A 57,451-nucleotide genomic window follows, 5' to 3' on the forward strand; every position below is an offset into this window, starting at 1 on the left:
GTCACCTGGCTAATCGGTCACTTCTGATCTCTCCCAGTCACCCTAATTCTTAGGCACCAACTATGCCAGGACTTGCCTCAACGCCTGCAATAGCCTCCTGTCTACTAGTGCCCACTTTGCCCTATCCATTCCAATTCATTCTCTGCACTGCAGGCAAAGAGCTCTTTAAAACACAAATCTGATCTTGTCTCTCCCCTGCATATAACCTGAAGTGGCAATTTATTCGTCATTGCACCCTGTATTGGCTCCCTGTCCTTCCCTGCCTCACTTCCCTACTGCCCTGGAATCTATATACCTATATCTATATAGCTGACTAGAAACTATTTTAAAAATTTTGTTGTTGTTGTTATTTTATACCAACAAAACATAAGTTACGTAGGAATGTATCTAACAAAATATATGCAAGACATTCATTAAACAACAAATTTTTATTAAGCATCTACCCTATGTCTTGCCCCATTCTTGACTCTGAGGATACAGCAGTGAACAAAACCAACAAGGATTGTAGAATTAATATTCTCATAGAGAAAATTACAAAACATTATTGAAGGACATTAAAGAAGGCCTGAATAAGTGGAGGGATATACCATGTACGTGGATGGGAAGACTCAGTATCATAAAGACATGTATTTTCCCAAATCCAATCAGGATTTTTGAGAGCCCTTATCAAACCAAAACAACAAAGTGTATTTGTTGGGGAACGGAGATATTTCTCTGCCTATCAAGTCACATTATGGTGCAGGGAGAGGCAAATATTAATGAAATACAATGGAGATCCTAGAAACAGACACAGGTGTGTGTGTGTGTGTGTGTGTGTGTGTGTGAACTTGATGTACCATAGAGGTGGCATCATAAATCAGAAGGGAAAGGATGGAGAACTCAGTAAATGGCACTGAGAAACTGGCATTCCATAGGAGTAAAAAATAGATACCTAATTCAAGTGGATTAAAGAATAAATATGGCAAACAAATATTTCAGACTACAGCTGACCCTTGAACAATGCAGAAGTTAGGGGTGCCAACCCCAAGCAGTTGAAAAACCACCTATAGCTTTAGAGCTGGCGTTCCCTATAGACAGTTCCACATCCTTGGATTCAACCAACCTCCGGTTGTATAGTACTGTAGTACATATTTATTGAAAAAAATCTGCATATATGTGGATCTGCTTAGTTCAAAATCATGTTGTTCAAGGGTCAACTGTGTATACATACATACATATATATATAATTTTATGACTTCACGGTGAAGAAGGGTTTCTTAATAAAGCACAACTCATAAGGGAAAAATTGATCTGTGACTCTCAAAATTTAAACTGCCATGTAACAGAAGACATTGTAAATTGGATTAAAAGACAAGCTATAGACTAGGAGTAAAAATCTGCAACCTATATAACAAAGGGCAAGTATTCAAAGAACTCCTGAAAACCATTAAGAAAGACTCTCCCCCACAACCTGCAAAAGAAAAGTGAACAAAATATATAAATAGGGAACTTTCAGCGGAAAAAATCTGAATTGCCAATAGGCAATTGAGATACATAAATCAAAATAATTATGAGATGATTTTAAATACATCAACTAGACAAAAATTAAAACACATATGCATGCCAAGTGTCTGTGAGCATGTTGGGAAACAGGAATCTTTATATGATTACATTCACACTTTGGAAGGCAATTTGGCAATATCTCATAAAGTTGAAAAGGCACATACCTTACAACTCATCGATTCAACTACTGGATATATAGCCCATAGGCTCTCTGAATACAGCTGCACAGACCATGGACTACCTTTTGTTTTGCAGCTAATGTGCAAGGTGACAACCTTCCCTAAAGAAATTCGAACACTTGTGCATAGTTCGTATGTATAAGGATGTTCTTTGCATATAATATAAAGCATTCTTTATATTAGTGGAAAATATTAGAAATGATTTAAATGTCCATTAGTAGGGTGATGGATGAATAAAAGGGGATATACCCTAATAACAAAATACTATACAGTGACTAAAATGAATGATCCAGCTCTATATCAACATGGAAATATCCCCCAAACCTATTGTTTGATCGATAAAAGAAAGTTGTAGAATGATAAATATTTTTAAAGGTTACATTTGTGTTAATTATAAACACACATACAAAAGTATATTCTATATACTTATGGGCATATGGGTATTACAAGTTTAAAAACACAGACTGGAAAGATGCACACCCAATTCATGATAAGCGTTGCCTGTGGGGAGAGACTTAAGGAGGAGGAGAGAGGAGAGGAAACTTCAACTATGTCAAGTTTATTTGAAATGGTTTTTCTTAAACAACCCAGTTGAAGCAAATAGGTCAAAATATTCTTATCTGGATTTGTTTTCCTTTTTTTTCTAAATGAAAAACAAGCCATAGTAATAAAAGAAAATTAGTACTATGATAGAGGAAGTTTAGGATGCTTTGGGTATGCATAACAGTGATGTCTAACCAACTCTAATTGGGGTCAGCAGAGACTTCCAGGAGGAAATGGGAGTTCATCCGGTAAAGGGGATGGGAAGGGCATTCCAGGCAGAGGGAACAGCATGTACAAAATTGGAAGACAGAGTGAAGCATGTTTGAGGAAGTGAATGCAGATCAGTGACCAGGAAAGAGTGAAGAGAGGAAAGGTGAGACGGCCAAACCTGTATGTTTTTGTTTGTTTCCTTTTTTACAGATGCAGAAACAGAGTCCTAGTGAGGGGACTAGAACCTAGGCCTCCTAACTCCTTGTCAATTGCTCCGTGATAATAATAATGACAACAACAATAATGATGATGATGATGATGATGAGCTGTGTGCAGTCTCTCTAGTAGGTACTTTAAATATGTCCTTGCATTTAATCTCACTACAGACCTAGAGGGTTTTTTCCCTCCCATTTTACAGATGGTAAAACTGAGGCCCATAGAAGTTAAGAAATTTGCTCAGAGTCACAGTGGCAGAAGCCCAATCCCACAAGGCTTTGTGTGCCGCACTTAGCAGGTTGGACTTTTCCCCAAGGGCACTGGTGAGTGTATTAGGTTCCTATTGCTGCTGTAATTACCGTAAACTGAATGACTTAAAACAGTACAAATGTATTAGCATATAGTTCCTGATGTCAGGAGTCTGAATCAGGTCTCACTAAGCTAAAATGAAAGTGTTGGCAGGGCTGAGTTCCTTCTGGAAGCTCTAGGAGAGAGTCTGTTTCTTTGTTTTGCCTTCCTTGGCTCATGGCCTCCTTCCATCTTCGAAGCCAGAAATCAAAGCACTGTGACCTCTGCTGCTGTCATCACATCCCCTCTGACTCTTATACTCCTGCCTTCCTCTTTCACTTATAAGGATTCTTGTGATTACACTGGACCTTCCCAAACAATCCAGGATAATCTCCCCAACTCACGGTCAGCTGATTAGCAACTTCAATTCCATCTGCGGCCTTAATTTCCTCTTGCCATGTAAAATAACACGTTCCCAATTTCCAGGAATTAGAGAATGGACATCTTTGGGGAGACCATTAATTTGCCTACCATGGTGAACCACTGAATGGTTTTAAGCAAGGAAACACAAGGTGAGAACTGCATTTTAGCATCTTCATATTACCGGTTTTAAAAAACTGTCACTTCCCGTGACTCATTTAAGGCAAATTGGGCTTTGTAACAACTAACACTTTCAAAGGCTGAACAGTATATAGATATTAAATGTGTTAAATCTAATAACTACATTTTTTTCCAGGGTTTTTAACCTGATAAGAGTTCTTTCCTACCTGTGCTTTGATTATTCCCCCAACAATCAAGTAGAGGTACAAAGGGCTATGTGGTAATTGTCCCCAGATGGATGAGGAAACAGACCCGGGGCATTCGGTCACCTGCCCAGGTTCACGGAGCTGCTAAGGCCAGGGTCATGATGAGGAGCTGGTCTTCAGGCCGCCTTTTCGGCATTTCTTTATGCCATCCATAGGGTGGGGCCTTCTGGAAAACTCAAGTCAGACAGTACATCTTTGGTGCAATAATTCATGTATAACCTGGGCCCCAATAATTATCTGTTGAATGGATTAATAATCCTGCTTTTACTTCTGAGGCACAGATAGAGATTTTCAAGGCAGCAAAACTGGGAGTCATCCTAGAATTCCTTCCTTTTCCCCCCATATAATCTATCTACAAGTCGGTTATGCTGCCAAAATATTAATATATGCTGCATCTCTCCCCTTCTTTCCAGCCTCTCCACTCCCTCTTTGTCCCAGGGAACCTCATCTCTTGCCATCTCTCACCATCTCTCCTCAAAGCCTCCCTCCTTTGCCTCTCTAATCTATACTCCAGTTAGGGGCCAATGTGATCCATGTAAATCAGATGACATGGCCATTCTGTTTAAATTTTCCTACTGGCTTTCCATCGTACTGAGAAGGAAACTCTAAACCCCCAATCATGGCCATACGTGGTCCTTCATGCTTGGCCTCTTCTCCTCTTTAGCCTCAATCTTACCACCTCCCCTTGGGCTCCTCCCCTCCAGTCCTACTGGCTCTTCCCAAAGACCAACCTTTCCCACCGCAGGGCCTTTGCTTGTGCTGTTCCTTCTGCTGGAAATCTCTCCACTCTTTAAACAGCTGTGTCCTTCTTACACGTCAGGTCTTATCCAAATGTCACCTATTTACAGAAGTTCTTCCTGTCCCCCAGTTTGTTTCCTCCATAGAAAATTGTGACTGTTTGTAAGTGCTTTGTCTGTTTGCTTATTTTGTTTGCCTTCCCCCCTAGCCCTGATGTCCAGCATGGAGCTACCAGCCACATATGGCGATTAAGCATTTGACATGTGGTTAATCTGAATTGAGATGTGCTCTAAGTGTAAAATACACACTGGATTTTAAAGACTTAATACAATTAAAAGAATGTAAAATATGTCATTAATAATGTTTAAATATTGACTACACATTGAAATGATAATATTTTGGCTATACTGGGTCAAATAAAACCATTAGTAACCACCTGCTTCTTTCTACTTTTTTAATGTGGCTACTAGAGAATTTATGATTACCCATGTGGCTCACATTGTATTCCTATTGGGCAATGCTGGTCTAGACCGTTAGCCAACAAAGGTAGGAACCACTGCCACCTTATCTGTTAGGGACACCCCTAATGCCTACCATATAGTGGGTACTCAGTAAGTATTTGTTGAATAATTTGGTTTTTATGAGAACCTTGGACACAGAGCTGAGACAGGCAGCCCCATGTACACTGTGAATTTGAGGAAGAAAGAAATACCAAAGAAACAGTTTTATTTTCCTGCAGTCACTGCATTTCAAACAGGTTCCTCTGACCCTGTCCTTCTCTGTACCCACATTCCTCCCACAGTCACCACTACAGATGGAGGGGGGCAGGTGACGGCTAGAGGAGTAAAGCTGGTTCAGCTGCTTCTATTTCAGTCCCACAGGAGGTGTGTGCTCTCAGTTATTTCACATTCTCCAGCTTTGGTCCTAGTAGCAGCACACTGAGACATACAGTTTGGGTAGCTGGGAGCCCAAGGGGATTTGCCCAGGGTCACTGAGCAGGTCAGAGGTGAATGAATAGGGCCTGGAACCTTGGTCTCCAGACTCACCTTCTGAGACTCTTGTCTCTAACTGCATCCTGTCGTAGTCTCCTTAACTCCAAGGGACCCAGGTGACTGTAACCCTCACTCATCTCCCTCTCCTCACATGTACCTCTGATTTATTGGGGCCCCTAAGCAGAGTTATGCCTGGTCCCAGCAGAGCTGACCCAGATGGCACTATCCTCAGAGGCCAAAGTATATGGGAGGAAGAGATGGGAGGATGGCTGGATGAATGAACAGACAGACGGAACAGTGAATGGATGGAGTGGAGGCTGGGAGGACAGACTGGCTGCAAGAGTGGGGGAGGAGGATGGTTGGCTGGTAAGATGCCTGCATGGGGGGCGGGGCAGGGAGATGTACAAACGGAAGGAATTACCCACTTTTCGCGTCTCAAACAGAATCTGAAGATCAAAGTCCAGCCCCCATCACGTTTCTGCTAGAAAACCGAGGCCGAAGGAGCTAGGCGTTTCGCCCCAGGGTCCGCAGGGAGCGCCGGGCAGAGCTGGAACTGGGATCCGAGTCTCTGAGCCCGCGGCTGGGGGCTCTCTCCGCCCCCGCCCCTCCCGCGCCTGACAGTGCCAGGGTGGGGGGAGCGCCCCGCCCCCACCTCCGGAGGTGGAGGCCCCACGCGGCCCCAACAAGCTGCCGTTGTCCCGCGGGCCCCAGGCCCGGCACACTGGGGCTTTGTCCAGCCCCCCGCCGCGACCCACGGGTTGGGGGGGCGGCCCACATGACCAAGGGGGTAGGAGGAGCCTGCAGCGGCGGTGGCGGCGGCGGCGGCAGCGGCGGCTCCAGCATTTCCCTCCCTGGCCGGGGGTCGGCGGGCGGCGGAGGCGGCAGCGGCGGCGGCGGCAGCTGGGCAGGGCTGGGCCGAGCTGCGGACGCCGGGCCCCCCGATCCCCGCCAGGCTGCGGACGCCAGGCCCCCCGATCCCCGCCAGGCTGCAGGCGCCGGGCCCTGGCCGTCAGGGCAGCTGTGACCCTTGCGCTCAGCGGGTGGCGAGCTGGGGGTGCGCCCGGATCCCCGCCCCCGGGATCATGGGGAATGGCATGACCAAGGTAGGGGGCCGGGATGGCGCAGCCCGCACCTGGCCGCCCCCAGCGCCTGCCGGGCGCCCGCCTCTGACCTTCTGGCTCTGGCGGTCTGTGTGTCTATTTCTCTGTCTCCCTGGGACTGTGAGATCGTACGTCTCTGTCTCTCTGGGGCGGTATCTCTCTCTGACTCTGCCTCTCTGTGTCTCTGTCTCTGCCTGTTTCTGTGACTGTATTTCTTGCTGTGTCTTTCTGTGGCTCTCTGTCACCCCCAGGCTCTATCTCTTCCTGAGTCCCTTTCTCTGTCTCCATGTGTCTCTGTCTCCCTGGACTCTCTCTAACGCTGTTTCTCTATCCTTCCCCATCCCCCACCCCAAGGCCTCTGCACGACCCCCTTCTGTCTCTGCCTTCCCACCTCCTCCTTCTCAGGATTCCCCACCACCCACCTTAGCAAGTCCACCTCTCCCTTTGCCCCCCTCCCCTGTGCTCCTCCCACCCTCTTTCCCTAGGTCTTTGTGCCCCTCCCTCCTCTTTCCTCTCCCCCTACCCAAGCTGGCCTCCCTTGATGCCCCCCTGCTGCCCTCCCCAGACCTCACTCATAGAGCATCCAGGCCCACAAGACGGGGGTGATTGCTCCCTGAGTCCTGAGGGCCAGACGCCCTTCATGGGACTGAGAGGGGCTGCACGCACCCCTACCCGGCTGACCCCGGCCTGTCTCTCCTGTAGGTACTTCCTGGACTCTACCTCGGAAACTTCATTGGTGAGCACTGCCCACTCTGTCCCAAGGCCATGGCACACTCCCCGTCCCAGGCCTGTGTCCACCATTCATGCTCTGGCCCACGCACCCTGCACACGCTCAGGAATGGGGCCGGGGGCAGGGAAGCGATGCCAGGCTGGAAGGCGGAAAGAACTCATGAAGACTAAGGGGGATGTGGGTGGAGGAGTGTCCCCAGTACAGAGGGCTCAGAACACTGGACACTGGGCAAGGCTGCACCTGCTCTGAGCCTCAGCCTCTCCCACAGCACAAGGCCCACCCCCGCCTCTAAGGATTTTGCCAGCCCTGAGGTTCTGGGCTGAGGTCTGTTTGGAGGTGTTGCTTCTAGCTGGGAAGCTGGGATGCTGGGAACGCTTCCTGGCATAACCTCCTCCTCAGAGGAGAGGTCTCTAGAGACTGGACTCTATGTCGGAAGCTTCAGTGGTGAGCACTGCCCGCTCTGTCCCAAGGCCACAGCACTCCGCCTGTCCCAGGCCTGGGCTAAGAGACAGGCTGGTCCGGAGTTTGGGAGACCCAAGGCAGGAAAAGTCACTTCCATCTGTGGAGTCAGAGAAAGCTTTAGGGAGGGAGGGGCATCTGCACTGGGGCAGAGCTTTCCCCAGCCACTCCTGTCCCACTCTGGGCTTAGGGGCCCCACTTTCCTAAACCCTGGTCCCTTCCTCCCCGGGAGCTCCCTCAGCAGCTCACACCACACCGACTTCTGACTATTTGGTAAGTAAGGTCTGAATCCCCTTTAAGTGTGTAGGCCCATGAGGGCAGGAGCCATGAACTTGACCCCACAATGCCATGCCCAGCCAAGGCTGCACATAGTAAACACTCAGTAAATGTGGTGAATGAGGAAGTGGGCATGTGGAGATCAAGTGTTATTTACTTCGATTATAAAAGGTCTGCATGCACTGGAAATCCAGCCCCTAGAGATGGCTACTGATAGCTGTGGGAGGTATATCCCTGGGTTGTTTTCATGTATCTTTGTACATATAGATATAATATTTAAAACAAAAATGGAGGCCTATTCTGCATGCTGTTCTGTAACCTGTGTTTCCCATTTAATAATATATTGTGGGCTTCCTTGCACATCAGCACACAGAGATCTTGTTAGTGGCTGCACAGTATTCAAGTATGAATATACCATTATTTATCCAGTCCCCTTGTGGGTTTTTCCCTTTTTTTTTTTTTTTGGCTGCATTGGGTCTTCGTTGCTGCGCGCAGGCTTTTCTCTAGTTGCAGCGAGCGGGAGCCACTCTTCATTGCGGTGCACAGGCTTCTCATGGCCGTGGCTTCTCTTGTTGTGGAGCACGGGCTCTAGGCGCGTGGGCTTCAGTAGTTGTAGCACGCGAGCTCAGTAATTGTGGCTCGCAGGCTCTAGAGCGCAGCCTCAGTAGTTGTGGCACATGGGCTTAGTTGCTCCATGGCATGTGGGATCTTCCCGGACGAGGGCTCGAACCCATGTCCCCTGCATTAGCAGGTGGATTCTTAACCACTGCACCACCAGGGAAGCCCAGTTCCCATTTTTAACTGTTTCTGATGTGTTGACAGTCATCTTCTACACACAGCTTTCTGTGTGAGTTAACCCTTCTGTAGTCAAGATTCCTAGAAGTAGAATTGCCTGGTGAAGGATATGCCACAGAAGGGTGTTTGCAATGGAAAGAACAGCAGGGGCAAGGCTGGGGAGGTGCTGGGCTCTTACCTGTGGGTGCCCCAGTGGAGAGACTGAAGCTTACGGTTGTGGCAGGACCTGTCATGCTGGGAGCAAGAGGTGGTGAAGGAGCAGGGAGCCGGCAGAGGGTGGGCCAAGGTGGAGAGGGCGGGCTGAGGAGGAGAGTGGGGCAGTGAACTCCCGCCTCACTTGGCCATCGGAATATATAGGTCACACCTGCCAGATTGGCTCAAACATCCTTGTTTCTTTCAGATGCCAAAGACACGGATCAGCTAGGCCGGAATAAGATCACACACATCATCTCCATCCACGAGTCACCCCAGCCTCTGCTGCAGGTACGCCTTACCCCCATCCCAGAAGCTGCACATAGGTGGGAAGGGGGGTTTCAGACCCCCACAGCACCCATTTATCAAGTACCTACAATGTGCCAGATCCTATGCTGGCACATAGGCCTTCCTGACCCGTGCTAACTCATTTGGTTAAAAACTGGCCTGTTTTACATTAGCATCCCTATTTGCTCCCTCTTTGACAACTGAGGACCAGAGAGGTAAAGTAACCTGCCTAAGGTCACACATCCAGGAAGCTAAGGAGCTGGAATTTGAACACAGGCCATCTGACTCCAGAGGCCTCACACTAAACCTTAAAAAGTCTCCCACAGGGGCTTCCCGTTGTCCAACTGAATAGATGACTCCACATAGATGCTTCTGTGCTCTGTGTCTCGCTTGTGACCTGGGGCTATGATTTCACCTGTCTGGGCCTCTGATCCCTCAGCCCTATCTGCCCCCAGGGGACTGTGAGATGGTAAAGATGCTTTGCACACTGTACAGCACGGCCCCCACTGGGAGGGTTGGAGCTGGTATTATCGAATCCTGGAAAAGACGGGGTGAGGGTGTTATGACCTAGAGTAGGGAAGTAGGAAATCCAGACCACATGTGCTGGAGTCAGGAGCTCTGAGTTCACATCTTCACCACATTCTGTCTGTAACCTTGGGCATAGGACTTCACTTCTCTAGACCTCAGTTGCCTGATCCGTAAAAGGGGAATTTTATAACAGTACCTACCTCACTGGGTTGTTGAGAGCCACAAAATAGGCGCTCAACAAATTATAGCTGACATAATAACAAAGTTAATAATATTCTCAACCGATAAACAGAGCCCCTTCCTCTTCACCTGTTAGAGTCTGGCTCACCCATCGAACGGAGAGAACTGTGGGTGGGAAGGGACTCTGGAGATCTGAGATCCAGACTGGGTTCTGTCACAGCTTTGCTGTGTGACCTTGGGCAGGGTCCTCGCCCTCTCTGGACCTTAGTTTCCCCTTGTGTCAGATTTGATGGTCTCTAAGAGCTACCTCCAATAATCTGTGGTTCTCAGTGTCACAGAGACACTAAAAGAAATTTCCGGGTCAATGGAGTCTGATTTTGCTTTATAGGGCAGGCTTGTTTCGGAGTATTTGGAGTATGTAGTCACTAGAGTGCCTGGGGAAGGTTGTCTAGGCATGACTATATTTACTAATGAAATGACTACTGGCAAAATGAGTCCCTGCTCCGGCAGCCCTGCCCTCTTCTCCCTCCCCATCCATCAGTGAATTTACCAGTCAGGGTTTGATAATGCCCTGCAAATCCAAGGCCAAATGTGTTGCAAAGCGAAATTGCGAACCTTGCAAAAGATGCAGGCTCGTGTGACCTTGGGGAGAGTGAGTTATAGAGAAGGGCTGGAATCTCACACAAAGCCACTAACAGGTGAGGACCTGGCCAGGGGGTCCCTTAGTCACTGGCTGGAGGTGGGCCAGGCCCTTGAAAAGAGCCATTTGAATATCAAAGGACTAAGAGAGGTCCCTGAGAAAAGTGATTCTTGGAATGTGGGCAGGACTCATCTTTATGATCTTGTGTGAAGGTTAGGCGTGGAGTGAAGGATGTGGTAGCAAGTTTGTTGGAGAAATTCCTGACAATTCATTCCTTGATTATTTTAATAATTAGCACAGAGTTTTATAACCACAATTCATGAACTAAAACTAATCTTCATAGTTCTTGTTTCTTTTCAAGAGAATAAAATCTGCTTTGCCCTTCTTACTGTGTAATTTTGTAATCCTTTTATGGAGGGGAGTCAAGTTAAGTGGCCCTTTCCCAGCTATTAAATAAAAGGTCCCTGAACCCTTTTTGGCAAGTCTTTGTGCCCAAGTCAGCTATGGGGTTAGGATACCATCTTCTCAGGAGGTTCTGGAACCACAGATGGTCAGACCTGGGAGGTCCTCAGAGAAGGTGTCTACCCTCTTTGGACAGAGACGATAACAGTGGCCCAGAGAGGGGCAGGAACCGGCCTAGGGTCTCGAGGTACTTGGGAGGCCCAGGCTGGGGTTGGGGTGCAGGCTGCCCATGTGTGTTTTGTACTTGCAGGACATAACCTACCTTCGCATCTCAGTGGCCGACGCCCCTGAGGTACCCATGTAAGTTCCTCTGGACGGGCTGACAGATGGACAGACAGCTGCTTCATGTGGTGGGAGGAGGGAGGGTGGGAGGTGGTCTGAGGGAGGACAGAGAGGACTCAGGCCACGAAGCTGTCCTGGAGACCCCAGCACAGGTGTTCTCCCAGACCACCTGGACTCTGTCTCAGCCACACCCTTGCCCATGCCCCTGGCCAAGCCTTAACCTCCCAGAGCTCAGTCTCTTTGGCTATGAAATGGAGAAGACACCCTGTCCCTCAGGCTCAGATGCCCCAGTGGATTTGAAAGGGTCAGGCTTAGCCTGTTCCTGGCCTTGGAGTTAAGGCATCCGGGTTCAGGCCAGGCTCTGCCATTTACTTGCTGTTTGACCTTGGACAAATCACTTCCCCTCTCTGAGAGAGAAAATGGGTGTGTGAGGGGTTGGGGCCATCAGCACCAAGGAGGCTGTCAAAGATCAGATAGCACAGGTTGAGGATCTAGGACAGGGCCTGGCGTGTAATGAGGGCTCAGAAAGCAGGATTTTTGTTTATGTTATTAGCAGTAGTACACCCCAGCCTGGGAGGGACCCAGACAGACACTCCTGCCCCTTGGGACTCTTGCTCCCAACCCTGTTGTTGACCATTATTGTCCCCAGGTGCTCTGTTTGCAGACCCCAGAGGGGTGGGACTCCTCGCACCCATTTCCTTGAAAGGTCAAGATAAACCCGCCATGAAAATAGGATCCACAGGACCCATTGGAGAGGTGCTCCTGCCTCTGTGGTGGGATTTGCCATCACTGGCCTCTCTCACCTCCTGAAACGCCACCATTATTGCTTCACACACACCTCCACCTGTACTACAGTATCGGCCCCTAGTCACTGCACGTGCTGGCTGACCTGAGGATCCAGGGCTCTTTGTCTCTTGCCATCCCAGAAATGGGGAGGGGGACAACTCCTAGGAGACCTGTCCCCCCCCAGTGCTCTGTACCTTATTGCTTTCTTCTCTAGCAAAAAGCACTTCAAAGAATGTATCAACTTCATCCACTGTTGCCGCCTCAATGGGGGAAACTGCCTTGTGCACTGGTGAGTTAAGAGGGGAGTGGGGGGAGGGGAAGTGAGTGGCCGTCCTCCATCCTGAACATGCCCTCATCCTGTGGGGAATGCAGAGCCTGCGATGGATCTTCTCCAGCCTGTCACAATGCCTGACAGTCCACCGTTCGTCTGACAGGCTGATGGAGGACTCAGATCAAGGCTCTGTCTCTTACTAGCTGTATGGCCGTGGCCAGATAGCTATTTCTCCCTGAGACTCAATTTTCTCATCCGTAAAATGGGAAAAAAGAATGTTGACCTGGCGAGCTACTGGGAGGAATAGGTGAGGTCAGGCAGGTAGCCCAGCATCCTCCAGTAGTTCCGGCTCCTTCTCCTCCCCTCTAGCCTTTGAGGCAGTAGTACAGGGCAGTGAGGAGCCCCAGGCTGGGAGATGGGACCCCTGAGTTTTCCCAGGGGCCCCTGACCCTGTTGATTTCATTCATTCCATAACTTCTCACTACGCCTGGCTCAGGGTAGCTCTGCCTGAGCCTCCAGCCTGTCTCTCCCCCTCTCTCCCTTCTTTCCTTGCTCCAGCTGCACTGGCCATCTCCCCATTCTTCAAGTCCAACAGGATCCCACCCACATGGTCTTTGTACACTGCCCAGAACATTCTTGACAATCCTTACCCGTCTTTCAGGATCCAGCTTGATGTCACTTCCTTGCGAACCCCTTCCCTAATCCTCTGCATCCCTTCCACTAGATTAATACCTCTTCTTATACAATCTCCTAGCCACTGGACTCATCTTCAAAGCAGTTATCGCCACCTGAAATTGTTTCCCTTGTTAGTGTCTGTCTCCCCCAACCATATTGTAAGCCCCAGGATGGCAGGGACCATGTCTGTTTTATTCGCCACTATATCCCCAGTACCTGAAAAATCACAGATGATCAGGAAACGTGTACTGAATGATTGAGTGAAGTGATGTTTCACTCAGGCCGGGTGAATGCCAGGCAGAGGGAACAGCATAGACAAAGGCCTGGATGTGGGAAGACAGGTCCTGGCAGGTTCCTTGTGGTTGGAGCTCAGGAGGCAAGGGTGGGAGAGCTGAAGTGGGGATGGGGTGCCTGGGGGACACGGAGGAGATCGGGCCTTACCTGAAGCCTTGGGGTGGGATGTCCCAGCTTTGCAGGCATCTCCCGAAGCACCACCATCGTGACGGCATATGTGATGACTGTGACAGGACTGAGCTGGCGGGACGTGCTTGAAGCCATCAAGGCCACGCGGCCCATCGCCAACCCCAACCCAGGCTTTAGGCAGCAGCTTGAAGAGTTTGGCTGGGGCAGTTCCCGGAAGGTAGGGGCAGGGGCAGGGGTGGGAAACTCTTCTAACTTGAGCTGAGCACTGATTGGAAAGAATTTAGCCTGTGCTTCAGACCTGGCAGAAGATTTTTCTGGGGTCTTGAACTCGTGGCTCTTGAGCTAACCTAGCCCCTAGATTGGATGGCCAGGTGTTTTCTTTTCCTTTTTAACTTAGGATTTGAATACCTGTGGGCCTGATTATGGACCCTTCAATTTGGCTAGGTTCCAGCATTGCCTGCTCTGCCTACCTGGAACCTGAAGGCATTTGAACATTTGGCTCCTCTGGGGAGGAACGTCCAGTCCTTATTCCACCCCTGGGTCCTTGATGAGGCCAAAGCAGTTCCTTCTGTTATGGCCAGTGGGCAGATGGCACATGGAGATGTCAGGGTCTGAGCCACGCCCTCCCCCACCCGCAAACAAGAGATGAGAGAGAGAAGCAGTCAGTGCAGGAAGGCAGGCTGATGCCCAGAGACTTGTCTGCAAGGCTGCATTAGGAAAGAGGCAGGCAAGGAAGAGGGCCTGCATGAGTAGAGTTGTTGCGCAGTGTGGGGAGGGGTTAATGTGGTCCCCACTGTGCAGGTGGGGGGGGTCACTTTAGTAGGTCTGGAAGATGGAGTGTCAAAGGGGAAGGGGATTCAGGGAGAGGGGAGGGATTCAGAGGGAGGGCGGCTCAGTTGGGATGGAGACCCAGAAGGGAAGCTAAGAGCATGGTCAGGACGGGGAGGGGCTTAGCGAGGTGCGGGAAGCTCGAAGAAGAGCGGAAGCTCTGAGGATTGGGGAGGGGACCGAGCCGGCGGCCCGGCACCGACCCCGACTCCACCCCACCCCAGCTTCGCCGGCAGCTGGAGGAGCGCTTCGGGGAGAGCCCTTTCCGCGACGAGGAGGAGGTGCGCGCGCTGCTGCCGCTGTGCAAGCGCTGCCGGCAGGGTTCTGCGAGCGCGGCCTCTTCCCCCGCGCCCAGCTCCTCGGCCTCAGAGGGGACCTTGCAGCGCCTGGTGCCGCGGTCGCCCCGGGAAGCCCACCGGCCGCTGCCGCTGCCGCTGCTGGCGCGCGTCAAGCAGACTTTCTCTTGCCTCCCGCGGTGTCTGTCCCGCAAAGGCAGCAAGTGAGGCTCCTGCCCCGTCGTGGCAACCCTCGGCCTCTCCACCGGTCCCCTTCGGGGATTGTCTGCGCCTCCCACGGCCTTCAGGACGGGCCCAGAGCCTGTGGGAGCCCCGCGGCGGCCTGATCCCCGCCCCTGCCCCTCTTCCCGCCTTGCTTGTCTGTGTTCGCAGTCAGCGTGTCCTCCATCTGTGTGTGTGGCTCTGTGTCTGAGCCGGCCTGCTGCAGCTACCTGGTGCCTTAGTCCTTGGGCCGGGGGAGGGTGCCCCCGGCCCCCCCTCCCATTAAAGGCGGTGGGAGTGGGAGTGGGTGGGTGGGGTGGTTGGATGGGCCTGGAGGATATTAAAGAGACACAGAAGCTGCCTGTCTGATCGCCTCCCAGTCATTCTGTCATTGAGCAAAGGCAGGGCTGCAGGACTCTGCCAGGGGCTGGAGCCTGCCAGAAAAAAGACTGGGAGGGGGTTTGCATCCCCTAGGGCCTGAGGAGCCTGCCACCCTCCGTGAACTGCAGTCTGCAGGGCTGAGTTCCACTTCCCTGACCCTCACCCCTATCTCTCCCTGGAGCCCTGGTCTCCTGAAAAGGCCGCCAGCTCCTCCTTTTCTCTGAACCCCTTTCCCCCTGGCTGAGCTCCTGTCCTCCCTGAGCACCGCCCCCCCACCTCCTCCCCAGCTCCCTTCCTTTCCCTATCCACAAATCTTAGCTAGTAAAGGTATAGTAGTAGTACCTGCCTCATGCCTGACTTTTTACTTGAATGAGTTCACTTACTCCTCGGGGAGGAAACTGAGGCTCAGAATTGTCAGGCAGCTTGCCCAAGGACACACAGCTAGAGGGGAGGCTGGGTTTGAACCTAGACAGTCTGTGTCCCATGATGGTTGTTAAGAAGCAGCTCCTTCTTGTCTTGAAGGTTATTGGCAAGGAGGATCCACCCCCAGCTAGTGGGAATGGCCCTCCCCACCTAGAGTTTAAAGGCCAGGGGAGCCACTGTGGAGGGAGGGCCTCAGGGCAGCCCAATAAAGCAGCAGACTGACTCTGAGGATGAACAGGGGTCACCCGAGCTGATTTTTCCTAAACTAAAATTAACTTAGAGTTAAGAGAGATCTGAAATCTCTATAATCTAATAAACACCTGTATGGGGGTTCTTATTATGCACCAAGCACTGTGTCCAGGGCTGTGGGGGAGGCCCAGATTCCAGTATTGGGGGTGGGAGGATGGATGAAATAACCTTCACCTGCTACCCAACCTCCTCCTCTGCATTCATGCAACATGAGTTCATTGAGTACCTACTGTATGCCAGGCATTGTACTGGGCACTGAAGACACAGCAGTGAGCAAACCTCTGCCCTGGTGTTGCTGACATTCTAGTGGGAAAGACACTAGATAAACAGATAAACAAAAGAAAAAATATGTCCAGGGGACTTTCCTGGTGGCGCAGTAGTTAAGATTCTGCGCTCCCAATGCAAGGGTCCCAGGTTCCATCCCTGGTGGGGGAACTAGATCCCACATGCATGCCACAACTAAGAGTTCAAATGCCTCAGCTAAGGAGCCCACCTGCTGCAACTAAGACCCAGTGAAACCAAATAAATAAATAAATTTTTTTTTTTTTAAAATGGGGGGCTTCCCTGGTGGCACAGTGGTTAAGAATCCGCCTGCCAGTGGACACAGGTTTGATCCCTGGTCTGGGAAGATCCCACATGCTGCGGAGCAACTAAGCCACACGCCAAAACTACTGAAGCCCCCGCGCCTAGAGCCCGTGCTCTGCAACAAGAGAATCCACCTTAGTGAGAAGCCTGCACACCACAACGAAGAGTAGCCCCCACTCGCAGCAACTAGAGAAAGCCCATGTGCGGCAACGAAGACCCGACTCAGCCAAAAAAAAAAAACAAAAAAAACTCCATTCCTATCATCTCTAGGACAAACAAAACCCCTTGATCTGATGTTCCAGGTCCTTCATGATGCTCCCCGCCCCCTTCCATTGCTGCTTTTGCCACACTCTGGCTCAATAACTGCAATAATACCACTCATTTATTGAGCACTCACTATGGGCCAGGCAATGTGCCAAACACTTTACCTGCATCTCATTGAATCCCCAAGCAGCCCTGTGAAGTAGCTGGTCAGCGAGCAAGTGGTGGGGCTGGGATTTGAATCCAGGCAGTCTGGCTGCGGATCCCATCCTTGTCATTACTATGACTCTGCCTACCCCCCCAGAAAAAAATGAAGAGGTTGCCTGACACAATCAAGACTCCTGCTTAGATGTAATTATTACTCTTGTATTTATTTTTTTATTTTATTTTTTTATTTTTAATTTTATTTTTGGTTGCGTTCGATCTTCGCTGCTGCGCACAGGGTTTCTCTAGTTGTGGCGAGCGGAGGCTATTCTTCGTTGTGGTGTGCGGGTTTCTCATTGCAGTGGCTTCTCTTGTTGTAGAGCACAGGCTCTAGGCGCACGGGCTTCAGTAGTTGTGGCACGTGGGCTCAGTAGTTGCGGCGTATGGGCTTAGTTGCTCCGTGACATGTGGGATCTTCCTGGACCAGGGATAGAACCCGTGTCCCCTGCATTGGCAGGCAGGTTCTCAACCATTGCACCACCAGGGAAGTCCCATACTCTTGTATTCAATCATATGAAATTTTTTGTGCCCCATCAGAGCCCTACAACTCTGAGTTTGAATCCTGGCTGTGACTGTAGAAGCGTCAGAGCTGGGTGGCTGCTGCCATATGAGGACAGAAGGTGGGAGCATGAAGCAAGGCCCCGGACAGGTACACATGAGGGACAGTGCTCCCAGCCTCTGGTCAACACCGGCTGGCCATCCAGCTCGGTGCTCCCTGCAGTGAGGGGTGGTTTCTCCCTCTCAGAGCCTCAGTTTCCCCAGGTACACAGCCAGGGTGGAGCAGTCTGAGCTACTTGACCTCTTTCATATCACAACCCCCCTTTGACAATTTAATGAAAGATACAAACCCTAGAAAAATGCATAGAGATGAAAAAGTTGCATACGCTTTGGGCGGGTCATGGACCCCACCTGGAATCCATAAACTCCAGGTGCAGCTGTTGGGAGGCAGTGTGGGGCACTGTTCAGGCTCCTGGGCTCTGGGGGCAGAGAGTCCTGGGTTCAGATTCTGGCTCCCCCAGGCACTAGCTCTGTGACCTCAGTCCTCTTAACAAAGTAGGTAATTACACTCCTCTCACATGCTGTTGTGAGAACCAACTGAGACACTGCAGGAAAGGCTTCAGCCAGGCCCAGCACCGTGGTGAGCAGTCAGAAAGGGACTCCCAATATTTAAGGAAATATTTCTCCAAGGGTGACCCATGGACCACCTGGATCAGAATCCCATGGGGGGACTTGTTTAAAATGCACGTTCCTGGACTTCTTACCCAGAAAATCTGATTCTTCAGGTCTGGGATGGCGGCTAGGAGTATGCATTTTAAACCAGTCTCTGCCTCCCAGTTCTACTGGGAGTTAGTCTGAGAAGCACTATGCTTTTCCCACCTCTACAGTCCAGGTCCTGGAAAGAGACTAAGTTTCCGGTAGGCTGGGAAGAGCAGAAAACAGGTGCAGGGATGGTGCAAGGGACGCCTCTGAGCGCCCTTAGGGGGCCCCCCTCCAGGGGTGAGCAGAAACCGGGCTACCCCACCCCGTACCCTTCAGTGGGTCTTGGTGGTGCCTCTAGCTGCCCCCTACGTGAGGACCGACGCCCTCCAGGCCAGGCGACACGGGGAGGGGCGACAGGGCCTCTGGGGAGCAGAAAGGAAAGTGAAACCTCCCGCCCAGACTTTCGCTTTCGCCGCCTCCACGCGCCGTCCAGGTGGCCCCCGCGATCCCCTGTCGCGCTGGGGTCCGGCCGCCGCGCTCCCCAGACCTGGTCCCCGGAGCACTGCGTCCCCGATGGCCGGCGACCCATGGCGGAGGGACGAAGGGAGGGTCCCCGACAGCAGGCGACTCATGGCGGGGGCCGGGGGTCCCCTGCGCCTCCGCGACTGGCTGGTGGCGCAGATCGAGAGCGGGCGCTACGCCGGGCTGCGCTGGGAGGACGCGGGCAAGACCCTCTTCCGCATCCCCTGGAAGCACGCAGCCAAGCAGGGCTACCAGGCGCAGCAGGACGCGGCGCTCTTCAGGGTAAGGGGGCGGGGGCCAGGGATCGCCGGCCCGGCCCGGGAGGGCTCTGCGCGCACACGGTCGCAGAGTCCGGAACCGACCCGACACGCTGTAACCTCGGGCCACAGGTTCAGCCCTTAACCTCAGTTGTCTCTAGGTTGAGGGTAGTGTTCTCTATACATGGGAGACCCTCCCACACCCTCTTAAAAGAGAATCAGACAAGGGCTGCATAACCTGCAACATCCCCACCCCTCAGGGGACCTCTCCTCCCTCTCCATGAGGAAATTAGATGCCACCGCCACCGATGGAAATTCCCTCCACTTCCCACCCCTAAACTGTTAACCCCAGCAGCTTCAGGACATTTTCTGTGCTTTCCAACACCAGCCCTTCTCAGGGACCTCCTCCAGGGATGCCCTCCCTTTCCTTGGACACCATTAACTTCCACCAAACTGGCTCTTTCCCACCAAGATTGAAACTCTGGAATCTCTCCCATGAGCAATAAGCAACCAACTGCATCCCAGGCCACCGCCACCATCCCAAACACCACAACCGTCTCCAGCTCCTGCTTCTCTGGCCACCCCTCTCCTTTCACAGGGTGAAGCACCTAGAAAGGGTCTTCTGGACATCAGTTCCCTCACTCATAGCCCCCTCCCCAGCTCTTCCTCCCCCCCACAGTGTGGTTTCTCTCCCTCCTGCTAATGTCTCTAATTGCCAAATCCAAGGATGCCATCACTATCATCTCCTTGGACCCTGGGTGGGTTTGTGTCTAGTGGACCCTCCCTCTTCCTTGAAACAGTCTCACTTGGTTTCCAGAATCTGTGTCCCCTCCCCACTCCAACCCTGACCTCTTTTCCTCCTACCTTCTGGCCCCTGCTTCTGAGCCTCCATCCCTTCTTCTCCTCTTTTGGGGCTCTCAGCACTCTCTCCTGGACCTCCCTCCTCACGTCCCACTCTCCCCTTCCACAGCCCCAGTGTGGAGCCCAACGGTTCCCAGCCTCCCATCCAAGCCCCAAGCCTGCTGGTCTGACAGCCCAGACCTCTCAAACTCAGCACCTCCTTAATACCACACTCGTCAGCTCCCTCCTACAAACGTCTGTATTTCCCAAAATGGAAGATGGCACCGATCGCCACCGAGACCCCAGAGCTAGGCACCTGAACCCTGGCCGCTTCCCTCTCCTGCAATCTCATTCTAATCCATTTCCAAGGCCTTTGGCTCTTACTGCAGAACTGCTCTTTCATCCATCTACGTGGACCCATCCCCACCATCTCTCACCAGGATAACTGAATGCCCTGCTTTCCCATCCCTCAGCTCTCCCCTCAGTCCTCCAGAGGGATATTTCTAAATGTAAATCTTGCCTTGGCACTCCCCTACTCAGAATCCTTCCATGGCTCCCCATTACTCTTGTGATAAAGTCCCAACTCCTTACCAGGACCTCAAAGCCCTGCATGAACTGCTCCTCCCTGGCCTCTGTCCATCTCTCTCCACTCCTTCCCCAACTTTAGACCCAGCCAGACAGTTCTTTCAGTCTCCAAATGCTTCCTGTCTCTCTCACCGTGAGACCTTTGTACATTCTGTTCCCCCTGCCTGGAACACCCTCTCTTCTTCACCTTCACTGGCCAACTCCCATCATGCTCAGCTTAAACATCTCTTACTAAAGACAAGCCTTCCCTGATGCCTTCATTTGCTTAATGCATTTATGAAGCTCTCAGTGCTTCTCCCCAGTCATCCCTGATTCCTTCTGCTTCCGCCATTGAACAGCTTTCCCTGTGAATTATAAGTGCCTTGTATGAGTCTGCCTCCTCCAGCTGCCCATGGGTGGTGACCTTGAGCACAGTGCCTGGCCCACAGAGGGCTGGTTCAGTAAGTGTTGAACAGGTGGTTACCTGGCCTGCTCCTTAAGGCTACGTGCTGTTCAGAAGTGGGAGATTCTGGAGACTGGCCCTCCCTGTCCCTCTTTGGAGCTGCTTTGACCCATCCCTCAACCCACCACTGACACACATGTGACTCCCTGGCTTCAGGCCCTCCTGGTGCCTCAAAGTCCACGGGATAAAGCTTGGCCTTCGAGGACATTCATGATCCAGCTTCAATCTATCTTCTTCCTTAATTCCTCTTCCCCTCCCCCCACCACATACAGTTGATCCTCATTATTCACAGACTCCATATTTACAAATCCTCTTACTCGCTAAAATTATATGTAATCTCAAAAGCGATATTCAAGGCACTTTTGCAGCCATTCACAGACATGCACAGGATGGCAAAAAAAAAATTGTCACCAACATGCATGTTCCCAGCTGAGGTTGAGCAAGGTGACAACTCTAGTTTCAGCTCTTCTACTGTAAACAGGTGTCCTTTCGCACGTTTAGTCCACGTTTTGAATATTTTTGTGTTTTTGTTGGTGATTTCACTGTTTAAAATGACCCCCAAGCTTGCACAGTGTTGAAGCGCTGTCAGTATTCCTGAGCACAGGAAGGCTGTGACGTCCGTAAGTTTCTTTCAGACGTGAGTTACAGTGTTGTTGGCCATGAGTTCACTGTTAATGAATGAACAGTTTATATTAAATAAGGTGTCCTTCAACAGAAACACTCATAGAACAAGGTTAGGTATTGACCAGTTGATGAAAATGGGGTGACCAGAGGCTCGCAGGAACCTAGCCTTGTATTTCCCTTAGGAGTGATGGTTCAGTGTTTGCTAACTCAGAGGTTGTGTAAATTTTATAGAACACAACTACCATGAATAACAAGAATCAACAGTACACATACCCTCAGATGCCCACGTCACCTCCAGTCACTCCAGGCTGCTCACCGTCCCCCGCGTGCATCATGCGCTTCCGTGCCTTTGCTCAAGCTGTTCCCCCTGCCGGGAACGTCACTCCACCTGGCAACTTCCTATTTATGCTTCGAGGCCCAATTTGATTCATTCAACAGATATTTAGTGAGCATCTCCTGTGTGCCAGGCACCACTTTAAATGCTTAGGGGCACAGCAGTGTCCCCAAAGATCCCTCTCTCATCATGGTGATAACACCCTGTGCCTTGAGCCCAGGTTACCTTTGAGTTAGAGCATCCTTAACGTAATGAGTAAGTACTGCAATAAATAAGCACTGTGTGCCAGGTGCTGTGCTAAGCACATTACATAGACCGTTCATCTTACACTCGCCACGACCAGGTGAGGTTAGGTATTACTGGCACAGTTTACAGACAACAAAATCAAGCCTTAAAGGTCTCACCACTGGCAAGAGACACCAACAAAGGAACTGTGGCTTTTCAGTCTGGTGTCCCACTAAGCCTGGGATCTCCGAGAGCAATGACTGAGTGTGATTTATCAGTTAAATCCCCCGCCCCCCATCCCTGAAAGTGAGCAATGCGAACAAGACATCTCCTACTGTCCTCCCCTTTGACTACTGTGCTCCAGCCTCACTGGCCTTCCTTGAATCTCTCCCACCCCAGGACCTCTGCGCTTGCTGTTCCTTCTACCTAGTACAGCCTTCCCCCAGCTCTTTGTCCGACTCCATCCTTCTTTTCAATCAGGCTTCAGCCCAAATGCCACTTCCTCCAAGAGGCCTTTTCTTTTTTAATAAATTTATTTATTTATTTATTTATTTTTGGCTGCGTTGGGTCCTCGTTTCTGTGCGAGGGCTTTCTCCAGTTGCGGAGAGCGGGGGCCACTCTTCATCGCGGTGTGCGGGCCTCTCACTGTCGCGGCCTCTCTCGTCGCGGAGCGCAGGCTCCAGACTCGCAGGCTCAGTAGTTGTGGCTCACGGGCCTAGCCGCTCCGCGGCATGTGGGATCCTCCCGGACCGCGGCACGAACCCGTGTCCCCTGCATTGGCAGGCGGATTCTTAACCACTGCGCCACCAGGGAAGCCCCAAGAGGCCTTTTCTGATCACCCTCTCTAAAGCAGCCGCTCATATTATTTACTTATTTATTTAGTCCCTCTACCACAACAGTCATTCTAATGTGTTTAATGAGTATCTTTGGTTTGTATGTTTTCTTGCAAAGTGGGCATTGCTGTTTCGTGTGTATTCTTACCTTGTATACATCATAATTGTGTCATAGATCTCATTCTGTTTCTTACTTTTATTTAACTCAAGGTCATGCTCTGAAGATCTATTCTTGTTCTCTGTCCATCTGATTTGTTTCTAGATGCTGCATAGACTCTATAGTGGGCATCTATTACACGCCCTCCCCCACCTACTTTCCCAGGGATGGACACAAGTTTGCTTTCCAGACCACAAATAACGCTGCAGTGGATCTGCTTGCCCTGGTCCCCTCGTGAGCCTATGCGAGAATTCCTTTGGAACTGGAATTTCTGCTCACAGGGCATGCTTATACTTAATTGGACTAGGCACGCCTGATTGCCCTCCAGAAACTCTGCTCCCATTCCATGCCCACCAACAGTGTCCACATCCCAACCAATTACTGGCTTATCCAACTGGCTAAATTTTGTAAGCTTACAGGTGATATCTCATACTTTTATTTGCATTTCTCTGGCACTAATGAGTTTCAGTACCTTCTCCTATGCTCATGGGCTTCTGGTTTCCTCTTCTGTAAACCACCCATTCTTGTCCTTTGATAAGAATTTTTCTTTAGGGGATGCTTTCTGTTTCTTATTGATTTGCAGAAGTTCCTGTATGTTCTAGATCTTAGCCCCTTGCTGATTTCAGACATTGCAATTTTTTTGCCTTATGGTTCATGCCTTTAAAATTTTGGTTAAGAAGCAGTCTCTGTCCCTAGAAGATTTTCTACATTATTTCCTATTAAGTTTATAGTCTTACCTCTTACTTTTGGTTTTTTAATCATCTGGAGTCCACTTTGTTTGTGGCAATAGGTAAGGATTTAGTTTTATGGCTCTCCAGATAGCAAGTCACTGCCAGCATTTTATATCCCATCGTATTATTTTTTTTATTTATCACAATCCGTAATTTGGAATACAGTTATTTCCTTTCAGCTATTTGCGGCTGCCTTCTACCATTAGACTTGAGTTCCTTGAGAACAGGGACCATGTATGTCTTGTTGTTCCCCATTTAGTCCTTAACTTGGGCCTGGCACATAGCAGGAGCTCAAGGAATATGTGTTGGATGGAAGGAGGGAGGAAGAGAAGGAAGGAGGGAGGGGCCGAGGGACAGAGGGAGAGGGAGAGAAGGGTGGGAGGCAAGGCAGCCCTCATCCCTTTTCATGGCACCATCCCCATCTCCCACGCTATTCCTCCCCCAATGCCCCTGCTCATCCCCAGGCCTGGGCCATATACAAAGGCAAGCACCTAGAGGGCGTTGACAAGGAGGACCCCTCCACCTGGAAGACACGGCTCCGCTGTGCCCTCAACAAGAGCACTGACTTCTGTGAGGTGCGCTCGCGCAGCCAGCTGGACATCTCCAACCCCTACAAGGTCTACCGGCTCCTGTCTGACGGTGCCCACAGCCCAGGTACCATCCTGTCCCTGGAGGTAGCAGCTGAGGATGGCTCTCTGGGCAATAAGGACCTCACATTGCCCATCTGTAAAATGGGAAATGGTGGGCTTATTGAGCTTAAACTCATGGGCTGGTAAACCTAGAAGGACCTTACAGTTTATCTCCCCATTCGAAAAGGAGGAAACTGAGCCCAGAGAGAGGTGGGCCTTGCCTGAGATCATGCAGTGAGCTGGGTTACTCTGGTCTGGGATCACCTCAGACAAGGTTGAGGGGGTTCCCCTTGGGGCCCAGTAAACCACAGACTATTTCTTGCTTCATCCAGTTACCAGGGCTTGTGCTCCCTGTAAAGAGGAGGGCATTCTTCATAGCCAGCAGCTGCCCCCTGGAGAAGTGACAGAGCCGGCCTGCAAGACAGAAGAGCAGGTCAGTGTGTCCTTCCAGCCCCTACAGCCTTGCTAGCCCAGTCACCTGGCACCCATACCGCCCCCTCTATAATCTCCAGCGCATTCATCTCATCCTCTCCATCAGCTCCTGCCCATCACTGTTCCCATCCATCAGCTCCACTTCCTGCCTCTACTCCATCTCTGCCATCATTTTCATCTCCTCCATTCTATTCTCCTCGACTCCATCATTTCTGTCCCATCGTCTCCACCATCTTCACCTCCATCACTCTGTCTGCGTCAGCTCTATTTTCTCCCATTTCAGCCCCTCTTCCCTGTCATCATGGGGTCAATCACTCTGTCCCCACTCATCCCATCAGATCCACTTCCTTCACTGTATTCCCTTCACCTGCATCACCTCTAGCTCTCATTGTTGCCATCACCCCTATCATCTCTATCTCCATCACTGTCTGTATCACTCTTACTCCACCCCATCACCTCTCCCCCTTCATCTGCGGTTCATTCCTCTGTTCCCATCTCCCCATTAGCCTGGTTCATTCCACTGTCCCAAGTGCCCCCATTCCATTGCTGTATCACCCCATCTCCTCATTCACTCCTAGCACTTTTCTCTCCCTGTCACAATGAGCTTCACCTCCAAAAACCCCATCAACTCTCTCTTTAACTCTACGGGGTAAACCTCAAAGTCCCTATCAAGCCCGGCTGGCTTTCAGTCTGCCCAGACCTCCCTCTGCCCCAGTTTAGACTGTCTGGAAGCTCCTGTGGCCCACAGGTCTCCTCTTTCACCCTCACAACCCTTTCTCCCGATGCTCAGGTTGGCTCCAGATTAGTCACAGAGGATAAGGACAAGGAGCAGCCCCCCAGGCTGGCCCAGCAGGACTCCCTGCCACCAGCTGCCCTGCCCCCAGGCCCTTTGGCTGACCACAGTAAGGACTGGGTCTCCTCACCCGCCCCTGCCTCCTCCCCGGCCTCTTCCAGGACCTTGATCTAGGGGTCGAGGGACCCAGGGTGAGGCGATGCCTTACTGCTTCCCCTCCTTCTCCAGGGTACCAGGCTCAGGATCCTGCTCACCCCTGGGGCCCCTCGCCTTCTGAGGACTTCAGCAACCCCGGTAAGAATCTGAAGGCCCTCTCCCCTGACCACTGTGCAGAACTGGGGAGGACCTAGGGTTGGTGCCGTATAGCCTCTGTCTCCCACCCAAAGCACCCAGCCCAGACTCCAGATAACAACAGCTAACATTTGTTGAGGGCTTAGCTTATACCAGGCATCCTTCTAAGTCTCCCCACAGCCCTGTGAGATAGATACTGCCATTCTCCCCATTTTACAGATGCAGAAACCAGACACAGAGGTTAAGAACCCTGCCCAAGGTCACACAGTTAGTAACCCCGGGAAAGTTACTATCCGATCACAGCTCCTAAGGGGCAGTGAGAGATTAGAACCCAAGGGCCTGGCTGTAGAGCCCACAGCCCTAACCATTGAGCATACTGCTAGCTCTTCATATGGGAGGCTGCTGTTTTGTTGTTGTTGTTGCTATTATTATTATGATTATTATTTCTACCGGCATTTAAATATTTGCCAGGAAGAAATTCCTAGAATCCCAGAATCCCAGAAATTCGGGCTGGGAGGGCGTCAGTGTCATGCCCCCATTGTACTGATGGCCCCAGACCCTATGCTTTTGAAGCTCAACTACCAGTTTGTTTATACTGGAAGCTGCTATTATTTACTACCACCACTACTACTAGAATTACTATTATTACTTATAGGGAGGGAGTGTCAAAAATTCCCGAGGTGGCGGCCGGGTGACCTCTGGGTTCCCTGCCCTGTTGTGAGGGGAGGGGGAGCCGGCGCCGCCAACGCCAGACGCGCGCCCCCTCCCTTTCCCGCAGATTTTTGGCTGCACGTGCGACTCTTCTATGGCGCGGAGCTGGTGCGCGAAGCCACAGCGCGCGCGGCCGAGGGCTGCAGCCTGAGTCCGTGCGCGGCCGCCGCTGCCGCCGAGCTCCTGCTGGGGCCGCCGCCGCGCGTCGCGCAGGTTCGTTTCCCGGAGCCGCCGCCCGGCGCCCGCGTGCTGCGGCGCCTGCTGCCCCACCTGGAGCGCGGAGTGCTGCTCTGGGTGGCGCCCGAGGGCGTCTTCGCCAAGCGCCTGTGCCAGGGCCGTGTGTACTGGCGCGGCCCGCTCGCCCCGCACCGCGCGCGGCCCAACAAACTGGAGCGAGAGCGCACCTGCCAGCTCCTCGACACGCGCCGCTTCCTCGCGGGTAAGAGCGCGACAGCGGGGCCGCTGGCGGCGCGGGGCGGAGTGGCCGGGCACAGGGGTCGGCAAAGGAAGGCGGACAGAGGAGAGTGGGCACACGAGATGTGGGCGCGGGGCGATGGACTTGACGATGCTGGGCTGGAGTGGGCATGGAAACAAAGGACATGACGCAGACGCACCGGGAGTGGGAACGAATATGGGCATCGGGAGGGCTGGGCACAGATTAGACATAGGCGTATGGGAGGTGCAGGCACGCGGCAGGCTGGGGCACTGGGTGTGCGACATAAGCATAGGACTTGGGCATGTGTTGTCATAGGGCGTTAAGCATAGGGTGGGCATCGGGGGCACTGGGCACAAGATAGGCATAGGTGAGTGGCAGTGGGCATGGGGTGGGCATAAAGGCATGATAGTGAGCATAGGGCACGAGGCACGGGGCATGAAACCTAGAAGTGGGAGCAGATGTGGGACAGGAGGCAGGTGTGGGGAGTGGAAGTGGGCATAGGGCATGGGCACACAATGGGGATGTGGGCTTACGGGACGTGGGCATAGGATGTGAGCACAAGGTGGGCACCAGGTGGGACGCCCCATCTTGGCCCAGACCTCACAGTCTCGGTGCCCATAGAACTGAGAGCCCACCTGCAGGATGGTCGCCAGGAGCCCGAGTACCAGATCCGGCTGTGCTTTGGCGAGGAGTACCCGGGGCCCCCGGACCAGCCTGAGGAGCGTCTCATTATGGCCCATGTGAGTCACCTCCCACTCCAGCGGAGAACCACACCCTCCAGCCTCCCCGAACGGCCTCTCACTGCGCCCTCCAGTCCCAGCTCCGCCCCGGACCTCCCATACAACCCTCTGATCTGGAAGACCTTGCGTGTAAAATGCATGTGGAGAGGGGCTGTCACTCCCGCCCACCCCCCAACAAAGGGTGTGGGTAAAGGGGAAGGTTGGCTCATTGCCCCACCCCACCCCCACCCCGCAGGTGGAGCCAGTCTTCGCGCGGGAGCTCCTCCTACACTCGAAGCTCCACGGCCAGGTGCCTCGATGGCGCGTTCCCAGCCCCGCATCCCCGACAGCGTCACTCACCTGCTGACGCAGCTGAGTCAGCCCTGAGCGGCTGTTTCCCCCTCCCGTACCCTCTAAAGCAGTCCCCACAGGGTGCAGATCCCACCCCAGCCCTGCCCCAGCTGAGCCAGGGATCTTTAGGTCTCGCCTCACTCATCGCCCAGGTAGGTTGAGACAGCGGAAGCCAGTCACGGCCTTCAATCTCTCGGCCAATGAGATGGAGCCCCGGGAACCCAGGAAGGAGGCGCGTAAGCGGACAGCCCGGCACCTGGGCCTGGGGCGACAGGCTTGGGAACCAAACTCGACCTTGAGGTTCCAGAAATAGCAATTAGGGCAGAAGCAAGACTTCATCTTTTTGTGAAGAGCCGGACATGCCTATAGCGGTTTACCTAAAGCAGACCTTACCTGCAATTGAACCATTATAAGGTTTGCTTAAAGCTGAGTTTACTGGGAGTTCCCTGGTGGTCCAGTGGTTAGGACTCTGTGCTTCCACTGCTGGGGGCCCAGGTTCGAGGGATTCCTCGTGGGGGAATTAAGATCCCGCAAGCCCCCAGGTGCGGCCAAAAAAAAGGGGGCTGAGATTACCAATAATAAGATCCTCCGCATAGTTTAGACTGAAGCCCAACCAGTAACAGAATTGCCCCACCTCTGAGGGGCTGTGAGTTTCCAGACCCTCCTTTCACCTGCCACAAGTCTCTCTTCTTTTGGGGTGGGTGGGGAGTAGTGAGGGGAGGGGGTCCCAAAGCAGAGGACTTAGCCTGAACCTGGGGCTTTAAATGCTAACCACTGAACCACCGCCAGTAGATACTGTCTTTGGAGAAACTGAGGCAGGCCTAGGACAGAAGCCAAAGTGGGAGCCAGGAGTCCAGCCCCTACCCAAGCCCCCCCAGTCTTTGCAAACTCTAAGTTGTAGGGAGTCCTTGAGAATTGGGAGGGAACCCTCTCCACCATGAAGGCAGTGACCCTGCCTTGTCAGTAAAGTCACTGTTTTCTACCCCAGATATCAGACCTTTTACCTTTTCTGATTTCTGACTTTATTTATAGGAATTCTCTTACAGATGGCAACATAATAAATCTTTTAGTGACACATTAATAAGCCACTTTTATGGGGGGAAGCCTGTATGATTCAATAAAGGACAGAATCAGTCGAATCACTGGTTTTAAAATTCATTCAATGAATGTTTATTGAGCACCTACTCTGTTCCAGGCAGATACTGGACACTGGGGATAGAGCAAATCATGGTCCCTATTCCCTTGGGGGTCACAGCCAGTTTTCCAGTGGGGGCCCAGTGACAGTCCTCTACCCCTGCCCCTCACGGAAGGAGTAGTGTTAAGGAGTTACAGAATTCTGGGTTGAAATCACAGCTTTGTCACTGACTAGCTGTGCCACCTCAGGCAAGTCACTTAACTTCTCCGAGCCTTAGATTCCTCATCTACTCAAAAGAAGCTATCAAGGCCTCTGGAGCAGAGTTGGTCTGAGAAGTAAATGTCGAGAGGGGAGGGGAGCTGGCCTGGCATGGAGAGTGGCACACAGTAGGGGCCCGATGACTTGGTTACTTGTGGGCGGGAGAGTGTGGAGGAGGCTGCCCCATCCTCCGGAAGGCTTGACTGTCTGTTCTGGGCTTCGCTGTACCCTCGGCCCAAGGCTGCAGCTATCGGGGAGCCTCAGTTCAGGGTGACAGTCCTCGTCATGCCCAAACCCCTACTCTGTGCCAGGCTCTCAAAGGGCACTGGATTCAGTGTAAGGGAGCCCGTTGCCTCCCCACCACAGCCCGAACAGCTGCAGAGTCTTCAGTTCCATTTTACAGATGGGAAACGGAGGCTCAGCCAGGGTCTTGGTTGAGAGCCTCTTGGGAGGGTGGATGGCTCTGTCCAGATGTCGGTCCTCCCCACAGTAGTCACTAGAGGGCGCCAGGGCTCAGCAAACCGGGTTGGGCCGGCCCTCGTCCCCACCCTAGGTGCCCCACCCCTCGTAGACCCCAGTGCTAGGAGGCCAGGGAACAGTGTGACCTCGAGTGCTCTGCACTGTGGGGAGGAGAAAGTAGACCCCAGGCCTGGGAGGAGGAAGAGAAAAGAAAGGGGGAACCGGAGGTGGGGACTTGAGAGGCCCCTGAGGCTTTTCTCACAGGAACTCCCTGTTCTCCAGCTCAGACACAGATGCTACCTCTCTCCTCTCTCATTAATGTGTGTGTGTGTGTGTATCTCCCTCCTCCTCTCTATCTTTGTGGATTCCTTTCTTTCTCTCATTCAGTGATTCTTTTTCTGTACTCTGTGTGCACGTGCGTGGGGCTGGCTCTCTGTCTCCCTTTTTTCTGTCTATTTCTGCTCGTTGTCTCTCTAAGTCTCTGCCTGTATCTTCTCTGTATGTTCCTGTCTCCCTCTTATTATGTCCTCACCTCTCTTTGTCTCTGTCTCTCTGTCTCTTTTCACTCTCTCTTTCCATCTCGGCCTCTATCTCTCTTTGTTTCGTCTCTCTCTCGCTCAGTTTCACATCCTGTCCCTCCTCAGCCACCACCAGCCAGCACATGTGGGCTAAGGGTCTCAGTCCCTTCCCTCCCGTCTCCTCACCCCTGGCAGCTGCTCACGGCTTCCCAATCCTGGCCTCTCCTGCCCGCCCCTCTTGGGCCTTGGGGGAGGGGGCGAGGGAAGAAGGGAGGGCAGCCTGGCGGGCCCACCCCTTTTTGCCTTTCCAGGCTGGGAGGCTGGGCCAGTGGGCCTTTTAACCAGCCTGGGCAGGCTGTGCCGGACACCAGCCCTGGACACCGTGCCTGGCCCCCGCGGTTCCGGCAGCTGCCAGCCTGGCCAGCCCGGTCAGCATGCAGCAGCAGCCCCCACCTGGGCCCCTGGCCCCTGCGGCCGAGCCGACCAAGCCTCCCTACAGCTACATCGCCCTGATTGCCATGGCCATCCAGAGCTCACCGGGGCAGCGGGCCACGCTCAGTGGCATCTACCGCTACATCATGGGCCGCTTCGCCTTCTACCGCCACAACCGGCCCGGCTGGCAGAATAGCATCCGCCACAACCTGTCCCTCAACGAGTGCTTTGTCAAGGTGCCCCGTGATGATCGCAAACCGGGCAAGGGCAGCTACTGGACACTGGACCCCGACTGCCATGACATGTTCGAGCACGGCAGCTTCCTGCGCCGACGCCGGCGCTTCACCCGACGGGCAGGCGCCGAGGGCGCCAAGGGCCCCGCCAAGGTGCGCCGCAGACCCCTCCGAGCCACCAGCCAGGACCTAGGAGCCCCCGACGCTGCGACTGGCATGCAATGCCCGTTCCCACTGGAGCCTCCAGAGCCCAAGGGCCTAAGCTTTGGGGGTCTGGTGGGGGCCTTGCCAGCCAGTGTGTGCCCGGCCGCCACCAATGCCAGGCCTCGGCCACCCTCGGAGCCCAAGGAGATGCCCACGCCCAAGCCTGCAGGTCCAGGGGAGCTCCCCGTGGCCACCTCATCTTCCCCGAGCCCCGCATTTGGCTTTTCTGCCAGCTTCTCTGAGGCTGAGGGGTTTAGCAAGGCCCCTGCCCCCATCTTGACCTCCGAGGCCACCATCGGGAGCAGCTACCAGTGCCGGCTGCAGGCGCTGAATTTCTGCATGGGGACTGATCCTGGCCTTGAGCACCTCTTGGCCTCAGCAGCCCCCTCCCCTGCACCACCCACCCCTCCAGCCTCTCTCCGGGCCCCGCTGCCCCTGCCAGCTGACCCCAAGGAACCCTGGGTTGCAGGCAGCTTCCCTGTCCAGGGAAGCTCCGGCTACCCATTGGGGCTGACCTCCTGCCTATACCGGACGCCAGGAATGTTCTTCTTTGAGTGAAGCCAGCCGGCCTCAGGCAGTCCCTGCAGAGCCCCTGCCAGCTACGCCCTCCAGGTTGAGCCTGACTCTAGGATCTGGGGAGCTCTCAAAGGACACAGGCCTGGCAAGCCCACAACAGCCGGGACAGGAAGCCAAGATTGGAGTGGTGAACACTCAGCCAGCACCCAGGGTCTCTGGACAGACTTGGGGGTGGGGGAAGCAGGGCCCCCTTGGGATTTACTCGATGGCTCTCAGGGCCAATAAAGCCAGTGTGATGATGAGGGTCAGTTTGCTGGATGGTTGGGGACTGAGGGCCAGGACACCTGGCTCCGTGGGGGTGGCGTATGATTGTGGGGTGGTATGGCAGGGACGGGGGACCCCAGATAGAAATGTCCCACATGAGGCTTTCTCCTGCTGGGGACTTTCTCAGGGAGTTTCCCAGGAAGGCCGAGGAAGGGGGAGCGGGCAGTGGGAGAGAGAGAGGAGGGATGCAACCAGGAGAGACACCAGGCAGGAGTGAGGCTGGGCTGGACCAAGGGGCTGATTCTCCAGCCCCAAACTCTGTGACTCAGCACCTCACATTATGAGCAGCCACAATAACTGTGACCATTTGTGGCAGTGATCCTGTCCTGGGCTCGTATATATCCTTTCACCAAATCCTGGGTGGTACGGAATGTTATCTCCATTTAACAGTGGTGGGAACTGAGGCTCAAAGAAGTTGGGGCTCACTAGCTCCGGCTCCAAATGACAAATGAGTGGCAGAGAGGAAATCAAAACCAGGTCTGTGTGGCTCTACCCCCTGCCCCTACCTGCAGTTTGCGTGAGGATGCAGGGTGACCCACAGGGTGACCCCCCCCCCAGAGGGAGGCGGGCTTTTTTTGAATCCTGGCATGCCAGGGCTAAAAAGCCACCCCTCACCCCTTGCACAGACAGGGAACCCAAGGTTCAAAAGGCAGGCACACTTCCCTTGTCTGGATTTCCCGCGTGACTGGGAGACCTCCCCGAGCCCCCAGCTCTCTGAGGTCTCCTGGTGACTCTTTAAGAAAGCATTTCCCTCATGGAGAGAGGCGGTGGCTACCCTGGGCACAGATTAGAAGAGACTGAGCCTTGACCTTTGGCCTTCTCTAGCTGCCCCCTTGGGTGGAAGCAGGAGAAGTGGGTATAGTCGTGGCCCCCATCAGAGGAACAGACTTAGGGACCTGAAACCTCACTGTCCGCATACCCTCCAACACCAGACTTGCTGAGGCAGATGTCTTTCTTCCGGAACTTCAGTCCCCCCACCTGGACTGAAGGAGAGAAGGGAGAGAAGGGGGGCCAAGGATACTTTCTGGTCTTTGCTGGAGGGTCTTATGTCCCATGAGGTGATGCTCAGGGGGCTGGAGACCCCCTTCGTTGGGCAGGCAGCCCAGTCCCCTCCAAAACACCCCCCTCGGGCAGGCGGCCATGCTGGCTTCAGTCTCTGTGGCTCCCTCCTCCCTCAGCAGGTCCCCTGGGGCCTGGGAGGAAGTGAGCCCGGCTGGACAGACCCAACTGTCTGGTTCCCACAGACTCCAGAGCCGGGGTGGAGGGGGCACCTGCAGGGTGCGGGCTCAGTGAGGCCAGAAGTGGGTGGAAGAATGCCCGGCCAGCTGTGCGGACCCTCCCTACCGTGTGTGCCGGACCCCAGCCTGGAACCCATGGAGCAATGGGGGGAGGGAAAGAGGGTCTGTCCTGTCGCGTTCAGGCAGCCTCGTGGCTGAAAGGGGAGGGGGTGGAGGCCCGCGAGTGCAGGGCACGGGTGAGGAGAGGTTCGCACCACCGTGTGTGCCTGTGTGGGTCAGTATGTCTCTGTGTGTACGTGAGTGTGTGTGTGTGATGCGCAGAGACAGTTATGGAGACAAGGACAGATTCGGGGGGGTGGGGGTTCTTTCTCAGCTGGGTCAGGGAAAGAGGCCTCTGCCGGGCACTGTTCCCTGTGGTGCATTCCTGTGGAGACATGGTGACCCCAGTCCCTTCCCAGCCTGTGTCCTGAGCTCATAGGAGGATGGGGAGGCTGACCTGACTCAGGGATCCCAGGCCTCTGCATCCTGCCCTGCCCACCCCCCGATGAGGTTGATCATCTAACTGGGGTGGGGGCCTGGGGGGAAGAAAGCTGCAACCCCCTGCCCACGCTTTGAGATGGGGGAACATGCAGAGGGCTCAAGTGCACCCAGAGGCACAGACTCAGCTCTGGGCATGAGCCCCCTCCACGTCCCTCTCTGGTCCCCCCAGAGAGTCAAGAAGTGAAGACAGTCCCCTCAGCCCCAGTCCCTAAGCAGGGCCCTGGGCTCAGAGCCTGCCTTGGACTTGCTGTGTGAGCCTGGACCAGTGCCCATCTCTCTGGGCCCTGATTTCACTCCCTTTGCCCAGTGAGGGGGTTGCAGGGTGAGGGGAAAGGGCAGCCTGACTCTTTGAATCCGGATCCCAGGGAGGGTCTAACCTGGGGGACAGCCTGGAAGGGATCCCATCCCCAGAGGTACTGGACCAGGAGGCCCAGACACCATGATCTCATGTTGCCCTCTGCTTGCTGCCCAGCCTGGGGACCCCACCCACTGGGCCTCCTGCCCTCACATTCTTTCCATGACCAACAGACACCCCCTGCCTCTGGCCTGGCCCCCCCCACCTGACGGGGTGGACAGTGCTTAGCAGAGATTCGGAATGCCTAAGCTGGGCCGACCCAGAGAAAGCTCCTCGGCACAGATGGAGAGACTGAGGCCAGAGAAGGTAAGTGACAGGCCCAAGGTCACACAGCAGGGCAGGAGTACCCCTCTGCTGCCTTAACTGTAGAGCTCTTAGGGGACAGGGGCCACCCCATTTGACTCTCCTCACTGGAGGCTGGTCTGTCTCCAGGAGGGGATCCCAGCCCCTGCTCCTCCTCAGCAGGTCAGAGCAAAAGAGGGTGCTGCGGGGCCTTGTAGAGTTAGGCTAAATCGAAATCTAAAATGGTAGGATCAGTGGTATTTCAGAATATTCCAGAGTTTTTAATCACAGCAGCTCAGATTCTTGGAATATCAGAGTTGAAAGGGCGTCTCCTGCCTGATTTCTGAATCCTCTCTACACCAAGCAGTTCACATCACGTGGGGGGGTTCCAGGAAAGGGGAGCCTGCTGCTTTCAGAGCCGGCCCCTTCCCGCCCAAGTTTGGCAGCTCTGAAGGGCTGTCAGGAAGTTCTTCACCTGCTGGTCCTTTGGTCTCTGCTCTCTCTGCCTCCAGGGAGGCTACCCCCACCCACAGGGCTGGGCCTTCCTCAGCGGCTCCTCCACCCTCCACATCTTATCTCCCTGCGCCTCTCCGCCCACCCGCTTCCTTCCCTGGTTTATGGCATTCCACTGCCTGGAGTTCCAAGCTCCTTCCCACACCCCAGACAGCGCCTGGGCCAGGGTGGGGAGACGCTCTCCCTTGGCGGGCGGGCACTCTGAGGCCACCACAGAAATGAGGAAGACGGTGGGGGGAGGTTGTGTCGGCCAGCCTGGCATGTCTGCCTACTGGGAGTGTACAAACTCAGGAATCCAGGCCTCAGCCAAAACATCGCCTCCCATCACCCCTGAAAGGCCAGGCTCCCAGAGGCAGTAGGTACAGCAGCTAAGAGCAGGGGCTCTGGACTCCAGCTGACTGGCTTCAGATCCCAGCTGTCACTTCCTAGCTGTGTGACCTTGAGCAAGTTGCTTCCCCTCTCTGGGTTTCCCTCATCTAAAAAATGTGGACACTAACAGTACCTATATCCATGGGATTGTTGTCAGCATTACATGAATTAATACTTGCAAAGTGCTTCGAACAGGATCTGACACATGGAAACAGCAATTTAAGTGTTTAAGTAAAATAAATATTTGGGCACTGGGGGCTTGTCTTCTTAATGTGATTTACCCACCAGGAAGGTCTAGCTGCTGTAGAGGTGGGAAGATGCAGGGGGAGGGAATGTTGTTATATACGCAAAGCTCTGGATTCAATTCCTGGCATCTTTACTTCCTTGCTGTGTGACCTCGAGCAAGTAGATTCACTTCTCCGAGTACTAGTTTCTTCATCTGTAAAATGGGGCAATGATTTCAGCCCCCAGGACCGGCATGCGGGAAACCTCACCTTGCACAATATGTGTACAATTCAGTCAACACGAATGAAATGGGACATCTGAAATTAATATAATAGTGTACGTCAACTACTGGAACGTGAAACAGCCCCACTGGAGGGCCTTGTACCCTCAGCCCAGTCCTCTCTGCCCATTTGTTGCACACGGCAAAACCTCCTTCTCCGCAGGTCCAGACCCCGAGGTGCCTAATCCCCTGTTCCTGCCCTGCTGGTAATTGGGTGGTGACTCAGGGAGGCAGCTGGTGGGGCTGAAGGAAGCGGTTCCAGGCTAAAAACAGACCAGAGTCCCATTTAGTCCCACAGTCTGCCAGAACCCTGCCTGTGGCCCCTGGAAAGGCCAGGGCTGCCTCCGCCAGACCACAGTCCTCCAGTGCCCTGGTCTCTGCGGGAGACAAACAGGAGGCTCACCCTCCCAAGCTGAGTTAAGGCAGCTGACTCCTCGGTGAGTGTTTCCACCTCTAGGCCTTTGCACTCGCTGTTCCCTCGGCCTGGAATGCTCACTCCCCACTGGCTGACTTCTCAGCATCCAGAGCCCAAGTTAAACATCACCTCCTCGGAGAAGCCTCCCCTCACCTCCTTATCTGATTGGATGCCTCTAGATTTTTCTCCACCTCTGCATCCTATTTGTTTCCTCAACCCAGCACCTGTTGCAATGTGGAATTCTGCATCTCTGTGTGCATTCCCTTTTGCTTGTCTCTGCCTTTGTGTCATAAGCCTCTGGGGGCAGGGGCTGGGTCTGCCTTACTCAATTTATCCACTTCCCTAACCCACTGGCTGGCATAGCAGGCCCTCAATAAAGATTTGCTGAGTGGATAAATGGATAAATCCATTTGCCATGGATTAAATCTCAGAGAACCCCCCAGGGGCTTCCTGGCTCACTCAGAGCCAAAGGCCAAGTCCTTACAGGCCTGTGTGATCTGGTTTCAGCTGCTCTTGCCCTCCCCGCCCCCACTCCAAACAGCCTTTGCATTTGCTAGTCCTTCTGCCTGGACTGATCTTCACTCCCTCATGCCCTTCAGTCTCCGTTCAGAAAAGCTTCCCTGACCACCGCATCCCCCATCCACCCCACCAACACGCTCTAAGTTCATTATTGCTGTCCAGGGTCTGTCTCCCAACAGAAGGAAACTCCACCGGGCCAGGGGTTTTTGTCTATTGGCTGCTTGTCCCCAGCACTTAGAACAGTGTTAGGAACAAAGTAGGGGCTGGAGAAATAGTTGTGGAACAAGCATAAGCTCAGCAGCCTGGCCAGGTGCTCGATCTGCACATCTCACGTCACTTTTGCATTGACCCTGGGAGGCAAGTACTATTATCCCATTTTACAGACAGGAAACTGAGGCTTAGAGAGGGCAAATAAGTAGATGTGAACCCGATTCTGCCTGACCTGCACCCAGTCTCTCTGTCATCAGCCTGTCTCCCTGGCAGTGTATGAGGTCTGCAGCTCCCACCTCCTGTCCCCACAATCCTCACAGCCCCTCAAGCAGACATGGCCCAACCTCCCTCTGGCCTCCCTGCCTCCAGTCTCTCCCTCACTGACATCCCTGGCTGCAGGGATCCTTCTAAACCACAGATCTGATCATGTCCCGCCTTCATTCAAAACCCTTCCATGGCTCCCTATGGCCCCGGTTCAGCCTGGCATTTGAGACTCCCACCAAATTCTCCAGACTTACTCCTTGCTTCCTCATATGCAAAAGCCCCCTGGGATGCTCCAAGACAAGGTTGTTCTCAGCTCCAAGTCTTTGGAGCTGCCTAGAACACCCCCTACCCCCAGCACACACTATTTGGAAGAGGCCTGGTCCTTATTTGCTCTCAGCTTGACTGTCACTCCCACTGGAGAGGAGAGAATAGGAGCTAGTGTCTTCTTCCACGCCCTTCCAGCTTCACCATGATCCCCAACCTCCCACCCCTGGGATTCCAGATGCTGTGAACTCCCTGAAGACCGAGACCATGACTAATTCATCTCCAGGCTCTGGGTTAAGGCCAGGCCCAGAAAAGGGGCTCAAGAAATAGCTGTGAAGTCATTGGATGAGTCTGAAGTCAGGCCACCTGCTTTGCATCCTGACCCCACTATTTACTGGCTGGGAACCCATGGACTTGTCCATCACCTCCCTGTGCCTCAGTTTCCTCATCTGTGAACAGCTGATAAGGAAATACCCACTCATGGGGGGAAATGAAATGAGTGCATACATGGGAATCACTTGGCACTGTGCCTGGTGCTCAGTAAATAACACCCATTAGAGTGAAGGAAGGAACAGGTGTGTGGGCAGCTGCATGAGCGGGCGCTTGGTCCAGGTGGGCACATCCTTCAGGACAGCCCTGGCTGCTTCACACCCTCGGGGCAGCCCTGTCACTGGCTGAATCTTTTCCCACAGCTGCCCTGCTGGGCCCAAGGTGGCCAGTGGAATTCGAGGCCACTGGACGCCGACAGGAAAAGGCAACGTCACCAGCCCTGGTGTAATCCAAACCAGATGCGGCCTCAGACCCATGGGGGTGGTCACTGTGGGCCTGGCCAAGGTCCAGAGGCAGGAAATAGTCTTGGAGGAACGCTCTCTGGGCTGGGACCCGTCGGGAGGAGCCGTCCTGTTGAGGGTGTTAACCCTTCTGAGCCCACAAGGGGGGACCAGGACACTGTGCAGGAGCAGCTCGTGGCCCTGGCCCCATGGGGCACAGAGCACCTTGCAGGGAAGGTTACAGCATCGGCATTGTGACGGGCGCCGTTCAGGGGGAGCCCACAACACAGGCACGGGGTGGGCAGGGCACACCAAGGAAGGGGCAGGGGATGCTTGCCGTCGGCTGCCCGGGACTGGCAGAACCCCAGACCCAGACCTGGAGCTTTGGTCCTGGCTCTGGCTCCAGCTGGCGGGCCCAAACGAGCGTGGATCCACTCCCTTTCTCAGGTGGCTGCTGGGAATGGGAGTGCTAGTGCAGGTCATGGGGCTGGGCCCCAGCCTACAGAAAGACTGAGACTCAGTCCCACCCCAGGGGCTGCCACACCAGCTTTCTCCTGGGTGTGCTCTGTGGCCCTGGGGGAGCAAATTCTCTCTGAACTCCCATCATTTCCCATCCATATTGCTGAGTCCATATCCTTTACTTCCAGGGACTAGGGGAGGCCCAAAGGAGGCACCTGATGAATCAAAAAGAGCTTTCTAAGATGTGCTCCCAGGAGCAGATAGGGACAGAGGCAGTGGTCAGCCCTGTTCCATGGTTCTGGGTGGGCTTCCTTCCCAGGACATGTTAATTTGCTGTGTGGCCTTGGGCAGCTCACCTTCCCTCTCTGAACCTGTTTCCTCACCTGTGAAATAGGGTGAATGAGCACCCTATCCCATCTCTGGATTGTCACAATGGCCCTCAGAGTGGCAGAGGACAGTGAAGCTGACGTTGTCATTTGCATTTTATAGAGGAGGAAATTGAGGCCTGTGCTGGGAGTCGGGAGTCCTGGGTTCTAGTCCCAGCTGTTGCTGTCTCTGCTGGGGAGACTTCTCATTTTGGCCTCGGTTTCCCTAGCTGGATCCAGGCCCTGGATCTCTGTGCTGGCTGGACCTCATTTCCTTACCCCTCCACTATGGTGGTGACTCATCCCTCATCATCACGCTGTGTGGCCGAGGCTCAGCCTGGGCGGGGGCCAGCAAGGCTGAGAGAACTCAGAGGAAACCACAGGCCTGGCCCAGCTAGCAGGTGGCGGGCGGACAGGCAGGCAGGGATCAACAGTCCTAGAGGCCTTGCCCATAAGCACATCTCCCACCAAGAGCCTAAGCCAGGCTCCCCAGGCCCCCCAAGCCCCAAGTGCAAGCCCCAGCAGGCTCAGATTCCAAAGTCCCCCATACCCTGCCCCATGTGGCACCTGCTGTAGGGGGACTCCGCACCCATCTGCTGGAACAGGGCAGGGGTGGGGGTGAGGACCAGGCCTTGCCCTCCAGGCCAATATTCATGGAAGCAGGGGGTGGAAGGATGAACGGTCAAGGTCTCCGTCCAAGATTTCTCAGAGGCAGATAGTGTGGTGGTTAAGAGCAGGGGCTCTGGCCCAGACTGTCTGGGTACAAATCCTGGCTCTGCCATTGACTAGCTGTGTGACCCTGAGCAAATGGCTTAGCCTCCCTGAGGCTTGGCTGCCCCATCGGAGAAATGGACATAACACAACTGCCCACCGTGCAGGGTCACTGGAAGCAGAGTCACGTGAACACACAGAGCTGGGCCAGGGCTGCACCTGCAAGCACTCAGTGCACGTGAGCTGCTGTTACTGCCATTCCTGCTGGAACCAATAAGCCCCCAGCAGGCAGACCAGCTGCCCCCCTTAAGCCAGTCCCACTTCTGAGTCAGCTGTCCTCACAGCCAGAAAGGCTGCACCCTATTGGGGTTAAGCTCTCTTGCCCTCTGGGCTGCCCCCTCCAGCAGATGGAGCCCCTCCCCTGCCTTGCAGGCCTGGGGTGAGGCGGGCTGGGGCCCATGGGAGGGACCGGAGAACAGCTGTCTCCCCCAGGCCTCCTGGAGGACCCCCGCCACTGCAGGCCCAAACCTCTGGCTCCACCTGGAGACGCTGCTTTCTGCTTACACCTTGTTCGGTGAGAAGCAGAGTGGGCTTGCGGGCAGAGCCTTGCTATGGGAGGTAGAAGAGTCCAGTTCAAGCCCCAGCTTCTGACCTGTTGAAAAACCTTCAAGTTCCTTCCCCTCTCTAAGCCTCAGTTTCCCCCTCCGTAAAAGAGGAATAATAATAATATCTACCTCATGACCTCATAAATGAGTTAATAGACATACAAGCACTTAAATAGAGCCTGACACACAGTAATGTCACCCCTAAATGTTGGCTGGTGCTGTGCCCTCCCTCTTACAGATGAGCAAACTGAGGCACAAAGGGGGCAGCCACTTGCCTAGATCACACACTGGGTAGTCTGGCTCCTGAGGCTGCACTGATAACCACCACATCACGCACAAAGTCCTGCTAAAGTGCCTGGCCCGCAGCAGTGTTCCGTGAACGGTGGCCAGCTGAGACCTCACCCGGGCGCACACACGCTGTGAAAGGAGGCCACTTCCAACCTGTACATTTATTTACAAGGCACAAGCTGAGAGCAGGTTGGGGGCTGCCGACGGCCTTCCCACTCCTCCTGGGCCTGCTGACGCCATCATCCGAGGCCGTGGGTGACCCTTGGAATGGGGGCCGGAGTGGCTGGGCTGGGCCGGCTTGGCCTTCAGGCAAGCTCGGGGGTGGTCTCCCCTGTCCTCCAGGCCTCTCCCCTCCCCCTCCACCAGGCCCCAGCTGGGTGTCCTCTCTCTCACACAGAGTTCCTGTGTGTTGGTGGTCGCAAGGAAGGTGGGCGGGGGCCGGGCCAGACCAGATGGTGTGTCAGGCCTTATCTGTTGGGAGTGGGGAGGTGGGTGGGGGCATGGAGGACCTCCTTCACAAAGCCTGCTCTGTCTCCCCTGGCAGCTGCGCCTTAGGAAGCGCCGTCTGCCTTCCTGCCCCACCAAGGACCTCCCACCCCCAACTGCAGAAACCCCATACGCCAGGACCCCCAGCCCTCCTGCTCTAGCTAGGAGCAAGCCCAAGCCAGGGATGCCCCAGGTGAGGCCAAGCAGGGGTCACCAGAGCAGCAGTTCCAAGAAGGTGAGCCGGGTGGCGTCTCAGCAGGGCCCGTGGCGTCTGGGCTGTGGCTGATGGGCCGGAGCCCCGTCTGGGGAGGCATTAGCAGGATGGAGCCAGGCCATATCCGAGGCAGCTCACGTCGGGGAAGCAGTCACTGCGCGGGGGCATGGGAGCCCCGAGCCTCCCAGCCTGGTGCAGCCTTGTCCTGGCCAGTCAGCCCTGGCGATCTGGCCCGTCTGCTCCGGCCTTCTGGGCTGTGTGGCCTCAGCCCCGGCCACTGTGCGGCTGCGTCCAGGCCTCAGCTGCTCCTGGGGCTCAGACCCCCAGAGCCATCAGTGCCCCTGAGCTGCTGATCTTCTTGAAGCGGTTGGCAGCACTGACAGCAATGAAGTTTTTCTGAGGGATGAGGGAGAGGGGTCCCAGTCAGCAGCAGGGCAGGGGGAAAGCTGTAGGACAGCCGAGTGTCTCCCAAGGTCCCATTCATTCCAGGAGGGCTCCATGCCAGGGAGGGTGCAGTGCCAAATGGCCACAGGGGATGCCGTGACACTGCAGCCTCCAGGACTCCCTCCCTCATTCAACCTGAGTACCGCTCTGCTCAAGGCAGTACAGTGGTTCCTATTTCACTCCAAGTAAAAATCCCTTATCATGGCCGAGTCCCTCCACGCCCTGCCTCCCGATCCTCTTGGACATCTCCCTTACCCCTTGCTTCTTCCACTCCAGCCGTGCTGGCCTCCTACCTGTTCCTCACACTTGACCACCGTGCTTCTGCCTCAGGGCCTTTGCACCAGCTGTTCCCTCTGCCTGGCACACTCCTCCCCCCATACCAGCCTGGCTTAGCCCTCACCTCCTTCAGGTTTTTGTTCATATGTTCCTTCTCAGTGCGCCCTCCCTGGCCACCCTACTAAGAAGTGCAGCCTCTCCCCAGAACTCCTGACCATCCTTATTTTTTTCTAGAGCCCTTCCTTAACTCCTTTTAGTAACTCTCCATCCTCTACCAAAAGTAAGTCCACAAAGACTGAAATCCTTGTCTCTTTGTCCACTGCTGTATCCCCAGTGCCTAGAGGTAGTGGATGCTCAAGAAATATTTGGGAAGTGAGGGGAGGAAGCCTGTGATGGGGTCAGAGACCTTTTCCTGAGTCCGAGCCACAAATGGACACCCCTCCCTACGGTGGAGATGGGTGGGTGGAGGGCCACTACCCAGGGCAGTAGCCAGCCCAGGACAAGGAGAGAAAAGCCAATTCTGTTTTCCAGACCGAACTGGCTGACACAGGGCTAGTGGGGCCAGGACTCTTCCTGCCCTGTATCCCCCCCCTTCCTCCCCACCCTCAGTTCTGTGGTACCTTCCAGCGCCTCTTCATGAGGTATTTCTTAAGCAAGATCTGGGACTTGAGGCGTCGGTTACAGCGCTTGGCTTTCTCTGCCAGATTGTTGAGCCATGGGTGGGTGAGGCACTGGGCAGCGTTCATCCGGGCCCTGTGGGGAGGGGGCAGCGCGGTGAGGGTGGGTGGCAGGCCAGGGAGGCAGCACCCCACTGGCCTCCCGGCCCAGTTCCCGCCCAGCTGGCACACACACACACTGGGCTTGCACACACGGGGTTCGTGTCCTGGGGTGAGCCTCACCTCTGGTCCTTGACAATGAGGTTGGAGACAAAGTCTTTGGCCTCGTCTGACACAGCCTCAAAGGTCTCCTCATCAAAGTACCAGTTGCCCGCTAGAACGTTGTTCAGGGTCTCGGTGTCATCGTCTCCCAGGAAGGGGGAGAGGCCACTCAGCCTAGAGGGAGGGGTTGGCAGGGAGCAGGGAGGTGAGATTGGGTCAGGGATGGGGACAGAGCCTAGAAAGCAGCACCATGCGCTGAAAAGACCCCCAGCCTCTCAAATGGGACAGACCTGGGTTTGAATCTGGCTGGGTGACCTTGGGCAAGTCACTTCCCCTCTCTAAGCCTCACTCTTCTCATCTGTAAAATGGGCATAATCATCCCAGCTTCCCAGGGTTAGAGTGAAGAAGAGGAATGATGAGTGCACTGGGTCATCAAAGCTCTGCTGCCCAGAGCCCTGGGATGGGACACTATGCCTTTGGGGGCCTTGGTTTCTCCATCTATAAAATGGGTACAAAGTTCCCTTTCCTGGTTCGCCCTAGCATGCCCAATGCCCCACAAACCCCTGACTGAGGGAGTGGGGAGGTGGAAGCAATCTAGGCCTCAGCTGCCCACCCATGTGCCCCAACCCCATAAACAAAAGGCACCCTCAGGACTCACAGCATGTAGGTGATGACCCCCAGGCTCCACATGTCTGTCTTATCGGAGATTTGGTCGTAATTCACTACCTCAGGAGACAGGAATTCTGGGGTCCCAAAATTCACTTTCAGCTTCTTGTTGGGGTTATACCTGGAGGTGAGGCCAAGAGCTCAGAGCACAACTCCCAGGCCATTCCCAGACACCCTCCAACCTTCCCCCGGCCCTGCCCACCTCAAGGCTGGCCCTGCCGTGCCACCCACCCAGGTGGTACCTCCGTGCCAGGCCGAAGTCAATGATCTTCACCAAGTGGCCTGTGGTGTTGACGCACAGGATGTTCTCTGGCTGAAGAGAAGGGGGTGGTCTGGATTGACCTCTGACCCGGCTCACCCTCCCTCCCCGCCCAGGTCCATCCAATTCCCAGGTTCCCGGGACTAGAGGCCCAGGCTGCCAGAGTGGACAGCCCAACAGAGACCCTCAGACCTGCAGGCTCCAGGCACAGAGGAGGATCCTGAGGCCCGAGAGGGGCTCTTCCAGGGCAGGAACCACTTTCTCCAGGCCTCCTTGCTCCCCACCCTCAGCGTCTAACAAAGCACCCAGCAGATACTCAGCCAAGGCTCCCAGAAATCCTGTGCCCCAAGCACAAGTGAACATGTGAGTCACATGCAAGGCTAGTCCCTCCCACTCTGGGCCTCCATTTCCTCTTCATGTAACACAAGGACAGAGGACTAATCTGAGGTTGCAGGGCAGAAACGTTGTAAGTAGTTAACAATGGTTAAAAGGCAGATTTTGCACAAAAACCCTGATTTTCAACACCTCCTGAAACACTGGAAGCCCCAGCCACATGGCTACACACGGCTGGGAGGGAGTTGCCCCTGACCCCTGTGATGGGCAAAAGTCCTCCACTTCCCTGGGGCCTCCACCTTGTTTAATGGGGTTCTGTTCTTCGTCTGGGCTTTGTGTGCATCTGATTTGAGGCCCCAAATGATAGGCTTTCTGAAGGTCCTTTCACACTGCTGTCCTCATTCAGAGCAGGATGCTAGCAACTTCAACAGCCCAACCCAGTGCTCCACCGAAACAGGGAAAGGAAAGAAAGGCCCCAGGATACAATCGGTAGGGGAAATGCGACAGATTCAGACCTCCTTTTGGAGGGGACTTCCTGAAAAGCCCTGCAGCAAGAGCCCTGGGAAGTGCCTTCAGGCTGTGGTTCACCCAAGTTACTTGACATGAAACCCTTTATTGATGAAAAACTTACTGCTTTCCTGAAAAAAACACTTTAGGATACAGAGACTTAAGGTTGACCTTCTTCCCAGGACACTGCATTTTAATTGGAGACCCTGCCCTACCCCAAAGAAAATGGCTTTCATGGGAGAAGGGCAGGCTCCGAGGCCACCGCGCAGGCACCCACTCTGTCCAGAAACTCAGGAGTCACCCGCACTCCTTCCTTTCCCTCTGCCCTCCGCCATCCAAACCATCAGAAACCCGGCTGGCTCTATTTTCAGAATGCATCCATCATCTGACCACTTCCCATCCCTCCCCCACTGCCACTGGTTCCAGCCCCATCATCTCTCTCCTGGCTTATTATGACCGCCTCCGAAATGCCCTGCTGCCACGGTGGCCCCACTGAAACTCATCTCTTTACCCTCCTCGCTTCCTCGCTTGTCAGTGGGGATGATAACAGCACACCTGACCCGATGGGCTGTCACACACTCTGAACACACCCTGAGCAGCTCTGACCCCCAGTAAGCACGGTGGAGGTGTTAGCCCACAGCAGCGGGAGCATCTGCTTTGGACCTCGAATGCTCCAGCCCTTGCCTGCTTCTCCAGTTACACCTTGTATGTTTCCCCATTACTCTCACGTACTTCTTCATGACACTTTTAATGGTTTAAAATGATCTATTCATTGGGTTATTACTGTATGAATGTCTGTTTCCCCCACTGACCTGTAGGCTCTGTGGGACAGGGGCGTGTCCTCATCATCCCGATGGTAATGCCCATGCCCAGCACTGTGCACAGTGCTAACCCACATCAGTGTTCAGATTTCATCTTCTCCACTAGCCTTGCCACTGATCCCACAAACATAAACACCTGGCATAAGGATGGGGCTACTCATGGGCTACTCACGGGGCTCCTGCCCACTCCACGCCATGACCATGTCTCTCAGCTCCAGACAGCCACTGCCAGCTGATCAGAGGTGGTGGGATGCGTAAAATCTATTTGCTCTCCCTGACCTGCTACATGCAGGGTACTAACAAGCAAGGTCAGAAGAGAGACATAATCTTTCACTACACATTTTGTTAGCGCCTGCCACGTGCGTATTGCTGCACTGACACTATACTTACTGATGTCTTTTTCTGACTCCCCTTCTAGAACGTAAGCTCCATGAGGGCAGGCGTTTTTATCTATTTTGTTCACCACTGGATCTCCACCACCTAGAACACTGCCTGGCATCTAGTAGGCCCTCAACAAATATTTGTGGAATAAATGAACAAACATTCGCAGTGCCTATCAGAGGCCTGCACTGAGGCAGGCGCTTTTGCAACACTTATCAGCAAGTTTCACGTGCGAGACACTGAGTGTGGGGCAAGAGACCCTTTCAACAAGTACTTAGTACCAGACTAGGAGCTCCTGAGAGCTGGGACCAAGTCTTTTTTGCTTTTTGATGTGTCCTCTGGCTCCTGGTACTTACTAAGTGCTCAATAAACCCTTTTTGAATCTACAGATGAAGGCAGGATGGAGGAGGAGGAGGGGTTGGGGGATGGAGGGATGGCTGGCTGCGACACTGGTCTCAGGTGGTTGGACGCCGCTCCCGACCCCTCCCGGGAGCCCCCACCCCGGTACCTTGAGGTCCAGGTGCAGAACCCTCATCTTGTGCATGAAGAGGATCCCGTCGCAGATCTGCCGGACAAACACCATGGTGTCCACCTCAGTCAGATGGTAGTCCTCGTCCACAATCCTCTCGAAGAGCTCGCCGCCCTCGATGCTGTGTGCACAGACCCCTGTGCAGGCTTGCTTCCGGGCCCGCTGCCCCCTCCCCAGGCCCCACCCCAATGATGGCACTCACTACTCCATGAAGAGGACGATTTCGTGCGAGGTCTCAATGGCTGCATAGAGCTGGATCAGGTTGCGGTGGTTCAGCTGGTTCATAACCTCGATCTCAAGCATCACCATTTCCTGGGGACCAGGGAAGTCAGGGGTATCGTCCGAGCATCATTACTCCCTGCCCTCCACCCTCCACACCTTCGCCCTTGACCAGACCTGTTGGGCCTTGCCTGGACCACTGCCCACCTCCTCCTTGCTGGTCTCCTCACCTCCCACCTCTCCCCACCCTCAAGCCTGTGTCCTCACCACACAGTCACTCCTGCTGGGACACCTTTCCTTTGCTGGTTCTTCTCCTCCCCCTGGCTGAATAGTGGGCTCCATCCTTCCTGCTCAGCACTCCCCGCTCTATACTCTCCCCCCGGGCGTTCTCCTCAAGTCCCATGCCTTGAAATTCCATCCAAATGTGATTGATTTCCAAATCCGTATCTCCACCTCCGAGGGCTCCTTTAAACTCCAGACACCAATCTCTCTAACTGCCTACCTTCCCTCCCCTTGAATGTCTGACTAACAGGCATCTCAAATCTCTCATGTCCAAAATTAAACTCTTGATACCACCCCTTCCCCACAATTGAGTTGCCCCCAGCTTGCCCATCAGCAAAAGGCCGTCACTCTTCACTTGGGTGTGCAGGACAAAAAGTTAGGAGCTTTCCCAGATTCCTGTCTTATTCTCACTTCCTCACACCCTTCATCCAACCCATCAGTAAATCCTTTGACTCTACCCTTAAACTAGATTACAAATCCAGTAATTTCTCACCTCCCCCATCACTGCCTTCCTAGTCTCAGCTGCCATTATTTGTCACTTTCAGAAAGTTTGCAAACCAGTGGTCACATCTGTAGCGGGAAATCAACAATGGTAGGAATATTTACACCAGGGAAATTGGCAAATGCTACAGATCAGGTCTCTCCCCAGAACTATGCCCCCAGAGCATTGGATCACTGCCTGGACTGCTCCGTTTTTCCTGTTATTCCATTCCTTGGTTGATACCTCACCTTCCATGCCACTTCCTCAGAGAGGCCTAACCTCACTTGATCCTATCTGAACGGCCCCCATCGACCCTGTTCCTACCTGGCTTTACTTTTCTTCCTAACACTTCTCAGTTCCTGACACCCTGCTTTTTGTTTTAGTTTGGTTTTAGCTGTCTGTCCCTCCTCTCTAGCATGTCAGGACTTGTTTACTACCATTTTCCTAGCACCTGGCACATTGAACAGCACAGAAAAGGTGCCCAATAATTAATTAACCAACAGCTTACTCCAATTAATTTACACAGTACATATGTCTTGAGCATCTACACTGAGCCAGGTCCATGATAGAGGCCTTGGATCCAGCAGTCAATAACATGGATCCAGGGCCCGTCAAGTGGAAGCGACAGAGAAAGACAGAGTCACATAGAAAATCCATGCTGTTCAAATGTGCTCAGAGCCACGGTGAGGCATTCAGGGCTGCAGCACTTCCTCCGGAGCTGCTTCTCCTGCTTCCCCAGGCCTCTGCAGGTGCTGTTGTCTCTGCTCCCCCGGCCTGGACCTTGACTCAAGCGTTCCCAGCAGGTACCTGGCCTTGACCTTGACTCAAGCGTTCCCAGCAGGTACCTGCCGTCTCTGGCCCTCAGGCCTTTCTTTCCACAGACTTCTCTGTTTGAAACTCTCTCCCCTGCCTTCCCCACTGGAAAAAGCTCCTCCTTCTTCAAAGTCTTCGTTCAGGAGAAGCTTCCCTGAACCCACGGATGAGTCAGGAGCCTCCTTTGTGACCCCCCCACCCCCGCCCTAGCTTTCCTGAGTTACAGCTCTCACCATGCCAGCCTGCTAGGTCACCATCACCTCCTCACACACCCAGCTCCCTCACTCCACGTGAGCCTCTGCCTCATTCATTCAGCCATTCATTCACTCCTTGAACAAACACTGCTCTGAAGCAGGCCTGGGCTGGGTGTTAGAGGCAGAGCCCTCGAGGCCTGTTTACCCTGGTGCTCTCTGAGGGCAGGGACCAACTGACTTCCCTCTGGGACCTCCAGCACCAGTACGGGGCCTGGACTCATCGGCACTTATTGACTTGAACCAAACAGAGGGCATGAAGGGGTTAAGTCCCCAGGATAAATTCACTAACCACGGGGTCAAGTTTTTGGTCAGGGGCATCAGGCCCCTGTGGCAGGGCTATCTGTCTGTCTGTCTGTCTATCTGTGTGATATCTTCAGTGCACTAAGCTTCGTACACCAGGCCCCTGGTGCAGATGTGTGGGTGGAGGGCGTTGAGAGGCACCCACTCCAAGGATCCCCTCCCCCTCCCACACAGCCAGACCCCCACTACCTTGTCTTTGGGTGTCTGTTTCTTGATGACCTTGGCTGCTAACTTGAGGCCTGTGGCTTTCTCTGTGCAGGTACAGACTTCTCCAAACTTGCCACTGGATAGAGAAGAGGCTGGGAATGAGGGAGTTCTAAGGGCCACGGGGTGAGGGGGTGTGCTCTGTTCCCTGTGAGTTGGGGGCGCACATCCCAGCCAGCTCCGATTCCCTCCAGAAACCATGAGCTCTACTGCAGGGACAATGGCTGAATCACATAGACCACAGGCCCAGGAAGGGTAGGCTCATCAAAGGATGGCCGCTGATGTGCAGCTCACAGACTGTGGCAGGGAGGGGCCCTGGGCCCTGGGGAAGGGCACCTTCAGGACTTTTAACAAAGCAGGAATCGCCTTGAGGGGGTCAGTATGGTGCCCGAAACTGAGACAGACGGGAAAATACTATATGCTTCCTATGGGAGACACTGAATGACCAATGGTGTGTTTGTGTGAGTGACAGTGACACACCAGCCATGTGACAGGGTGCACACAAGTGTGACCATGTGGAACCAATTTTGTCCACGTGGCTCATGTGTCTGGGCCTCTCATGGGGAAGATGTAAGGCCTGGGGGCGCGATGCTTTCCTGCTGGTGGGCCAGGGGCTTGAGGCCCCAACTCTCACCCGCCCAGTGCCTCCTTGGAGTTCAGGCTGAACTGACGGCTGATGTTCCCAGTCCTCAGCTCCACGATGCGGTGGGGGAATGGGGCCGGGGGTGGCGGGCAATCATCTGTGAAGCGGAGCAAAGCCATCACAGTCAGTGCCAGGGCTGCTGAGGACCCACCCTGGCACCACACCCTCCTGCCTGGCCTGGGCCCCATCCAGGGAAGTTCAGCGAGTGATACCTGGGGGACAGCTGGCTCCAGGATAGGGGCTAGGGGCCTAGTTTCCAATTTCAGCTCTGCTACCGACACGCACCCTCCTTGGGAGGCCTCTGCCTCTGTCAGAGGGGGGCTCAGCTTCTACCGGCCCAACAGTGGAGGTGGCTGATTGGACTTCTCGGACCCTCCCACATTATAAGGTATGAAGACTCCATCCCAAGCTATCTGCATTTCCATTAAAGAAAAAAAAAAAGGCATCTATAATGGAGTGCCCAATAGGGGTTACTATGTCTGTTGCGGTAGGGGATGGGACCTGCCTACCAACCCCTCTAATAACACCGCAAGCTCTCACCGCTTGTGGAATGGGTGTCCTACCTGGACCTGGCCCAGAAGCAGAGGTGGGGGTTGGGGGGGCGGGGGCGGGGGCGGCCCAGGGATGGAGATGTTGGTAGGGAGAGGCTGCCACCTAGTGACAGCTTGGGGAACAGCATGGGGACAGACAGGCTGAGTCACGGGGAATGGAAACCTCTTTATAAATAGCAAGAGGCCGCAGGGAAGCCGGTGATAAATCAGGCGGCCCTTGGAGGTTGTTCAGGTCTGTCACTCAAGGATGTGATTGCAGGGTGGAGTAGGCCCGGAGGTCTGGGCCGCTGCTCAGGGGAGGAGGCAGGGCTCCTGGCTGCCGCCCAGCCGCCTAAGCCCTCCCACCCTGTCTGGGTGGCACTGCGCCGCTCACTAGGCAGGTTGGCGGGTCTCCCAGGGCACCTCAGCCTGGAGGAGGGGGGTTGTCAGGACACTGTGGGCTCTCCTGACCCCATCTCAACCCACCCCCAGCCCTGCCGCACTCCTGCCCAGGCCCTTTTCCTATTCACCTGCTCGCCAAGCTCACTCATGCTCAATGGCTCCCTGCTGCCCGCTGAATAAACCGTCGTCACTTAAGGCCATTCCACAGTCCTGCCCCATCTCACGTGCCCAGCTACCTTGGCCACCACCACCACCCCCTCCCCACACTCACACCTGTGCTCTTCAGCTCAAGAACCCTCTATGGCTCCCAGGAGCCTCCCCACCCGCCCAGGATGCAGTTTAACTACCAAAGCCTGGTACTTGAGCCCTTCTACAGATTGACTTCAAATCCCACTGTCCAGAGAATTGGTGTTGCTCCAATAACGTGCCTGATTTTTTTTTTTAAAGCCCCATTTTAGCCAAAGTAGAAGAAAGTAAGAAGTGAGCTCTGGAGTCAGGCTGTCCTAACAGGTTCATATCCCGTTCTAGCTATGGGTTTGGGGTGCCCCACTTCCCCTTTTTTAGCCCCCGTTTCCCCCTCTCTCAAAGGGGACCAGGAACTCGTACTTCCTGGGGTTGGGTGACACTTAGATGAATCAGGCTGGATGAGGTGGCTCAGAGGGGTTTAGTCCTCTAAGTGGGGAGACATGGGGAGCCTGCTCCCCCTTACCTCAGCCCCAGGGCAGCCCCGGCCTACCCAAAATCTGGAAGCAGTCCTCCTCCCTGGCTGTGGGACTGAGGGCCTGTCCCACCTCCGACCTCTCCGAGGGAACAGCCTGGAACTCGATCCCCCTCGAGGTGTCCCCTTGCACCTCGGCCTGGCCAGCCTGGCCTGGAGCCTTCTCTTCTGTTTCCTTCTGGCTGCCTTCTGGGAGGTTCTTCTCTCCTTCTGCTACCTTGGCTGGCTCAGAATCCGTGGGGCCTGGGGTCACGGGCACCCCTTCAAAGATGAGTTCTGATGCCTCATCTGGGGGCTTCTCAGCCAGCGGCTTCTCAGGGCTAGAAGTGAGAACACAGAGGTGACGCCCTCAGCAGCCACAGCCCCGCCAGCAGGCAGGTCTCCCAGAGCCCCATCTGCAATCTGGAGCTAATATGACCACGCCCCTGCCCCCGCCCCAAACGCGTGGGGTGATACATCTGAATTCACTTCATACAAAATCAAGGGATGTTAATAATACCATAAATGTCTATGGGGTTTTTTTTCCTGGCCATACCACATGGCATGCGAGATCTTAGTTCCCCGACCAGGGATTAATCTGTGCCCCCTGCAGTGGACGCGCGGAGCCCTAACCACTGGACCACCAGGGAATTCCCATGTCTGTGGCTGTTATCTTGAGTATCAATGCACTGATAGATCATTAATAACTGTTAACAGGATTGTTGATTTGGTTAATCATTATGTGGCAACAATTAGGAAGGTTATGTAGCTCTTGATTCATAAAACTGTGGTGATGCAATTGATAATGTATTAATGATATTAATTTATATTACCACATAATTCAAACTGATATGGTAAGTGTTATTATTGTGGCTTACATTAAATACATCATTAATAACCTCATTAACATGACTGGCATTCAGGTAAGGATAACGGATTGCACCATAAGACTGGAGCTATATTGTGGTTCTAAGAGTATTGGTAATGATCTATCAGTCTGGTTATTAGTCACCTTTCCATATTATACCAATAATTGTATTAAGCAGACGGGTTATCCTTTCCTCCTGACATCTCAATCCTGCCCTCGGTGAGACCCAAGTTCATGGGGTAAGGGGAACTCTGGACTCCAGATGCCTGGAGAAGAGGTCTTTGAGGACCTCTCCTGCCCGACATTCCAGGCTTCTGTGAACTATCACAAAATCCTGGTTTCTGCAGGGAGACAAAGTGGTCAGGCCGATGCCCAGGACAGAGGGAGGTGAACATCAGAACTACCCAGTCTAGCACTGAAAGTGATGATGGTGCCCAAGACAGAGGAACTGCAGGACCCCTCCCTGCTCCCAGCCAGGGGCCATTCACCTCGAGATGGCGGCAGGGCAGCTGGGGCTGTGCAGAAAGGCGGGTGGGCTCCTCTTGGTTGCTGCTTGGCCCTCTGCTGCGTTCTTTTGCAGCTTGGGTTCTCCGATGTCCTGGCTACCTGGGGTCCCCTGCTTGGCCTCGGGCTTCTTGACACTGACCTCGGCTGTCGCGGTCTCCTGGGGCAGGGCGGCCGGCTGCCCAGCACTGCCCTCCGCAGGCCCCCCACCCAGGTGTCCTTCTCCCTTGGGGTCCTGGCTGCTGGTTGAGGGTTGGGCCAAGGTACCACCCCCTTTCTCTGCGGCTAGGGCTTCAGCATCTTTCTTCAGGGTGAGTAGATGAGGCTCTTCCTTTGGGTCTGGGGGACCAATTTCTTTCTCTGGGTTTGGGGGATCAGGATCCTTCTCTGGGTCTGGGGGACCAGGGTCTTTCTCTGCAGCTGGGGGTCCTTCATCTGCTGCACCTTTAGGTGCCTTGTCTGCAAAGGAGGTGAAACACCAGTCAGGATCCACCCCCCTACGCCTCCTTCCCCAGCTAGGCTGGCCAGAGACCAGCTCCAGGCCCAGGTCCCCACCCAGGTCACAATTTGCAAGGGCTTGTCCCACTGAGCCTCTGGGGCCACTCCATGGGCTCTAGAGATGGGCTGCCAGGACCTCGGCGGCCCTGTGTGGGAGGCTCTGGTCTCCTGGTGGGCCTTGATGCCCCTGCCATCCCTTGCCCTGAGTGTTCAGGCGCCAACAATGGGGACTTCATGTTTTCCCAGTCTCTCTGGGGAAGGCTTCATGTTGGCCCTTGATCCAGCCCCACTGTACCAGAGATAACCCTGATTTCTTGGTCCTCCATGCGCCATAAAGGAGGCCTCAGGCACAGAATTCCCACTGAGGAACAGGCCCAACTCTGGATTCAAACACTCCTTCCCAAGCTCCTCCCTCCATCTCCTGCCCCAGCTTGGCACCTGTTGATGGGCTCTGGAGTCCCAGCTCCACTGCTCCGTTTTCTGTCGCCATGAGGTAGGGAGGCGTGTGCTTCTGCTTGTCTAACTCAAGTCTTTCTAGCTGCAGAAAGAAGAGAAAGGTGTGTCGGGCTGCAGGATTCCTCCTCCTGTCTGGCTGAGAGGAGGCCAGGGCCAGCTGACTGAGGGGAGAGAGGCACCTGGAGCAGAGAGGGGCAACCTGGTGTCTGTCTGTCTCGCAGCGGCTGCCCAGGAGCAGTCCTGGGGCAGTTGTAAGGGATTGGGCCGGGTGGGCAGAGGCGGAGGCAGGGGTGCAGGCAGGGAGGCGGGGGCGGAGGAGAGGATCTCTTACACCAGGGGCCGTGCAGCTCAGACTGCCACCACCTGTCACTCTTGGCCCCCGTTCAGAGGACACGGCATTCTTCCCATGAACTGACTGGGGGGAGAGTGGTGTTGGAACAAGCAGGAAGAGAAAGAGGGAGGGGGCACCTGGGGCCCTGGGGGAGCAGCCTTCTCCCAGGCCTTGCCTGGTATCTCTGGCTTAGATGAAATGCGGGGGGGCTTGAAGAAGAGGGGCTCTCAGGCAGGGCTGAAGGACAAGACTATGCCCAGGCCAGGCTCTGGCTCTGCCTGCATCTCCTGGGGTTCCCCGGAGCCTGGTTAGAACCACACAGGCCCAGGGGTAATCACCCTGACCCTAGCGCTCAGCTCGGCGTCCACAAGCCCTGCCCCTGGCCTCTGGATCTGCTTGGAGCATCTTTGGGTAAAAAATGGTCTCAGGGGCACTTGCTCAACACGTGCATGGGCCTGAAAGCGTTTTCTTTTGAAAATGTCTTCTTCCTGGGCCCCTGGGGAGATGGAGGCTGCCCCAAGCGGCTGTGAGAGATGGTCAGGGCTCTGTCGCCCCTCCCCTGAGCTGATCCAGGTCTTTTCAATGGCCCGCCTGGAAGGAGGGGGCTGGCTGGTGGAGAGTCTTTTCCTAGGATCCTCCACCACAATGGTGACCCAGGGGCCACTCCAGCCCGAGGTGTTCAAGTGGAGACGGGATGCAGAGAGGTATGATCCAAAGGGCCTGCCATTACCCAGGGGCTAACTGCCCAGAGCCTTTCTCTGTGGTGCACTTGAGAACTAGCCCCAAGCTGAGTGCATTGGAAATAGCTCTGGAGTGGATGTCTGGGTTCAGGTCCTGACTGTGGTGACCCGTCCAGTCATTCCAACCCCACTCCATGGTCCAGCTCCTCTAATTATCAAATGGAGAAATCAACTCCTGCCCCCTGTTGAGAGAAGGAGTGGGGAAATGGCTTGAGAATGCAGCACAACTGAACAATGGGAAATTGTGTAGCTGTAAAAAATATGGAGGAAGCTGTGAATGAACTGACATGAAGCAACCTACAAAGTGGGAGGAGAAAAAGCAAGGCGCAGAATAGCATGTAGAGGGTGCTATCATTTGTGCAAAAGGCGTTAAGATTTGTAGTAGAGAACATAATTATCTAATATATAAAATTTCCCTTGACACACATAAGGATTTCTTTGGCAGAATAAGAAACTGGGGACCAGAGGTGGGAGAAAGATATCGCTGCATACCCTTTTACTTTTTTTTTTTTTTTTAAATAAATTTATTTATTTATTTATTTATTTATGGCTGCGTTGGGTCCTCGTTTCTGTGCGAGGGCTTTCTCCAGTTGCGGCGAGCGGGGGCCACTCTTCATCGCGGTGCGCGGGCCTCTCACTGTCGCGGCCTCTCTTGTTGCGGAGCGCAGGCTCCAGGTGCGCAGGCTCAGTAGTTGTGGCTCACGGGCCTAGCTGTTCCACGGCATGTGGGATCTTCCCGGACCGGGGCACGAACTCGCGTCCCCTGCATTGGCAGGCAGATTCTTAACCACTGCGCCACCAGGGAAGCCCCCCTTTTACTTTTTTATTTGAACCCAAAACTATGTGAACAGATTACTGTTCAAAATGAGTGATGTTTTCTTAAGTGAGCAAATGCTGGGGCTGTCTGTCCAAGGCTAGCAAAAACCAGAGTGGGAGCCCCTTCCGCAGTCTTGCTGCCTTGTGTCTGCCTGTCCTCCTCTTCTGACCTGGCCCTCCTCCTTTCCATTTCTCTCCTTCAGCGTCTAGTTGACAGCCTGCCTCTTATAGGAAGCAAAAATACTAATGCCTATACAGTAGTCGCCACACGTGCAGGGCCTCTAAGTGCTCCTGTGTAGGTTCACTCACGTGATCTTCAGAACAACCGGATGAGGTAGATACGATTACAGATGGGGAAACTGAAGCTCAGAGGGGTTAAGTAACTGACCCAGGGCCATCGGGCTTGTAAGGGACTGAGCTGGGATCTGAACCCAGGCTCTCTGAAAGGACGGGAGCTCCCATTTTTTGAGTGCCTGCTATTATTAGCTTTATCCACATTGTATTAAAACATCATCTTGATAATAACTCTGTGAGGAGATTTCATCCCATTTTCTAGATGAAGACGGCAGAATCAAAAGAGTAACTTGCCAAAAGTCACTCCACAAGGAAGAGAGTTGGGCCAGAAATGTGCTTCTTTACAGCCCAAAACTCTTCTTTCTTGCCTAAAATTTCCCAGCCTGTGTCTCACCCCATCTCCCTGCTGGGTACTGGCTTTATGGATCTCATAGCATTCTGAAGGTTGAAATGCTTCCTGCCTGTGCCTATGATCTGGACCCCCAGTCCTCTATTTGGTTGTCCCCACAGGATGTTCTGGTTTAGCTTGAAATGTTGGACCCCCTCTTCTGAGCTCCTTCAGCTCCAGGCTGATCTCACCGTTGCCACTGTCCGGGAGCTCTTCGAGGGCAGGGGCTGTATGATGCTCACATGTGTCCCTGGCACAAAGTGTCCTTGCCAATCAGTGTCCGATGAGTATCCAAGTGACTAGCAAGGCTCTGGACCGGGTTCTACCATGATGGCCCTTGCTGATGTCCTCTTGTTATGATTGTGGTTATCAGTACTGATCATTTATTGAGTGCCCATGAAGGGCCACTAAGGGCTCTGCCAAGGGTTTTGCCCAGCTCATTGGATCTTCACAAAGGACTCTAGGGGCCAAGTTCTAGACCATCTTAAAGATTCAGAAAAGTTCGATGCTGAGAGAGGGTAAGAGGCTTGTCCCTAGAGTCACACAGCTATTGAATAACTTCAAACTACCCAGATTCATATCCAGAGCCACCTCCCAATGAGATCAAAATCCAGGCTGGGACAATATAAGGGGTTTTAATTGCTGCACTTGTTACTGTTATGATTCCCAAATAATAACTAGTATTTCTTGAACTCTCATTAAATGGGCCAGGTCCCGTCCCCACACTCCACACTTACCGCAGTCCTGCTGAGCAGCGGTTGAGGAACTCTGACAGTGAAGCTCTCAAACTAATGACCCTGAGGCTTGGGCAAATGCTTTCTCTGGTCTCCTCATCTGTAGGATGAGCACCTTCTTCACAGGGGGAGATATGTAAAGCATTTAGAACAGTGCATGGGTACTCAGTGAGTGCTGTATAAATGTCAGCTATATCATCCCCATTTCACAGATATGAAAGGAAAACTGAGTCACAGGGCAAAGTCACAGAGTTGGGCTTGAACCATCTAACACAATGCTCAGCTCATAACTACTCTGCCCCACTGCTCTC

General features: G+C 54.0%; 4 protein-coding genes across 4 annotated transcripts; 3 read left to right on the top strand and 1 right to left on the bottom strand.

Moving 5' to 3' along the window:
* Positions 1–6,344: 6,344 nt before the first annotated feature.
* Positions 6,345–15,202, top strand: DUSP15 (dual specificity phosphatase 15). Its single transcript, XM_068523791.1, has 7 exons — positions 6,345–6,617; positions 7,317–7,350; positions 9,275–9,357; positions 11,415–11,464; positions 12,447–12,521; positions 13,647–13,818; positions 14,654–15,202. Exons 1-7 carry the CDS (start codon positions 6,597–6,599, stop codon positions 14,930–14,932), a joined length of 714 nt encoding a protein of 237 aa, XP_068379892.1. The 5' UTR covers positions 6,345–6,596; the 3' UTR covers positions 14,933–15,202.
* A 3,657-nt stretch (positions 15,203–18,859) lies between these two features.
* Positions 18,860–28,816, top strand: LOC137749630 (interferon regulatory factor 4-like). The gene is made up of 8 exons (XM_068523790.1): positions 18,860–19,033; positions 24,244–24,433; positions 24,741–24,841; positions 25,631–25,742; positions 25,862–25,927; positions 26,703–27,074; positions 27,693–27,811; positions 28,047–28,816. Exons 1-8 carry the CDS (start codon positions 18,860–18,862, stop codon positions 28,155–28,157), a joined length of 1,245 nt encoding a protein of 414 aa, XP_068379891.1. The 3' UTR covers positions 28,158–28,816.
* Positions 28,817–30,865: 2,049 nt separating this feature from the next.
* FOXS1 (forkhead box S1) lies at positions 30,866–32,198 on the top strand. The gene has a single exon (XM_068523793.1). It carries the CDS (start codon positions 30,946–30,948, stop codon positions 31,936–31,938), a length of 993 nt encoding a protein of 330 aa, XP_068379894.1. The 5' UTR covers positions 30,866–30,945; the 3' UTR covers positions 31,939–32,198.
* A 9,383-nt stretch (positions 32,199–41,581) lies between these two features.
* Positions 41,582–53,871, bottom strand: MYLK2 (myosin light chain kinase 2). Its single transcript, XM_068566083.1, has 12 exons — positions 53,820–53,871; positions 52,868–53,342; positions 51,551–51,852; positions 49,874–49,979; positions 49,225–49,318; positions 46,889–46,998; positions 46,666–46,807; positions 44,099–44,169; positions 43,849–43,977; positions 43,212–43,364; positions 42,933–43,065; positions 41,582–41,988 (listed from the first exon to the last, which is right to left on the bottom strand). The coding sequence occupies exons 1-12, from the start codon at positions 53,869–53,871 to the stop codon at positions 41,908–41,910; spliced, it is 1,848 nt and encodes a 615-aa protein (XP_068422184.1). The 3' UTR covers positions 41,582–41,907.
* Positions 53,872–57,451: the final 3,580 nt, after the last annotated feature.

This window comes from Eschrichtius robustus, chromosome 16, assembly GCF_028021215.1.
Source record: "Eschrichtius robustus isolate mEscRob2 chromosome 16, mEscRob2.pri, whole genome shotgun sequence".
NCBI lineage: Eukaryota > Metazoa > Chordata > Mammalia > Artiodactyla > Eschrichtiidae > Eschrichtius > Eschrichtius robustus.

Bases quoted from the DNA above. Each gene is read 5' to 3' on its own strand.
- DUSP15 (XM_068523791.1), top strand. From the start codon at position 6,597: ATGGGGAATGGCATGACCAAG. The intron at 11,465-12,446 runs GTAAGTTCCTCT...TTTCTTCTCTAG, and splicing joins GACGCCCCTGAGGTACCCAT to CAAAAAGCACTTCAAAGAAT. The intron at 13,819-14,653 runs GTAGGGGCAGGG...ACCCCACCCCAG, and splicing joins GCTGGGGCAGTTCCCGGAAG to CTTCGCCGGCAGCTGGAGGA.
- LOC137749630 (XM_068523790.1), top strand. From the start codon at position 18,860: ATGGCGGGGGCCGGGGGTCCCCTGCGCCTCCGCGACTGGCTGGTGGCG. The intron at 19,034-24,243 runs GTAAGGGGGCGG...GCTCATCCCCAG, and splicing joins AGGACGCGGCGCTCTTCAGG to GCCTGGGCCATATACAAAGG. The intron at 25,743-25,861 runs GTAAGGACTGGG...CTCCTTCTCCAG, and splicing joins AGGCCCTTTGGCTGACCACA to GGTACCAGGCTCAGGATCCT.
- FOXS1 (XM_068523793.1), top strand. From the start codon at position 30,946: ATGCAGCAGCAGCCCCCACCTGGGCCCCTGGCCCCTGCGGCCGAGCCG.
- MYLK2 (XM_068566083.1), bottom strand. From the start codon at position 53,871: ATGGCGACAGAAAACGGAGCAGTGGAGCTGGGACTCCAGAGCCCATCA. The intron at 46,999-49,224 runs GTAGTGGGGGTC...CCTGGTCCCCAG, and splicing joins AACAGACACCCAAAGACAAG to GAAATGGTGATGCTTGAGAT. The intron at 43,365-43,848 runs GTGAGTCCTGAG...CCCTCCCTCTAG, and splicing joins GGGGTCATCACCTACATGCT to GCTGAGTGGCCTCTCCCCCT.